The sequence below is a fragment of the Papio anubis genome, chromosome 7 (assembly GCF_008728515.1).
Source record: "Papio anubis isolate 15944 chromosome 7, Panubis1.0, whole genome shotgun sequence".
NCBI classification, from domain to species: Eukaryota; Metazoa; Chordata; class Mammalia; order Primates; family Cercopithecidae; genus Papio; species Papio anubis.
In genome coordinates, this window is record NC_044982.1 from 83,500,674 (window position 1) to 83,568,954 (window position 68,281).

General features: G+C 48.8%; 4 protein-coding genes and 1 non-coding gene across 13 annotated transcripts; 2 read left to right on the forward strand and 3 right to left on the reverse strand.

The window, feature by feature from the left end:
• Positions 1-6,412: 6,412 nt before the first annotated feature.
• On the reverse strand, positions 6,413-6,485 carry TRNAR-ACG. Its single transcript has one exon. It is a non-coding gene; the product is annotated as a tRNA-Arg (tRNA).
• Positions 6,486-6,605: 120 nt separating this feature from the next.
• Positions 6,606-15,612, forward strand: PRMT5 (protein arginine methyltransferase 5). 4 transcript variants are annotated; one of them, XR_649569.1, is made up of 18 exons: positions 6,606-6,943; positions 7,577-7,695; positions 7,981-8,066; positions 8,543-8,677; positions 9,369-9,481; positions 9,616-9,665; positions 9,874-10,037; positions 11,099-11,260; positions 11,429-11,506; positions 11,597-11,655; positions 11,742-11,864; positions 11,951-12,126; positions 12,961-13,070; positions 13,281-13,374; positions 13,557-13,673; positions 13,876-13,940; positions 15,083-15,298; positions 15,407-15,612. XR_649569.1 is itself a non-coding variant. In XM_003901566.2 (17 exons), the coding sequence occupies exons 1-17, from the start codon at positions 6,834-6,836 to the stop codon at positions 15,233-15,235; spliced, it is 1,914 nt and encodes a 637-aa protein (XP_003901615.1). In that variant the 5' UTR covers positions 6,606-6,833; the 3' UTR covers positions 15,236-15,612. The 4 variants fall into 4 exon arrangements, 3 of the variants coding, with proteins under 3 accessions (XP_003901615.1, XP_003901616.1, XP_021796691.1); XM_003901566.2 differs by having other exon boundaries at positions 15,083-15,612; XM_003901567.3 differs by having other exon boundaries at positions 6,794-7,028; positions 15,083-15,612.
• Positions 15,613-16,928: 1,316 nt separating this feature from the next.
• On the forward strand, positions 16,929-37,293 carry RBM23 (RNA binding motif protein 23). 6 transcript variants are annotated; one of them, XM_031668254.1, is made up of 14 exons: positions 16,930-17,134; positions 24,765-24,840; positions 26,890-27,005; positions 28,096-28,143; positions 30,430-30,603; positions 31,166-31,219; positions 31,368-31,485; positions 31,575-31,727; positions 31,809-31,946; positions 33,682-33,747; positions 35,593-35,788; positions 35,871-35,999; positions 36,096-36,165; positions 36,246-37,293. In XM_031668254.1, exons 2-14 carry the CDS (start codon positions 24,775-24,777, stop codon positions 36,247-36,249), a joined length of 1,332 nt encoding a protein of 443 aa, XP_031524114.1. In that variant the 5' UTR covers positions 16,930-17,134; positions 24,765-24,774; the 3' UTR covers positions 36,250-37,293. The 6 variants fall into 6 exon arrangements, with proteins under 6 accessions (XP_031524115.1, XP_031524114.1, XP_031524117.1 ...); XM_031668255.1 differs by lacking the exon at positions 36,246-37,293 and having other exon boundaries at positions 16,929-17,134; positions 36,096-36,169; XM_031668256.1 differs by lacking the exon at positions 28,096-28,143 and having other exon boundaries at positions 16,932-17,134.
• Positions 37,294-51,777: 14,484 nt separating this feature from the next.
• Positions 51,778-56,276, reverse strand: REM2 (RRAD and GEM like GTPase 2). The gene is made up of 5 exons (XM_003901565.5): positions 56,072-56,276; positions 54,441-54,782; positions 54,118-54,191; positions 53,226-53,433; positions 51,778-52,839 (listed from the first exon to the last, which is right to left on the reverse strand). The coding sequence occupies exons 1-5, from the start codon at positions 56,172-56,174 to the stop codon at positions 52,544-52,546; spliced, it is 1,023 nt and encodes a 340-aa protein (XP_003901614.1). The 5' UTR covers positions 56,175-56,276; the 3' UTR covers positions 51,778-52,543.
• A 5,330-nt stretch (positions 56,277-61,606) lies between these two features.
• On the reverse strand, positions 61,607-67,898 carry LRP10 (LDL receptor related protein 10). The gene is made up of 7 exons (XM_003901564.3): positions 67,338-67,898; positions 66,897-66,941; positions 66,236-66,371; positions 64,446-64,636; positions 63,319-64,336; positions 62,872-63,001; positions 61,607-62,750 (listed from the first exon to the last, which is right to left on the reverse strand). Exons 1-7 carry the CDS (start codon positions 67,375-67,377, stop codon positions 62,163-62,165), a joined length of 2,148 nt encoding a protein of 715 aa, XP_003901613.1. The 5' UTR covers positions 67,378-67,898; the 3' UTR covers positions 61,607-62,162.
• Positions 67,899-68,281: the final 383 nt, after the last annotated feature.

Here is a 68,281-nt window from a genome sequence, read left to right on the forward strand (position 1 = left end):
CTCCTGACCTCAGGTGATCTGCCTGCCTCGGCCTCCCAAAGTGCTGGGATTACAAGCGTGAGCCACTGCGCCTGGCCAAAGTAACAGGTTTTATACATATTTTTAAAAATATTTTACATGTAATATAAACATGCTTGTACAAAACATTTGGAAAATACAGTTTTTCCACATAGTTGAGGTCATTTTGTGTGTAAAATTTGTAATGTGTGTCTCTTCTTTTTTTTTTTTTTTTTTTTTTTGAGACGGAGTCTCGCGCTGTCACCCAGGCTGGAGTGCAGTGGCGGATCTCCAGCTCACTGCAAGCTCCGCCTCCCGGGTTCCGCGCCCATTCTCGACCTCAGCCTCCCGGTAGCTGGGACCACAGGCTGCCACCTGGCCCGGCTATTTTTTTGTATTTCTTAGTAGAGGCGGGGTTTCCCGTGTTAGCCAGAGATGGTCACCGATCTCCTGACCTGCGTGATCCGCCCATCTCGGCCTCCCAAAGTGCTGGGATTACAGGCTTGAGCCACCGCGCCCGGCCGTAATGTGTGTCTCTTAAAGGCATGTCATAGGCCTTTCTCCATGTTACTACATCTTCTTTGATAACACTGATTTTAATGGCTGCTGAAGATTTCATTGAGGCCGAGTGTGGTGACTTACGCCTGTAATCCCAGCACTTTGGGAGGCGAGGCAGGCGGATCATTTGAGGTCAGGAGTTCAAGACCAACCTGGCCAACATGATGAAACCCCATCTCTACTGAAAATACAAAGTTAGCCAGGTGGTAGTGGCGTGTGCCTGTAATCCCAGCTACTTGGGAGGCTGAGGCAGGAGAATCACTTGAGCCTGAGAGGCAGAGGTGTCTCAAAAAAAAAAAAAAGCCACCACTCCCGGCCCCTTTCTCCGTTCTTTTTGAGGTTTCTTTGCTTTTCTTGTCTGATTTTTATTGCAGACGAACAGTAGAATTATTTTATCAAGTAACAAAAGATTCCATTAGAATTGTGCTTGAATGGGCCGGGCGCAGTGGCTCATGTCTGTAGTCCCAGCACTTTGGCAGGCAGAGGCGGGCAGATCATGAGGTCAGGAGATCCAGACCATCGTGGCTAACACGGTGAAACCCCGTTTCTAATAAAAATACAAAAAGCCGGGCGTGGTGGCAGGCGCCTGTAGTCCCAGCTACTCGGGGAGGCTGAGGCAGGAGAATGGCGTGAACCTGGGAGGCGGAGCTTGCAGTGAGCCAAGATCGTGCCACTGCACTCCAGCCTGGGTGGCAGAGCGAGGCTCTGTCTAAAAAAAAAAAAAAAAAAAAGAATTGTGATTGAATGTTGTGAAAGTGAGAAATTAATTTGGTAAGAATTTACATCTTTGTAAGATTCGTTATTTTCTAAGATTATGGCTTGTTTCTCCATTTTTTTTAGTCTTCTATTGTATCTTTCAGCAAATTTTTTTTTTCTTTTTGATAGACAGGGTCTTGCTCTGTCACTCAGGCTAGAATGCAGTGGTTTGATCACAGCTCACTGCTGACTCAACCTCCTGGGCTCAAGCAATCCTCCCACCTCAGCCTCTTGGGTAGCTGGGACTACAGGTGTGTGGCACCACGCCCAGCTCTTTTTTTTTTTTTTTTTCAGACGGAGTTTTGCTCTTGTTGCCCAGGCTGGAGAGCAATGGCCCGATCTTGGCGCACTGCAACCACTGCCTGCCGGGTTCAAGCAATTATCCTGCCTCAGCCTCCTGAGTGGCTGGGATTATAGTGCCTGCCACCACGCCCAGCTAATTTTTTTATTTTCAGTAGAGACGGGCTTTCACCACGTTGGCCAGGCTGGTCTCAAACTCCTCACCTCAGGTGATCCACCCGCCTTGGCCTCCCAAAGTGCTGGGATTACAAGCATGAGCCACCGTGCCTGGCTGCTAATTTTTTTTTTTTTGAGACAGGGTCTCACTCTATCGCCCAGACTGGAGTGCAGTGGCACGATCTCGGCTCAACGGTAATCTCTACCTAAAAGGCTCAAGGGATTCTCCCACCTTAGCCTCCTGAGTAGCTGGGATTATAGGCATGCGCCATCACACTCGGCTAATTTTTGTATTTTTAGTAGAGACGGGGTTTCACCATGTTGGCCAGGCTAACGCCCAGCTAATTTTTAAAAATTTTTTTGTAGAGATGGGGTATTGCTATGTTGCCTAGGCTGAGGCTGGCCTTGAACTCCTAGGCTCAAGCAATCCTCCTGCCTCAGCCTCCCAAAGTGTTGGGATTATAAGCATGAGCCACTGTAACCAGCCTATAATTTTCTTTATGTCAGTTTCTCACATTTTTCAGTAAAGATAAATATTTTATAGTAGTGTTACTGTTACCACTGTGAATGGGGAAAATAATAATCAAAATAGCTAATATGTATTGAAGGTTTACTATGTGCAGGGTAGCTTCTAAATGCTTTACTCTGTTAACTAATTGAATACTCATAATAACTTTATAGGAGCTATTATTTACATTCCCGTTTTGTGGATGAGAAAACTGAGGCCAGAAGGGCTAGGTTCACAGTCCTAGTAAATGAATGAACAGGGCTTTAACCTCTTGCTATCTGGTTTAGCAGGCCATACTCTTAACTATCATATTATTGGGATTTTTTGAAATCAATTATGTCTTTTAACTGGTTATTCTTAGTACATGAGAAGCTACAGATTTATTTTATACTTATCTTGCATCAAGTGACTTCTCTGCATTCTACTATTCTCATCATTTTAAAATGGAGTCTTATGAATTTTCTATGTGTACAATCATATCATCTACAAATAATGATAAATTTACCTCTCCCTTCCTAAAAGTTGTAACCCCCTTTTTTCTATTTCCAATCTTATTATATTGGATTTTTCAGAATAATATTAAATAACTCAGTGATGAGACTAGATATTCTTGTATCTTTTTTTTTTTTTTAAAGAAAAGGTCTCACTATGTTACCCAGGCTGACCTCGAGCTCCTGGACTCAAGGGATCCTCCCGTCTCAGCCTCCTGAGTAGCTGGCACTATGGGCACTTACAACCATGCAGGGTAGCTCATTTCATCTTTGTTGATCTTATATATACACATATATGATGAATATAAAAACTATTAATATTTATGGCCGAGTGTGGTGGCTCATGCCTCTAATCTCAGCATTTTGGGACGCCAAGGTGGGCAGATCATGAGGTCAGGATTTTGAGAGCAGTCTGGCCAAAATAATGAAACCCTGTCTGTAATAAAAATACAAAAAAAATTAGCCGGGCATGGTGGCACACGCCTGTAGTCCCAGCTACTCGGGAGGCTAAGGCAGGAGAATTGCTTGAACCCAGGAGGTGGAGGTTGCAGTAAGCTGAGATCGCGCCACCGCACTTCAGCCTGGGCGACAGAGCGAGACTCCGTCTCAAAAAAAAAAGAATACTTATAGAAAATGCAGTTAACGTACTGTGTTCTCTTATTTGACAATTAACAACCGTCAAATATTTTTTGTTTGGTTTATTTTTGACCTATTCTATAAAGAAATTTCCTAATACCTTTGTGTTAATTATTGGTATAAACCCTAATTGGTTGTGTTATATAATTACTATATTAACATACTGTTAAGTTTTATTTATTAATTCTAAATATTTTAGGAATCTTACATTTATATCCATAAGTGAGGGTCTATAGCTTTTTGGGAGTGTTATTTCTGACAGGTTTTGATATTAGATGTGTTCTGTCTTCATAAATAAATTGGGTAGTTTTCCATCTTTTTCTATGTTCAGAAGTTACTGCTTTCTATTCATTTTGACAGATAAACACTGTATAATAGAGATGACAAAAAAGAGAATGCAAATCTGCACAGATTATTTTGCCTCAGTAACTCTGCCACTTTTATAGCTGGAAGACAGCCTTGATTGTGAAAAAGCAATTTGGAGCAGTAGGAGGGTCAAACAGGCCATTATTTTGGTGTTGAAGAGTGTGGCTGGCTGGGCAGGCACAGAGGTGACTGAAGGTGGGCCTGGGGAGGGAGGCAAGCACTGAGGGAGTAGGGGAGCACAACAGAAGATGAAAAGAGGTTTCCAATGGGCTAGAGGTGTTTAAACAAGGACAAAAGAACAAGATAAGGTGGAAGAATTGGGCCTGAAAGTGAAGAAAGCCGGGAGATAAGTGGGAGCATTATCTGGGAATGGGGACCCCTTTCCTCCAGAAAGTCTCCAGTGCTCCGGCCTGTTGGTCATTGGCTCCTGTTGGAGACAGTAACATTATTTCTCACCCAGGGTATTTGCCCTTCTGTCCCACCATTTCCCTATCTTCATCTCAGCCAAGGCAAAAGTCCCATAGTATAACAGTGATTCACATGCTTCTGGGCCCAAAGGCTCAGCATGCAGGGCAGAGCAAAGCAGAGCATAATGTAGACTTCACCAACTTTGACTTAACACCTAGGGACAGAACTTGTTCAAGGTGCTCTATTTCTTTTCATTCCTTCCCTTCTTGTTCCTCTACAACTCATGTAGACAGACCCACGGTTACATGCTGTTTTTTATGGCATAGGAAAGTGCTATAGGAAAGGCTGAGAGCAATGTGGTATGGAGTTACTGAGAACTGTTCAGCATGATGCTAGCCACAATGCTAAGGCCGTTTGGAATGAAAAGACAAAGACAACACAGACCAAAGAAATTCAGCCCATGTAAACTTACTTTAGGGTCAGTCAGAAATTCTAGGCTCTTTTTACATGAATCCTTTAGAAAATTATTTTAACTGATGGCAAAACTGACATTATTGTTTTATAGATTATCCTCTCTCCCTCTCACCCATGATGGGTTAGTTAACAACCAACAGAGCAGCTACCAGTTTGACATCAGGAGCGAGGTGCCAGGAGCACAGATGGTCCACAATCTAGACAATTAGCTTCTAAAGAAGAAAAAACGTCTAACGAGTCTTCCGTGAATGTAGAGTTTGGTTGGGCACAGCTAGGGCAGAGAACAAGCAGACCTCCTCAACAACTCTTTCTTTTACCTCTTAAAATGCTGGTGAAGGCCGGGCGTCATGACTCACACCTGTAATCTCAGCACTGTGGGAGGCTGAGGTGGGTGAATCACCTGAGGTCAGGAGTTTGAAACCAGCCTGGCCAACATGGTGAAACCTCATCTCTACTAAAAATACAAAAATTAGTCAGGCGTGGTGGTACACACCTGTGGTCCCAACTACTTGGGAGATTGAGGAAGGAGAATTGCTTGAACCCGGAAGGTGGAGGTTGCAGTGAACTGAGATCATCGGCCTCCCGGGTAGCTGGGATTACAGGGGCCTGCTACCACGCCTTTGGTATTTTTAGTAGAGACGGGGGTTTTGCCATGTTGCCCAGGCTGGTCTCGAACTACTGACCTCAGGAGATGCACCTGCCTCCACCTCCCAAAGTGCTGGGATTACAGGCGTGAGCCACCGCGCCCGGCGGGTTTTCCAACTTTCATTCTTCTGGGGCACTTGCATTGCACCCAGGGTTCCCCAGAATTTATCCTACCCCACACCCTTTTCGTATTTCCTATGGCTCTGTCCCCAACGAGCTATGGTGATCTCAGTCTCATGACCTCAGTTCTTTCTTCTGGCGACCTCCATCTCATCTGGTTCAGATCACTGTTCATCCAACTTTCTATTACACAGCGCCCCCTAGACGTTCAATTCAGCATGACTAAACCCAAACCCTGATTTCCCAAACCCTCTTCTCGCATTTCTCGCTCACTGCATGGACAGAATCCTAGGCATCACCCCTGACTGCTTTCTCAGGACTCCCTGCCAGTCGGTCCCTAAGTTCTGCCAGCGGCGCCTGCGTGGGGCCTCTTGTACCGTGTTCTCCTCTCCATCCTTGTTGCCGAGCTGCCTCAACACCAGTGGGCCCCCTGCCTTCAGAAGTTCCCATTTCCCTCCCCTATGTCTTTCCTTGCTTCCTTCCTTTCCATCTCTCTAGCAGCTATTGACATGGGAAAATGTAGATTCTCTCTGGCCTCCACGCCAGCCAGTTTCATGACTGCTGCCCACTGTAATTCATGAATTCCTTTTCTCTATCTTGAAGTGTGTGTGTGTGTGTGTGTGTGTGTGTGTGTGTGTGTGTTTAGGCGTTTATTCACACCTTTTGTGTTTGAAACACAAAACACTACTTCCTAGAATCACTAGGAAGTAGCTGAGTTAGCAGTTTATTTTAATATGTAACATAATAAGGTGACAAAGCCCATTTTAATAGCACCAGCCATTAACCCAGTTTTCTCAATGTTCATATGGACGTAAATAATGACACAAGGAAAACACTTTTGAAGGTAGTTACGGGAAAAGCTGACATTAGATGGCTGCAGAACCCAACCAACTTAGGAGCTGAAAATGAAAGCGTTAAGATAATAAAGAAGCTTCAAACGACGAAAGGTAAGGAAAATCAGAAAATGCTCATGAAGTAAAATTATGAACAGCCCCACCGAGCCAGCCAGGAGTCGAACCTGGAATCTTCTGATCCGTAGTCAGACGCGTTATCCATTGCGCCACTGGCCCTGAGACGAAAGACAATTTCTCCATGATGCTCCTTCAAGGTTGTACTGCAGGGTTTCATGGGAGGTGTAGTCTCATAGCGGAGTTCTGCAGATACACTAAGCATTCTGGGAGATTGAAGTTCGTCAGAAACCAGACTCTGAGATTGGTGGATCTTCAGGAGCCACGCCGTACGCCACTGCGCAGCCCGCGGATTGGCGGGAAAAGCCACTCCCCATCCCTCGCGTTCGGGAGCTGTGGCAGACGCTCTGGTTGTTAAGGCGACTCGTCCCGCCTCCTGGGTCTCTAGTTTGGCTTTGTGATTGGCTACTAGTATCAAGGAATCCCGGCGTGGACAGCGCGAGGAAAAAGATGGCGGCGATGGCGGTCGGGGGTGCTGGTGGGAGCCGCGTGTCCAGCGGGAGGGACCTGAATTGCGTCCCCGAAATAGCTGACACACTAGGGGCTGTGGCCAAGCAGGGGTGAGGGCCGGACCTCCACGAGCGGAATGCGGGGTCTGAACTCGGGGACGGAGAAGGGCAGACTAGTCATCCCGGAGAAACTGGGGTGAGGGGGTCGGCTAAGATGAGAAGGGGAGAGACTATTACTCTTTGGAGGGGAGAAGCCTCGGACCCAGTAACGTGAGGAAAAGAACTTGTGGGGGGCCTGTGGTCACTGAGTCCCAAAGTTGGGAGAGTTGTTGAGTAAACTCTAAAGGGCTCTGGAGGTCGCGATTATTGTCTGGGAGTGGGAGGAGGTGTTAGGGGTCAAGGGAGAGAAGAGGCTAATCTTGACGGGGGAGGCACGGGCAGAACTGGGGCAAATCTGGATGTGATGGTCTTCGAAACATAGTGACACCTGAGGAGAAAAAAATTCTACTTGTGGATTTCCATCGTTTTCTCCTTACTCATATTTCCCATGGCTGTGTTTTGGGGAGAAACTGAGGCACAGTACAGCAGAGATGTCCCCCAAGGTGGTCTGAACTCAGCAGCCTAGTAGGGTGAACTGATGGCAGCTGAAAGGGCTGTGGAAAATCAAAATAGCCTAAATCCAGTTGCTTGGCTTTCTGGCACTGCTGCTCTCTTTACATGATTCTGGGTCTGTCGCGGTTGTAGGTTTGATTTCCTCTGCATGCCTGTCTTCCATCCGCGTTTCAAGAGGGAGTTCATTCAGGAACCTGCTAAGAATCGGCCCGGCCCCCAGACACGATCAGACCTACTGCTGTCAGGAAGGGGTAGGGACCATCCCATATGCCCCTTAATTATTAGAGGCAATAACAACTTCTGCTTTATCGGGGCCCCGATTCTTCTCCTTTTCTGACTTGGATATATTTGTTAGTCCCTGGGATATAGATAACTTGTTTTCTCCTTGCTTCTCTATTCTGCATCAGGCTATCCCATGTCTATGTAGAAAAAACCTTTGTCTCTCATTTCTACTCTTGATTCCCAAAACTAAAAATTGAACAAGTAAAGTGCTGAACCTTATTCAGTATTTGTCTTTCTTGGGTGGGGGAGTGCAGACTGGAATACGCTAATTGTGGGAAAGCTTTCTCCATGGATTCGTCCAGACTCAAAAGTGGAGAAGATTCGCAGGAACTCCGAGGCGGTAAGACTCTTTAACTTCTATGCTGGATCTTTCTAACCAAGCTGGGTAGGGAGAGTGGTCCCCTCCCACCCCCAATAACTTGGTAAATCAACTGATACAATGAAATTAAAGCTATTAGGCTGGACCCCATGGTGCACACCTATGATCCTATCACTTTGGGAGGCTGAGGTTGTAGGATCACTGGAGCTCAGGAGTTTGAGACCAGCCTGGGCAGCATAGTGAAACCCCATCTCTATAAAATATACAAAAATTAGCCAGGCATGGTGGCACATTCCTGTGGTCCCAGCTACTCAGGAGGCTGAGGTGGGAGGATCAGTTGAGCTTGGGAAGGTTGAGGCTGCAGATGAGTGGAGATTGTGCCACTGTACTCCAGCCTGGGTGACAGAGTGAGACTTTGTCTCAAAAAAAAAAAAAAGAAAAGAAAAGAAAGCTATTTGCTTGTTAGCTCAACCTTTTCCTCTTCATCTCCATTCCAGGCCATGTTACAGGAGCTGAATTTTGGTGCATATTTGGGTCTTCCAGCTTTCCTGCTGCCCCTTAATCAGGAAGATAACACCAACCTGGCCAGAGTTTTGACCAACCACATCCACACTGGCCATCACTCTTCTATGGTATAGCTGAGGGGCTCCTTTCCTGCTGCCTATCATAGTAGTCAGATTGTGCTAAGTACCTTCTTGTGCCTAGCCATTCAGTGAAGGGTGTGTTTGGCAGAATTGAAGTATCAGTATTGCCGGGCACAGTGGCTCATGCCTGTAATCCCAGCACTTTGGGAGGCTGAGGTGGGCAGATCGCTGAGCTCAGAAGTTCGAGACCAGCTTGGGAAGCCTGGTGAAACCCTGTCTCTACAAAAACCAAAACCAAAACAAAAAAACACAGATTAGCTAGGTGTGGTGTCACATGCCTGTAGTCCCAGCTACTTGGGAAGCTGAGGTGGGAGGATGACTTGAACCTGTGAGGCGGAGGTTGCAGTTAGCTGAGATTGCACCACTGCACTCTAGCCTGGGTGACAGAGCCAGACCTTGTCTCAAAAAAAAGGTCAATATTGCGCACCTCTCCATCTAAAAGTGGTATGAAGAGAGTTTCAAAACATGCAAATGTAATTATTTCGGAAACTTACGTAAGATAAGGCAGATATTTACATAAGGATCTATACATAAGGTACACGTTCACTTACAAAATCACAAATTGGGAAAAGCATATAAAGGGATTAGCGAGGTCTGGATGAAGTTTTTGATTGAGGGAAACTTTCTGGACCCAGTGAGTTCAAAAGGGTGTTCTAAAAGGGTGACTGTTCATGTGCAGTTCTGGATGCGGGTACCCTTGGTGGCACCAGAGGACCTGAGAGATGATATAATTGAGAATGCACCAACTACACACACAGAGGAGTACAGTGGGGAGGAGAAAACATGGATGTGGTATGTCTCCCTTTGCTGCTGTGATAGGGTGAGGGGAAGTACAGGGTGAAACCTATAGGGAGGTCTCCTTGAGCTATGGTGATTGGTCGGCCGTATCTAGTTGACTGTACTTTTCTGTATTTGATTCTGAACAGGTGGCACAACTTCCGGACTTTGTGTGACTATAGTAAGAGGATTGCAGTGGGTGAGTCCATGAGAATCCTGGGTTGGGTGTTGCTTCTCTGACCTCCTGTGAATAAGATTCAGGAATTTTGTATATAGTATACAATTTTACTACTTATCCTCTGTCTCAGACTGCCTTTCTCTTAAAGAGGTAAACAGATTTTTCACAAAGGAGCAAGGAAGGGTTTCTTGCCTGGCAGTGGTTGACAGTTTTTCTTTGTCTCATGTAGCTCTTGAAATTGGGGCTGACCTCCCATCTAATCATGTTATTGATCGCTGGCTTGGGGAGCCCATCAAAGCAGCCATTCTCCCCACTAGCATCTTCCTGACCAATAAGAAGGGATTTCCTGTTCTTTCTAAGATGCACCAGAGGCTCATCTTCCGGCTCCTCAAGGTGAGTGGTAGGAGGGTTCTAAAGGTGGTCCAGCTATACATCTTGCCTTATTTACCTGTGTATGATCGTTTTTTCCTGTGAGGCTGACTCTTTTTCTTTGGTTTCTGGGGAGCAATTTCAGTGAAGTTGGGAGTCTTGAGAACAAAAAGATAAATGCCAGTAATAGCCCTAGAAACCTTTCAAAACAAACCAAACCTCATGAGAACTTTGCAGAAGGTTTCATTTAGGAAGTTACAGCAAGGATCCATGAGGCTCTTTGGGTGTTGATGATACTTTTATGGCATAAGAGGGCTTTTCTTTTTTTTTTTTTTTTTTTGAGACAGAGTCTCACTCTGTCACCCATCCTGGAGTGCAGCGGTGCAAACTCAGCTCACCAGAACCTCTGCCTCCCAGGCTTAAGCGATTCTCCTGCTTTAGCCTCCTGAGTAGCTGGGATTATAGGTGTGCACCACTACTGCCCGACTAATTTTTGTATTTTTAGTAGAGACGGGTTTTACCATGTTGGCTAGGCTGGTCTTGAACTCCTGACCTCAAATGATCCACCTGCCTCAGTCTCCCAAAGTGTTGGGATTACAGGCGTGGGCCACCACGCCCGGCCAAGAGGGCTTTTTACAAGTTTACTGAGGCCTCATGCTGCCTTTGTTGGTATTGGAACAGATACTAGAGAACTGTTGGTCTGGGCCAGGCACAGTGGCTCACGCCTGTAATCCTAGGACTTCGGGAGGCTGAGGCGGATGGATCATCTGAGGTCAGGAGTTTGAGACCAGCCTGGCCAACATGGTGAAACCCCATCTCTACTAAACATACAAAAATTAGCCAAGCATGGTGGCATGCACCTGTAGTCCCAGCTACTTGGGAGGCTGAGGCAGAAGAATTGACCCTGGGAGGTGGAGGTTGCAAGTAAGCCAAGATCACGCCATTGCACTCCAGCCTGGGCAACAGAGCGAGACTCCATCTTTAAAAAAAAAAAAAAAGGAGAGCTGTTGATCTGGGCCATATTTTACACTGGACCCAGAATCTTGGTTTGCGGGCTGTATCTGATAGTCTGACTTTTCTTACAGTTGGAGGTGCAGTTCATCATCACAGGCACCAACCACCACTCAGAGAAGGAGTTCTGCTCCTACCTTCAGTACTTGGAATACTTAAGCCAGAACCGTCCTCCACCTAATGCCTATGAACTCTTTGCCAAGGGCTATGAAGACTATCTGCAGTCCCCGCTTCAGGTGGGTCTGGAGTGCACTGAGAGTAGGAAGGTGGGGTGAAAATGTATCTTGAGAATATATGCCTCCAAATGTTACTAAAACTCATAAAGCAGTGGAAAGTTTTTGATATTTTAGTGCATTGTCCTTTGCCAGAAACTGGCTAACTTTATCCTTTTCCTCATTCATCAGCCACTGATGGACAATCTGGAATCTCAGACATATGAAGTGTTTGAAAAGGACCCTATCAAATACTCTCAGTATCAGCAGGTACTGTGTGGTATGCAGGGTGAGGAAAGCACAGGGCTAGCATGACCTGGGGAGACTGGGATTACAACCATAGGATATTCTCTCCTCCAGGCCATCTATAAATGTCTGCTAGACCGAGTACCAGAAGAGGAGAAGGATACCAATGTTCAGTGAGTGCTTTCCCCTCAATCCCAGGGACTTGCATACCTACATCTGTATATGCCAAGTCTGCTTGACTCTTCCCTTTCTTTCTTAGGGTACTGATGGTGCTGGGAGCAGGACGGGGACCCCTGGTGAACGCTTCCCTGCGGGCAGCCAAGCAGGCTGACCGGCGGATAAAGCTGTATGCTGTGGAGAAAAACCCAAATGCCGTGGTGACGTGAGTAGCAGCCTGCTTGCTGGGAAGTTAGTCCCCATTGCCAAATTTCCTTAACATGTCTCCTCACCTTATTGTCTCTGTTTCAGGCTAGAGAACTGGCAGTTTGAAGAATGGGGAAGCCAAGTGACCGTAGTCTCATCAGACATGAGGGAATGGGTGGCTCCAGAGAAAGCAGACATCATTGTCAGCGAGCTTCTGGGCTCATTTGCTGACAATGAATTGTCGCCTGAGTGCCTGGATGGAGCCCAGCACTTCCTAAAAGGTGCCCCCAGGTTGGGGTGTAGGTGGAGGGTGATGATGGATGAGACATCTACCTGGGAGGAGGGTACAGGGTTTAGGGGAAAGTGAGTTGGACCTGGGTCACATCATACGAGTTTGAGAGCTATTGCTCCACTGCCTCTGTGCCCTTAGCAAATGAAGTTGTCTCTTCAAACCTCAGTGTTCATGTTTGTAAAATGAAGGGAGTGGGCCAGGCGCTGTGGGAGGCCAAGGTGGGAGGTCAGGAGTTCGTGACCAACCTGGGCAACATGGCAAAACCCTGTCTCTACTAAAAATAGAAAAATTAGCCAGGCGTGGTGGTGCACGCCTGTAATCCCAGCTACTCGGGAGGCCGAGGCACGAGAATCGTTTGAACCCGGGAGGAGAAGGTTGCAGTGAGCCAAGATTGTGCCACTGCACTCCAGCCTGGGCAATAGAGCGAGACTCCGTCTCAAAAAACTAATAATAATGAAATAAAAAATAATGAGGGGAATGGACTCCTTGAGCTGACATATGTACCCTGAGCTTAGCTTTCATCAGGAACTTTTGTGGGACTTTGTGACCCCACAAAAGTTAAGAACTACCAGATTAGACTATCTTGGGTTCTTTCAGTTTTTATCTGTGTGACTCTGTAAATTAACCTAGAAGTGGAATCATCCGTGACAGTAGTTGGAAGGCTGGCTTAATAATGTGACAACATGCATTTGTCTCTTTCTTCCATGCCCATGCCAACGTTGGTTGGTTTTGACATGGGAGGTTTGATCCTTCTGATCCTTCAGTTAGTACAGACACACCATTTCCCTCCCTCTGGAACTAATTTGACTCTCCTGCTGTGCAGATGACGGTGTGAGCATCCCCGGAGAATACACTTCCTTCCTGGCTCCCATCTCCTCCTCCAAGCTGTACAATGAAGTCCGGGCCTGTAGGGAGAAGGACCGTGACCCTGAGGTAAAAAACCACTCTCTGGAAAGAAGTGGTACTCTTCAGTCCTCTTCTTTTTCTGTATTTGCATCAGCTATTTTCTTCTGCTGGGGATGAAGAGGCGAAGAAGTTAGGGATTAGGGAAGCACTAAAGTAAAACTTTTTTTAATCCTTGGGGAAGTAGATATCTCCTGTCTGTCTTCCCCAACACTCTCTCTCTCTCCTTGTCTCTGACAGGCCCAGTTTGAGATGCCTTATGTGGTACGGCTGCACAACTTCCACCAGCTCTCTGCGCCCCAGCCCTGTTTCACCTTCAGCCATCCCAACAGAGGTAGATTCTTTTATGACCGTCCTCTGACTAGAGGGGTGTGGGCTTCTTCCTTCCTCCTGCTTTCTTCCCTTGCTGTCCCTAGTCTGCCTTATCTACTCTTCCCTTCCTGGGTCTTGCTTATGGTTTACCAAGTTGTCTAGAGCTTCTAGCCCCTTGTCATCCACATGATTATTTCCTGACAGATCCTATGATTGACAACAACCGCTATTGCACCTTGGAGTTTCCCGTGGAGGTGAACACAGTACTGCATGGCTTTGCAGGCTACTTTGAGACTGTGCTTTATCAGGACATCACTCTGAGTGAGTGTCTATGGCAGTGGATGGCAGAGTATGAGGGTGTGCTGCCTGGGCAGCTTATATGTACATGTGTCATTTAGATTTATGGGGGCCCAGTACTCAATGAATGGAGATCTTTGTGTGATTAGAGAAGAGACCCTCTTCAACATAGGCAAAAGGCACAGCCATGGAGACCTCTGTTTTTTCATTATTTTGTCCATACCAGGTATCCGTCCAGAGACTCACTCTCCTGGGATGTTCTCATGGTTTCCCATCCTCTTCCCTATTAAGGTAGGAACTGCTTTTAAGACTCTGTAGGTTAAGGAGTAACTTTTGCCTTTGGTGTTGTGCCTCTTTCCTTCTCCCAGGAAGATAGTTGACTATATGACTCATGTTCTCCTGATTTCACATGCTCTTGGATCCCAGTGGTAGGTGTTGGGAGTATTTGGAGTGGCCTTCTGCCTGGCTTTCCCGCATCTATTCTGGCTACCCTTCTGTCCTCTACTTTGAGCAAGAGCCATCTTTTAAACACTCAAATTTGATCTTATCTCTCTCTTTCTCTCTCTCTCTTTTTTTTTTTTTAAAAGAGACAGAGTCTCGCTTTGTCACCCAGGATGGAGTGCAGTGGTGCAATTTCGGCTCACTGCAAGCTCCGCCTCTCCAGTTCATGCCATTCTCCTGCCTCAGGCTCCCTAGTACTTGGGACTACAGGTGCCAGCCACCATGCCTGGCTAATGTTTGTGTTTTTAGTAGAGATGGGGTTTTACCGTGTTAGCCAGGATGGTCTGGATCTCCCGACCTCATGATCCACCCGCCTCAGCCTCCCAAAGTGCTGGGATTACAGGCATGAGCCACCGCGCCTGGCCTGATCTTACCTCTTTTTTGCTTAAAACCTTCCAATGCCTTCCCATTGTCTTTAGGATAAAAGTCAAAATCTGGAACATTGCTTGTAAGACTTGATGTGATCTAGTGTTTGCTTGCCTTTGCAGCTCCTGTCCCCTTGCTTACACTGCTTCAGCCTTATGGACCTTCTTTTGGTTCTAATTGTCGATCTTCTTTCCTACCTCAGGCTTTCATGCCTCTCTTTTCCCTGCAGAGCTCTTTGCTTGTCTCTTCACACCGTTAACCTATCTTCTAGGTCTCCTTTAAACATTTCTATTGTGAGATAAACTTTCTCTGACCTCCTAGACTAGGTTAGTGTTCCCTTTCATAGTTGTTTTTCTAGCACTCTGTACATGTTCACAGCACTCACCACACTTTTGATTATTTGTTCAGTGTCTTATTGTTCAGCGTTCTGATAGGCTTCAAGTAACTTTCATGAGGGTTGGGACAGTCTTGTCATGTTTATCATTTTATCTCCACACCTACCGTAATACACTGCCATTTATAATTCATTAGCTCCACCCTGAACCTCCCTGTCTTTCTTCTTACAGCAGCCCATAACGGTACGTGAAGGCCAAACCATCTGTGTGCGTTTCTGGCGATGCAGCAATTCCAAGAAGGTGTGGTATGAGTGGGCTGTGACAGCACCAGTCTGTTCTGCTATTCACAACCCCACAGGCCGCTCATATACCATTGGCCTCTAGCCCTGCGTGCAAGTGTCCAGAGCCTTGGAAGCAGCTTCATGTTCTGCTCCTGTAGTACAGAAGGTGCAGTACATCTATGGGCTGTGATTCCCCTTGCCCATCAGAGAGGAGCATTTCAATCTGCTTTCCTGCCTTACATCAAGGTGGGCAAGGGATTATAATTAATTGCAGGGCTCAAGCCACCAATCTGTGAAGACCTCAGGCCAGGGGGTGAGGAATTAGTGCTGGATTCGAAGCTACGCACTCAGCCTCAAGAGCTCCCTGGAATATCCCTGAGAACATGGGGTTTGGACAGATGTTCAGCCCTTCTCTGTTCTTGTTTTGATGGTTTCGTGTAAGAGGAAATACAAATAAAGTTATAGCCCTTTCCTGCACTACCCTGCCGCCCCTGCCGCTGTTTTCCCACACCTCACTTAGACCCAGGCATGTTCAGATCTGTCCTCTTACCTTATCCAAGACCTAAAGGGGCCTAGTTGTATTCCCTACTTAGGAAGCTGAGCAATGACTGTTGTACTCCTGGATATAGGCCTTTCTGACCAGTTACAGTGAGCTCTTGTCCATTAGAACCTGTAGTTAGGCTTTTCTCTGGGGAGGAGGCATAGAGTTTGCCACCTTGGGAAAAGATGGAATAGTGAGTGAAGCCAGTTTCTCTTCCTGTATTCTTGAGCTACTGCACTGGCAACTGGTTACCTCTCCTTTGTTACCTCTTGGGAAGGCTGGAATCCATCCAGGAATCTCCAGCAAGAAGCTACCTATTTTTTTGAATAAAACCACAGGTGTACAGTTTGAAGTCCCTAAGAGGTCATCTAGTCCAATTTTCCATTTTACAGAGGGGGAATTTGAAATGGGTGCAATGATGTGATATTAGTATCCAAGTCAGAATTGGAAGTCAGCCTCCGACTCTGGCTCTCCCCATGTTATAACCAGCTACATTTTTGGCAGCTACAGTAGACCACAGAAGTGTCTAGGGGCTCCTGGAGGCCCTTGGAAAGTGAGGGTGGACATCAGTTCCTTCTTTCCCGTTAGAGGACTCAGTACTGCTACATCCAAGGAGTCACCTGAGAAACTTTCAAATCTACCCTTGCAGTGGGAAATGTGGGGGCACTGATTTGAACGGAAGTTATGATCTGTGGGAGCAGGCCATGACGATAGGGCAGAGTGTGGACCAAGACAAGTCTGTGGCAAGATCTGCTTTTCCCAGGTCCCAAGCAGCGAGGTCAGGAGAGGTGGTAGGGAGGGTTGTTTAAGTAGCCGGCTCAGAACGGGGATTTGGAGTTCAGCATCTCCGGACTTGAAACAAACACCTCTGTTCTCTACAAAGCTTAACCGTAACGACTGACGTGACTCCTTCGGCAAATCCGAGTAGGGTCGGCCAAGGATGTAAATTGTGCCTCGTTGGCTCCGCCCATCGCACTGGTCTAGTCAACTCGAGCACCGGGAGTGGGGTCGGTGGCTCCTTCACTCCCGTTCTCCGTCCCGTTTTCCCTGCCCTCCGCAAGTCATTTAACCAATGAGAGAATGATGGGCGGCTACCAAAGGACGCTTCCATTTTCTGGAGTCTCTGAGGTTAGCCAATCAACGGGAACTCGTTGGTTGCTAAGACGCAGTTGAGTTTGCTCCACCCATACTTAGGACGTTAGCCAATGAGAACCTGTACTTTGGACGGTTGCCGCGAAACCAGCGAGGTTACTGCCAACGCTGGGGTGTCTTAGCGCATGCGCAGATTGGGGAAGGTTCTGGAAGACGGCGGAGCTGTCGCCATTTTGCGGGAAGAGGAGCAGCTGTACCTGCATTGCTGCTTTTCTTGCCTAGACTCTAGGAAATATCCGAGCTTCACTCCCCGCAACATACCAAAAGGAACGGAGAGAACCGGGACCCCCCTGCGGGGAACCGGAACTGGTGAGAAACCCCAAAACCTGGTCCCCACCAGACGTCACCAATGCGTGACGTTACTGCACGGCGCCTCCCCCTGACGTCACGGGCAGAAAATAGCGTCACGAAGAGATTCAGGGGAACTTTTAACGTTAAAAAAAAACCTTTGTTTTGACCTGGAAGTGTTAGCTACTTAAATGTAGCACACTGGCACGACTTTAGAGGTGGGCACCCTCGTGGCTGTATCCTGCACCGATAAATATGCGGTTTCTAGAATTCTGTGATTTTTTTTTCTGGGTCCCTGCAGCGGTGACACTTAGGGTCGCCCACACTGGAGAGGGAGCATCGACCCTCTGCGGCCTGAGAGGACACACATCATCAGTTTCAGCCACTCGCACCACTATTCAGAGAGAGAGAAGGGAATTGAACTTTCTTCCTCAATCTCTAGTCTGTCGAAGATTCATATTCACTATGTTGAGCGTTATGGGCTTTTCCCTTTTAACTTTTTCAAGCACTCATTCCAGTAGGCGTATGATGAGGCCACATATGAAGATTGAGCTCTGGGACACTGGCTCCCGCAGAGATTGTGCCAGTTGGTTGCCCATAGGAGCTTTTTTTTTTTTTTTTGAGGCGGAGTCTCGCTCTGTCACCCAGGCTGGAGTGTGGAATGGGGCGATCTCGGCTCACTGCAGCCTCTGTCTCCCGGGTTCAAGCGATTCCCCTGCCTCAGCCTCCCGAGTAGATGGGATTACAGGCGCCCGCCACAATGCCCGGCTAATTTTTGTATTTTTAATAGAGATGGGGTTTCGCCATGTTAGCCAGGCTGACCTCGAACTCCTGACCTCAGGTGATCCGCCCGCCTCGGCCTTCCAAAGTGCTGAAATTACAGGCGTGAGCCACCGCGCCCGGCTTATAGGACCATTTTTTAAAGCTACACAACATGGGGTGGGCAGTCCTTCAAGTAGTTTTTGTCTTATTGTTCCTCTTATTTATTAAACTGCCTTCAGTTTGTAGGTGTTTGTGCTCAGCTCAGTGATCAGACCCAAGAGATGGTGCTGCCGTCACCCTTGGGGCTCCAGCTTTTCGTGAATTTTTCCCGAATTGGTCTGACAGTGATTCTCTCTGCTCCTTTAGCAGTGGGGTCTACCTGCTGGCTTGTGCTGTGACGAGGTCTAGGAACTGATGTGATTGTGGGTCTCTAATGCTGTTTTTGGAGCAGGATGGAAGAAAACACGATACTCTGTATGTGGATGAGATTGAGTGGACCTTGACCCATAAGTTGGGACATGAAGAGAGAGTTTGAAAACTACCAGCCTGGGCCGGGCGCGGTGGCTCATGCCTGTAATCCCAGCACTTTGGGAGGCCGAGACGGGCGGATCACGAGGTCAGGAGATCGAGACCATCCTGGCTAACACGGTGAAACCCCATCTCTACTAAAAATACAAAAAAAAAAAAAGGAAAAAACTGCCAGCCTGAAAATGCATAGTGTTTGCTACCTTATTGCTTTTAGGACTTCTAGAAAGACACTAAACCCAGTGAGATTGCAAGTTTCAAAATATTGTGTTGTATATGTCTGCTTAAATAGATGTATTTGTTTCTGAGTGAAAACTTTTTACATAGAGGTTTATTTGTAGAGGCTTGTAAACTTAAGTGAAAGTTTTAGTGTGTGTGTTAAGTTGTTCCTTACGCTGCATTAGCACTCAACAATGAGCAGTTCTTGAAATCAAGCATTTCATTTGGAGGGGAAAAGGCAGATTGTAAAAAATAGTTTATAACAGAAAATTTGTGTAGACTTGGCAACCAAAATGACTGAAACAGCTTGAGTATCAAAAACTTTTCTTTTTAAGTCGGGCTCGGTGGCTCATGCCTGTAATCCCAGCACTCTGGGAGGCCGAGGCAGGTGGATCACCTGAGGTCAGGAGTTCGAGACCAGCCTGACCAACATGGAGAAACCCCGTCTCTACTAAAAATACATTAGCCGGGTGTGGTGGTGCATGCCTGTAATCCCAGCTACTCAGGAGGCTGGGACAGGAGAATTGCTTGAACCTGGGAGGTAGAGGTTGCAGTGAGCCGAGATTGCGCCATTGCACTTCAGCCTGGGCAACAAGAGTGAAACTCTGTTTCAAAAAAAAAAAAAAACTTTTCTTTTTAGAACCATTTTCCCATAGTGAACAAGGTAGTGTATATTAGCCTAATACTTTTAAGCATACACTGTACATGCCTCGGATATAGGAGACTCACAATGAGGTTTAGCTAATGGGACTGATTATTTTGAAAAACCTATCAGAAGAACATTCATGTTCAGTGAGTATATATTTAAAAGTAGATACCTTGGTATACTCCATGGTGTCCTTTTTTTTTCCTTTAAAGTTAATTACAAACCATATGAGAAGTAACCTGATATAATATAACGTTAGATTTGAAGTCAGAAAACCTTTGTGATCAGGAATTAGCTCCTCTGGCCGGATGTAATCCCAGCATTTTGGGAGGCTAAGGTGGGTGGATCTCTTGAGTCCAGGAGTTTGAGACCAGCCTGGGCAACATAGACCATGTCTCTACCCAAAAAACCCCCCAAAATATGAAAAGTTAGCCTGGTATGGTAGTGCCCACCTGTGGTCCCAGCAACTTGGGAGGCTGAGGTTAGAGGACTGCTTGAGCTAGAGAGGCAGAGGTTACGGTGAGCTGAGATGGCAACACTACACTCCAGCTTGGGCAACAGAGTGAAACCCTGTCTCAAGAAAAAAAAATTAGTTCCTCCATTTGAGCTGTGTGACCTTTTCTGTTTTGGAGATTGAGACAGAATCTCAATCTGCTGCATAGGTTGGATTGCAGTGGCATGATCACAGTTCACTGCAGCCTCAACTTCCTGGGTTCAGGCAATCCTTCCATTTCAGGCTCTCGAGTAGTTGGGACTACAGGCATGCACCACCGTGCGGAGCTAATTTTTATATTTTTTGTAAAAATGGGACCTCACTGTGTTGCCGAGGCTGATTTTGACCTGGCCTCAAGCCATTCTCCAGCCTTAGCCTCCCAAAGTGCAGAGATTGCAGGCGTGAGCCACCCCCTCTGCCCAGCCCTTGAGCTATGTATGACTTTTAGCAGTTCAAAAAACTTTAGTCTTAAAAAATTTGGGTATGAATCATATATTACCTGTCTGCAGCATTTGTTACCTTTGATTGCTAAATAAATATAAAGTGTTATTACAAAAAGTAGAAGGCTGGGCACAGTGGCTCACGCCTGTAATCCCAGCACTGGGAGGCTGAGACAGGCAGATCACCTGAGGTCTGGAGTTTGAGACCAGCCTGGCCAACATGGTGAAACTCCGTCTCTACTAAAAATACAAAAATTAGTGGGTGCATAGTGGCGGGCACCTGTAATCCCAGCTACTCAGGAGCCTGAGGCAGGAGAATCGCTTGAACCTGGGAGGCAGAGGTTGGCGTGAGCCGAGATCGTACCATTGCACTCCAGTATGGGCAACAGAGTGAGACTCCCTCTCAAAAAAAAAAAAAAAGCCCGGACGCATTGACTCACGCCCGCCCGTAATTCGGACGCTTTGGGAGGACAAGGTGGGCGGATCACCTGAGCTCTGGAGTTCCAGACCAGCCCGGCCAACATGGAGAATCTGGACTCTACTAAAAATACAAAATTAGTCGGACGTGGTGGCACATACCTGTAATCCCAGCTACTTGGGAGGCTGAGACAGGAGAATCGCTTGAACCTGGGAGGCAGAGGTTGCAGTGAGCTGAGATCATGCCACTGCACTCCAGCCTGGGCAACAGAGTGAGACCCCCTCCAAAAAAAAAAAAAAAAAAAAAAAGGCCGAGCATGGGGCTCATGCCTGTAATTCCAGCAATTTGGGAGGGCAAGGTGGTCGGATCATCTGAGGTCGAGAGTTCGAGACCAGCCTGACCAACACGGAGAAACCTGGTCTCTACTAAAAATACAAAATTAGCTGGACATGGTGGCACATGCCTGTAATCCCAGCTACTCGGGAGGCTGAGGCAAGAGAGTTGCTTGAACCTGGGAGGCAGAGGTTGCAGTGAGCCGAGATTGTGCCATTGTACTCCAGCCTGGGCAAGAAGAGCAAAACTCCATCTCAAAAAAAAAAAAAAAATTGAGTTCACTGGTTTTTATGTATACTGATTTGATTTGGGTTTGATTTCCATATTAAGCCTTAAATTTGACTCCAAGTAATTTTTTTCTTAAGTATCTTATCTCTCCATAACATGCTTAACACAGTGTCTAGCAGTTGTAGGTACTGTAAATCATAGAATCATAGTTGTAATGATTATACTTACTAAGTTGTCAAAATAGGATATGGACTCTTAGGGCAGCCAGGGCAGCAGTGTTGCATAGTGCATTAGCTGCTTTAAAAAGGACGAAGTTCTTTTTTTTTTCTTTGAGATGGAGTTTTACTCTGTCAGCCCAGGCTGGAGTGCAGTGGTGTGATCTCAGCTCACTGCAACCTCCGCCTCCCAGGTTCAAGCGATTCTCCTGTTTTAGCCTCTTGAGTAGCTGGGACTACAGGTGCCTGCCACCATGCCCGGCTAATTTTTGTATCTTTAATAGGGATGGGGTTTCACCATATCGGTCAGGCTGGTATTGAACTCCTGACCTCAGGTGATCCACCCGCCTCGGCCTCCCAAAGTACTGGGATTACAGGGTGAGCCACCATGCCTGGCCAACAAAGTTCTTACAGTTATGAAAAGGTCTGATTATGATAGTCTCCTTGCATACAAATTCCTCAGGTTTTGGTTTTTTTTTTTAAAGCATGATGCACATTTAATGGGCACACAATTAAACAGTATACATTAAAGTGTACACTTTCATACGTTTTGATATGTTAAACACCCATGAAACCGTCACTCCCAAAGATTTGTTTGTTTGTTTTTTTGAGACAGTCTCGCTTGTCATCCAGGCTGGAGTACAATGGCATGATCTTGGCTCACTGCAACCTGTGCTCTCTGGGTTCAAGCAGTTCTTATGCTTCAGCCTCCTGAGTAGCTGGGATTACAGGCGCTTGCCACCACACCTGGCTAATTTGTTGTTTTTTTTTTTTTTTTTTTTTTTTTTTTTTTGAGATGGAGTCTCGCTTTGTCGCCAGGCTGGAGCGCAGTGGCACCATCTTGGCTCACTGCAACCTCCGTCTCCTGGGTTCAAGCGATTCCCCTGCCTCAGCCTCCCCAGTAGCTGGGACTACAGGTGCGTGCCACCACACCCAGCTAATTTTTGTATTTTTAGTAGAGACAGGGTTTTACCACGTTGGCCAGGGTGGTGTTGATCTCTTGACCTCATGATACGCCTGCCTTGGCCTCCCAGAGTGCTGGGATTATAAGTGTGAGCCTCCATGCCTGGCAATTTTTTTTTTTTTTTTTTTTTTTTTTTTAGAGACAGAGTCATGGTCTGTCACCCAGCCTGAAGTGCAATGGTGCGATCTCGGCTGCAACTTCTGCTTCCTGGGTTCAAGCAATTCTCCTTTCTTAGCCTCCCAGGTAGCTGGGATTACAGGCATGTGCTACCACGCTTGGCTAAGTTTTGTATTTTTGTGTTTTTTTTTTTTTTTTTTTTTTTTTGAGATAGAATCTCGTTCTGTCACCCAGGCTGGAGCGCAGTGGTGCATTCTTGACTCATTGCAACCTCCACCTTCGGAGTTCAAGCAGTTCTTATGCTTCAGCCTCCCAAGTAGCTGGGACTACAGGTGCGTGCCACCACGCCTGGCTAATTTTTTGTATTTTTAGTAGAGATGGGGTTTAACCATATTGGCCAGGCTGCTCTCAAACTCCTCATGACCGCACCCAGCCTTAATTTTTGTATTTTTAGTAAAGATGAGGTTTCACCATATTGGTCAGGTTGGTCTTGAACTCCTGAACTCAGATGATCCACGTGTCTTGGCCTCCCACAGTAGCTGGGATTACAGGTGTGAGCCGCAACTCCTGGCCCCAAAGTTTTTCTTGTGCCCTTTTAAAATCCTTTTCTCCTAGTCCTTCCCCTCACTCCTATCCCTAGACAACCCTTGTTCTGCTTTCTGCTTTTTTTGATATAGTTGATACAGTGATTAGTTTGCTTTTTATTTTGGAGACTGAGTCTCGCTTTGTCTCCAGGCTGGAGTGCAGTGGCATGATCTCGGCTAACTGCAACCTCTGCCTCCCGGGTTCAAGCGATACTCCTGCCTCAGCCTCCTGAGTAGCTGGGTCTACAGGTGCACGCCACCATGCCCAGCTAATTTTTGTATTTTTAGTAGAGATGGGGTTTCACCATGTTGGCCAGGATGGTCTCGATCTCTTGACCTCGTGATCCGCCCGCCTCGGTCTCCCAAAGTGCTGGGATTACAGGTGTGAGCCACCGCGCCTGACCTAGTTTGCATTTTTTAGAATTTTATATAAATGGAATTGTTCATTGTGCACTTTGGGGGGGGGCTTGTAGGGGGTTGGTTTCTGTCACTCCGTGTAATTATTTTGAGATTCATCCATGTGTGGGTTGATAATTCCAGACCAATAACATTTGAATAATTTATCCTATTGGTTTTCTTTGGTATTTTCTGTTTTTCTTATTTGACAAACTGATGGTAGACAGCCTGGGGAAAGGCAGTTTCTAGATGTGAGAGCTTCGGGGAGGCGCATTTTACCTTGCCTACCAGAGAAAGGTTTCAAAATGGGATTGGTCGAGCCTGTCTTAATCATATTTCTGAGTTACCTAAGCTATAGTTCATATTAGATAGAAAATGCTTAGGGATAAGGCCCTAATTATTGGTGTTCAGGGTATGCAGAGAGGAAGACCTTAGGGCAAATCTGCATTTTGATGTTGCTTTGACTTGCTTCTAAGTTTTAGTCTTGCCTCTTTACCTTTTTATTGGAAATAATGTGCCTATATTTTTTTATTATTTTTTGTTTTTATATTTTTCTCACATCTGTAGCAGCCAGGCCTATTTTTATTATTTAAGTTTAAACCAGGTATTTATTCAGAATTTTGAACAGTAGAGTGGAGACCAAATGTCCATTTTGTAGTGAACAGTAGTTTTGACTACCATCATTTTCTCTTCATAGAACAGGATCGGTATTTTGTTTCTTCCTAGGTGTTGTTTCCTTCTATATCCTTGACTTTTTTTTTTTTTTTGTATTATTTTTGTGTTTTTGTTTGTTTTGTTTTTGAGACACGGTCATACACTGCTGCCCAGGCTGGAGTACAGTGGCACGATCTTGGCTCACTGCAACCTCCACCTTTTGGGTTCAAGTGATTCTCCTGCGTCAGCCTCCTGAGTAGCTGGGATTATAGGCTTGTGCCACCACACCCAGCTAATTTTTATGTTTTTGATAGAGACAGGTTTTCGCCATGTTGGCCAGGCTGGTCTCAAACTCCTGACCTCAGGTGATTTGCCCGCCTTGGCCTCCCAAAGTGCTGGGATTACAGGTGTGAGCCACCGCACCTGGCCTATCTTTGACTATTCCAAGCCACAAAGCAGAACTAGTTCAGATCTATAGGATGTAAAAATAAATCTAAGAGTAAGTGACAGCTGGTAAGGTTTCTCTGCAGTTCAAGAAACAGAACTGAAATCTGTATATCCTGAAGTCTTCTTCTTGGAGGGGGAAAGAAATGTGTGGTGCTGGAAAGGGAGGAAAAATATAAAACAGGTTCTTACATATTAATATCCTCTCCCCAGATCTGACAGGATGGCATCTGATGACTTTGATATAGTGATTGAGGCCATGCTGGAAGCTCCCTATAAAAAAGAAGAGGTAATATTTTCCATCTCACTCCTGGAATTGGGTTAATAAGAAAGAGTAGTTGTCGATCATGACTTTCAACTTACTTTTTTTTTTTTTTTGAGACGGAGTCTCGCTCTGTCGCCCAGGCTGGAGTGCAGTGGCCAGATCTCAGCTCACTGCAAGCTCCGCCTCCCGGGTTCCCGCCATTCTCCTGGCTCAGCCTCCCGAGTAGCTGAGACTACAGGCACCCGCCACCTCGCCCGGCTAGTTTTTTGTATTTTTTAGTGGAGACGAGGTTTCACCATATTAGCCAGGATGGTCTCGATCTCCTGACCTCGTGATCCGCCCGTCTCGGCCTCCCAAAGTGCTGGGATTACAGGCTTGAGCCTCCACGCCCGGCAACTTTCAACTTTCAGCATTTTATAAATCCTCTTTCCCTGCTTATTTATTATGTACAATAAGGCATAGTCTTAGTAAGCTTTGCTGGAGACTGTGGTTAAGAGCCATACTTTTAGAGAGGACCAGAAACCGGGGTGGGCACATAATGTGGTGCTGGTAATCTGTGCTTTGCTCAAAACTCGAAGTGACACAGTAGAAAGTCACTGTACCTCAGACCTAGCACCAATTTCTTTTTTTTTTTTTTTTTCTTTTGAGACAGAGTCTTGCTCTGTCGCCAGGCTGGAGTGCAGTGGTGTGATCTTGGCTCACTGCAACCTCCACCTTCTGGGTTCAAGCGATTCTCATGCCTCAACCTCCCAAGTAGCTAGGATTATAGGCAAAAGCCACCATGCCCCGCTAATTTTTGTATTTTTAGTAGAGTTGGGGTTTCACCATGTTGGCCAGAATGGTCTCGATCTCCTGACCTCATGATCCACCCACCTTGGCCTTCCAAAGTGCTGGGATTACAGGTGTGAGCCACTGCGCCCGTCCCAGTTTCTTTTTTAATATACTTGTTATAGAGACAGTCTTGCTGTGTTGCCTGGGCTGGTCTCGAACTCCTGGGCTCAAGGGATCTGCCTGCCGTGGCCTCCCAAAGTGCTGGGATTACAGGAGTGAGCCACTGCACCTGGCCCACTTAACACCAGTTTTCTTGCTTGCTTGCTTGCTTTTCCCTCCCTCTGCCCTCTCCTGCCATCTCTCCCTCCTTCTCCCTCCCCCACCTTTCTTTTTTTCTTTCCTTTTCTTTTTTTTTCTTTCTTTCCTTTCCTTTTTTTTTTTTTGGAGTGAGGTTCACTCGTTGCCCAGGCTGGAGTGCAGTGGCGCGTTCTCAGCTTACCACAACCTCGGCCTCCCGGGTTCAAGCGATTCTCCTGCCTCAGCCTCCCAAGTAGCTGGGATTACAGGCATGTGCCATCACGCCTGACTAATTTTGTATTTTTTTTTTTTTTTTTTTTTTGAGGCGGAGTCTTGCTCTGTCACCAGGCTGGAGTGAGTGGCAGCGATCTCGGCTCACTGCAAGCTCCTTGCCTCCGGGTTCGCCATTCTCCCTGCCTCAGCCTCCTGAGTAGCTGGGACTACAGGTGCCGCCACCACGCCCGGCTAATTTTTTGTATTTCTAGTAGAGGTGGGGTTTCACTGTGTTAGCCAGGATGGTCTTGATCTCCTGACCTCGTGATCCACCCACCTCAGCCTCCCAAAGTGCTGGGATTACAGGCGTGAGCCACTGCGCCTGGCCTAATTTTGTATTTTTAATAGAGATGGGGTTTCTCCATGTTGGTCAGGCTGGTCTGGAACTCCTGACCTCAGGTGATCCGCCTGCCTTGGCCTCCCAAAGTGCTGGGATTACAGATAGGTGCCACCGCGCCCAGCCTAGCACCAATTTGTAACTCTCTGGGAAATGTCAGTGGAGCAGATGTTGGGTAACCAAAGTTTGACATCAAAATCTGTCATGCTGATCTCTTCCTTTTAGGTAGTTTCTTGATTCCTCTCTTACTCCCTTTGTTAGGAAATAAGGGTGCTCAAAATCTGGCTAATCAAGTGCTTTGATTTCTTCCTTGTCCACCTTTGTTCCCTTTGCCCATTGGAATCTGTGTGTCTGCCACCTTATACCTTGTGACATTTTCCTGGTGAATGCCTCAGGATGAGCAACAAAGGAAAGAAGTTAAAAAGGATTATCCTAGCAATACCACCAGCAGCACCAGCAACAGTGGCAACAGTGGGACCAGTGGAAGCAGCACCATCGGGGAGACAAGCAAGTGAGTGTGGGAGGAAGAAATGGGTTGGCACCTTGGGGAAGGGAAACAGTTTTGTCCATTGGAAAAATAACCAGAATAGGGAGATCGTTTCTGTTAAGAGTGCTGACTTTTAGTAATGGCTCCACTTAGGGCATGAGAATAATGGTGACTTGATTTATTTACCTAGTCTTCACTTTCCAGTGTAGATTTGTGGATTAGTCCTAGCATCAATATACTTAATTTGAATAAAATAGCAAGAGGGGCCAGGCGTGGTGGCTCACACCTGTAATCCCAGCACTTTGGGAGGCCAAGGTGGATGGATCACCTGAGGTCAGGAGTTCGAGACCAGATTGACCGACATGGTGAAACCCCGTCTCTACTAAAAATACAAAAATTAGCTGGGCGTGGTGGCAGGCGCCTGTAATCCCGGCTACTCAGGAGGCTAAGGTAGGAGAATTGTTTGAACCTAGGAGGCGGAGGTTGTAGAGAGCCGAGATTGCACCATTGCACTCCAGCCTGAGAAACAGAGTGAGACTCTGTCTCAAACAAACAAAAAATGCAAGAGGACCCCTGATTTGGAAACACCAGGTTTTGCTTGGCATTAGGGGGAAAATGGCCTCTTCAGATGCCTGACAGCTTTCAGGGCTGTAAGTTGGTATTGTGCAGTTGCTGTGAACTACTGCTGGATCATCTTCGGGGCTTTGGCCTTTCCATGCTTTCTGTTTCATTCTGGCCTTACTGTAATTCCTTTTCTTTGGCAGCAATAACGAAACCTTCTCTTTAAGAATTTACACTCCTGACCTGGCGTGGTGCTTACGCATGTAATCCCAGCACTTTGGGAGGCTGAGGCGGTGGATCACTTGAGGCCAGGAGTTCAAGATGAGCCTGGCCAACACAGAGAAACCTTGTCTCTACTAAAAATATAAAAAATTAGCTGGGCGTGATGGTACATGCCTGTAATCCCAGCTACTCAGGAGGCTAAGGCAGGAGGATCGCTCGAACCTGGAAGGCAGAGGTTGCAGTGAGCCGAGATTGCACCACTGCACGACAGAGCGAGACTCTTTCTCAAAATTAAAAAAAAAAAAAAAAAAGAATGTACTCTCTTTCACAGGAAGAAGAGGAGTCGGAGCCATAGTAAAAGCAGGGATAGAAAGCGCAGGTCAGTAATTCTGGGCCAGGCACAGTGGCTCATATCTTTAATCCTAGCACTTTGGAAGCCAAGGCGGGGAGGACCACTTGAGGCCAGGAGTTCCAAACCAGCCTGGGCAACATAGCAAAATCCTATCTCTACAAACAATTAAAAAATTACCCAGCTGTGGTGGTACATATTTGTACTCCCAGCTACTTGGCAGGCTAAGGCTGGAGGATTGCTTGAGCCCAGGAGTTTGAGGTTGCAGTGAGCCGAGATTGTAACACTAAACTCTAGCCTGGGCAACAGATTGAGGACCTGTCTCAAAAAAAAAAAAAAAAAATTAATAAAACATTTAGCTTAAAACACAAACACATTGTACAACTCGGCAAATTTTCTTTATGTCCTTATTCTATAAGCTTTTTTCTACTTTTAAATTTTTTTTGTCTTTTACTTTTTAAACATTATTGTTATTGTTGAAAACTACGACACAAAGACACATGAACCTAGGCCTGCAGAGGGTGTTTCACCTCTGCATCTTGTCCCACTGGAAGGTCTTCAAGGGCATTAATACGCATAGAGTTGTACTCTGCTATAACAATGCTTTCTTTAGGAACACCTCCTGAAGGACCTGCCTCTGTTCTATAGTTAACATTTTTTTATAAGTAGAAGTAATATATTCTAGAATGATGATGATAAGTGTAGTAAATACACGAATCAGTAACATCTTTATTTTTTATCATGAAGTATATACTGTACATAATTGTTTTATTTTTAAACAATTTTTAATGCATAATAGATGTGTGTAGTTTCTGATATGTGTGAAATTTAATACATATAATTTGTAAAGATGAAATGAGTGTACTTGAGATATCCTTGACTTAAATATTTATCTTTTCATTATGCTAGGAAACGTTCAAATTATTCTCTACTAGCTATTTTGAAATGTATAATAGATTGTTGTACATTGTAGTAATAACCCTACTGATCTGTTGAACACTGGGTCTTGTTTTTTCTTTTTTCTTTTCTTTTTTTTTTTTAAGACGGAGTTTTGCTCTTGTTGCTCAGGCTGGAGTGCAGTGGTGTGATCTTGGCTCACCGTAGCCTCCGCCTCCCGAGTTTTAAGTGATTCTCCTGCCGTAGCCTGCTGAGTAGCTGGGATTACAGGCATGTGCCACCATGCCTGGCTAATGTTTAATGTCTTTTTTTTTTTTTTTTTTTGAGACGGAGTCTCGCTGTGTCTCCCAGGCTGGAGTGCAGTGGCGTGATCTCGGCTCACTGCAAGCTCCGCCTCCCGGGTTCACGCCATTCTCCCGCCTCAGCCTCCCAAGTAGCTGAGACTACAGGCGCCCGCCACCACGCGCGGCTAGTTTTTTGTATTTTTAGTAGAGACGGGGTTTCACCATGTTAGCCAGGATAGTCTTGATCTCCTGACCTCGTGATCCACCCGCCTCGGCCTCCCAAAGTGCTGGGATTACAGGCTCGAGCCACCACGCCCGGCCTTTTTTTTTTTTTTTAAGAGACAGAGTCTTACTCTGTTGCCCAGGATGGAGTGCAGTGGCACGATGTCGGCTCACTGCAACCTCCACCTCGCAGGTTTAAGCAGTTCTCCTGCTTCAGCCTCCCGAGTAGCTGGGATTACAGTCACGTGCCACCATGCCTGGCTAATTTTGTATTTCTGGTAGAGATGGGGTTTCACCATGTTGGCCAGACTGGTCTGGAACTCCTGACCTCAAGTGATCCACCCGCCTCGTTTTCCCATAGTGCTGGGATTACAGGCGTGAGCCACCACACCCGGCCTAATTTTGTATTTTTAGTAGAGACGGGGTTTCTCCATGTCGGTCAGGCTGGTCTTGAACTCTCGACCTCAGGTGATCTGCCCACCTTGGCCTCTCAAAGTTCTAGGATTACAGGCATAAGCCACCGCGCCCAGCCCTGGGTCTTATTTTTTCTAATTAATGATATATTTGTACCCATAAATCTACTTCTGTTCATTCCACCCACACCCCCTATCCCTCCATCCTTCCAGGCCTCTAGTAAACACTAGTCTACTTTCTATTTTCATGAGATCCACTTTGTACATAATCGGATGTGCTGTACTTTTATACAATTGGGAGTGCAATAGATAGTAGTTTGGTTTACACCAGCATCACCGCAAACATAAGTAATACGTTACGACATGACAGCGGCTGTAACTTCTCTAGGTTATAGGAACTTTTCAGCACCATTATAATCGTATGGGACCACTGTTGTATATGCACTTGGTTGTTGGCCTAAACATGGTGTGGGCCTGACTGTAGTTGTTTCCATCTGTAGTCGTAGTCGAGATCGGGATCGGTATAGACGGAGAAACAGTCGGAGCCGAAGTCGAGATCGGCAGCGTCGTCACCGTAGCCGTAGCTGGGATCGTCGACATAGTAGTGAGTTGCGAAGTCGGGACCGTCGTCATGAGGATCGTGTGAGCTACAGGAGTCCTCCACTTGCCGCTGGGTATCACTTTTTGCTAATAAGATTCACCTTGGTATAATAATATGGATAAAACAACAAATGCACTATGAACCCTGCTTGAGGGTGCTTATTATAACACATTGCGATTGGCAGGATACTTAGGCACATAAAGGGTCGGTATTCAAAATTCACTGTTGGGCATGGTGGTTCATGCCTGTAATCCCAGCACTTTGGGAGGCTGAGGCCAGAAGATCACTTGGCCCCAGGAGTTCGAGACCAGCCAGGGCAACATGGCGAAACCCTGCCTCTATGAAAAATGCAAAAATTAGCTAGATGTGGTCATGTGTGTCTGTAATCCTAGCTACACAAGGAGGCTGAGGTGGGAGGATAGCTTGAGCCTGGGAGGCAGAGGTTGCAGTGACCCAAGATGGCGCCACTGCTCTCCAGCCTGGGCGACAGAGCGAGACTCCGTCTCAAAAATAAATAAATAAAAAATAAAAATAAAATGAGATGAAATACTGGAATCTGGTTTTCTCACCATGGAAGACCCAGCATTGGACCAATGAGAATAAGGTTTCACCTTTTGTTTTTCTCTATTCTTCAGTTATAGATATGGACACAGTAAGAGTCCTCATTTCAGAGAGAAGAGCCCAGTCAGGTGAGTTGATAACACTTTTTTAGGGATTGTGAGGTATGAGTAAAAGGTTATTTGAGCCAAATAACAGGAATGCGTAGTACTTGAGGGTTAGCTGGAGAACAATGACCAGGTATTCAAAGGGCTGGTCTCAATACATTTCACTCTTTAGGGAGCCAGTTGATAATCTGAGTCCTGAGGAGCGTGATGCCCGCACGGTTTTCTGTATGCAGTTAGCTGCCCGCATTCGGCCTCGAGATCTGGAGGACTTTTTCTCTGCTGTAGGCAAGGTAACCCTCCCACCTTAGTTTTCTTCTGAGTAGCTTAGCTTCTATCTCCCTTTATGCCCAATTCAGGATTTCTTTTGTGTCTTGGATAGGTTCGCGATGTACGTATCATCTCAGATCGGAACTCACGTCGTTCTAAGGGCATTGCCTATGTGGAATTCTGTGAAATCCAGTCTGTGCCACTGGCCATTGGGCTGACTGGGCAGCGGTTGCTGGGAGTGCCTATCATTGTACAGGCTTCACAGGTGAGCAGGCTGAGAAACAGACATAAGATTTTAAGGGGAGAGGGAGTGTGGGACATGACCCGTCATTTCCTCCTTCCCCAGGCAGAGAAAAACCGACTGGCAGCCATGGCCAACAACCTGCAAAAGGGCAGTGGTGGACCAATGCGCCTCTATGTGGGTTCCCTGCACTTCAATATCACTGAAGACATGCTCCGGGGCATCTTTGAGCCCTTTGGTAAAGTGAGTAGAAGTGAGAGAAACCTCTGAAGGGAATTGGGAGAAGTGGGGAGGGGAGGGTGAGTGTTTGAGTGTACTTCTGTGTTCTGCCTGGCCATGATTAACCTGCTGCATACATCATAACGGGCGTATGAGTCTCTGCTCTGAAAGTTTGGCTCCATCTATATTCATGTGCTTGGTAGACAAATAAGTTAGACACAGTGAAATCAAATAATAGGCCAGATTAGGGAAGATTAATAGGTAAGATTAAGATTACTAATTAAGAAACGGGGTGCAGTGGCTCATACCTGTAATTACAACACTTTGGAAGGCCAAGGCAGGTGGATTGCTTGAACCCAGGAGCTTGAGAGCAGCCTGGGCAACATGGCAAAACCCTCTCTCTACAAGAAATACAAAAATTAGCTGGGCATGTTGGCACGTGCCTGTAGTCTCAGCTACTTGGGAGGCTGAGGAGGGAGGATCACCTGAGCCCAGGGAGGTTGAGGCTGCAGTGAACTAAGACCATGCCACTGCACTCCAGCCTGGGTGACAGAGATCTTGTCTTGGGGAAAAAAAAAAAGTCAGTAGAAATATTTTGGTAAAAGGTGGCCTTTTTTTTTTTTCAAGGCTCACTACAGCCTCGACCTCGCAGGCTCAAGTGACCCACCCACCTCAGCTTCCTGTAGGCGTGCACCACCACACCCTGCTAATTTTTGTATTTTTTGTGGAGACGGGGTTTTGCCACGTTGCCTGCCCAGCTCAGCTTTCCAAAGTGCTAGGATTACAGGAGTGAGCCACTGCACCCTACTGTTTCTTTCTAAAAGAAGATTTGGGGCCGGGCGCGGTGGCTCAAGCCTGTAATCCCAGCACTTTGGGAGGCCGAGACGGGTGGATCACGAGGTCAGGAGATCGAGACCATCCTGGCTAACATGGTGAAACCCCGTCTCTACTAAAAAATACAAAAAACTAGCCGGGCATGGTGGCGGGTGCCTGTAGTCCCAGCTACTTGGGAGGCTGAGGCAGGAGAATGGCGTGAACCCGGGAGGCGGAGCTTGCAGTGAGCTGAGATCCGGCCATTGCACTCCAGCCTGGGCGGCAGAGCGAGACTCCGTCTCAAAAAAAAAAAAAAAAAGAAGATTTGGGCCAGGCACTGTTGCTCAGTCTATAATCCCAACACTTTGGGAGGCTGAGGCAGGAGGATCACTTGAGCCTGAGAATTTGAGAGCAGCCTGGGCAACCTAGCAAAACCTCGTCTTTACAAAAAATAAAAAATTAGCTGGGTGTGGTGGCCTATGCCTGTAGTCCCAGCTACTTGGGAGGCTAAGGCGGGAAGATTGCTTGAACCTAGGAGATCAAGGCTATGGTAAGTCATGATTGTGCCACTGCCCTCCATTTTGGGCGGCAGAGTGAGACCCTATCGCCGAAAAAAAAATAATAAAAAGATATGTAATTTGTTGGGTAGAAAGCTAGAAGTATTGGCGGATCATCGTGGCTCACTCCTGTAATCCCAGAACTTTGGGAAGCTGAGGCTGGTGGATCATTTGAGCCCAGGAGTTCAAGACCAGCCTGGCCAATGTGGTGAGACCCCATCTCTGCTAAAAATACAAAAATTAGTGATTGCACCACTGCATTCCAGCCTGGGCAACAGAGTAAGACTCTGTCTTTAAAAAAAAAAAAAAAAAAAAAAATTCTGGGTAGGAAAGATTGAAGATAGGGACTAGTCAAAAATTTACTAATAATTTCCACTATTCTACTACAGATTGATAATATTGTCCTGATGAAGGACTCAGATACAGGCCACTCTAAAGGTTATGGTTTCATCACGGTGAGTCTCTAGTCTTTTAATTTTTTTATTTTACTTTGGGTTTGTCCACTTGTCTGATTTTGCAGCTTAGCTTCATCCTCCTCCTTTAGGACCTGTCTAAATGACCCGTAAACCCTGGTGCCCGAAGCTTGGACTAGCCTTCTGCCCCTTGAGATGAGTGCATTGCTTGAGATCTTGGCTTTGCTCCTACATTCTGTCAGTGGCCCTGGTATGGGGGTGTCCAGGAGTTCAGCCAGCTTCCCTGGTGCTGCAGCTTGGCTCTTTGGGTAATAGTAACCAGGCTGCAGCTAAAAGGTTGGGGGTATGAGGGAAGTTAGGTATGGGCTTTTAAAGACATGCTTTATAGAGCTGATGTTTCTCATAATTATGCTTCCCTCTGGTGCTACCCCATTTGAAGCAATTTCTGCACTGAGAAAGATCAGTTATTAACGTAGCACTATGGAGAGAATAGTGAGGCCACCTAATTATGGGCAAGTTTCACCTTTTCCTAACGTTCCAACAAAATTGTTGCCAATTCCTGTAACTGGTTCTTCCAGCCCCATATGACTCCAGGCTGAGAACTGGCTGCCAGCCACAAAGTCTGATAGAAGCTTGTATTTTCTGGGCTTAAACCAGGCAGCATACACCCCACAGTTACCCACAGGGCACAGGGCAATAGGTTGTATTCTATCATTGGAATTACTCACCTCAAAAATACCCAGTAAAGGCAAGCCATGTGTAAAACCTGCCTAGGAACTGTCAGTACCACATGCCAGGCCCTAAGGCAGGTAATACTGCTAGCTAGCTAAACAAAGCTAGCTGTGGTGTTGACAATTCTGTGGTGGCAAGTAACTTTTGTAACCTTTTCTAGCTCTCTATGTGACTGAGATATGGAAAGGCTTCTGTGGGGCATTTTTGCCCTTGTGTTGTTGCCTTTTAGGTCAACAACCTTGACACTTACACAAACAGTAGACTGGGAATCCTCTTTGTACCAGGGTGTTGCTGGGTGCTGCTGATAAAAGGGACTAGAGAGTAAAGGCCTTCTGGTCAGCAGGTCACTTAGTCAACAGCTCTGGTGTGTATGTCGGGGTGTGCTTGCTGCCTTGCTGTCAGCACTAGGGTGTGTTCCCTCCTAAGCCTGGAATTAGGAGTTCCAGATTCCTAGTACTTGACTAAGAACTAAAACTTGGCCGGGCACGGTGGCTCATGCTTGTAATCCCAGCAGTTTGGGAGGCCAAGGTGGGTAAATTGCCTGAGGTCAGGAGTTCAAGACCAGCCTGGCCAACATGGTGAAACCCCATCTCTACTAAAAACACAAAAATAAAAAAACTAGCTGGGTGTGATGATGGGAGCCTGTAATTCCAGCTACTCGGGAGGCTGAGGCAGGAGAATTGCTTGAACCCAGGAGATAGAAGTTGCAGTGGACTGACATGGTACCACTGCACTCTAGCCTCAGTGACAGAGTGGGACTCCATCTCAAAAAAAAAAAAGAACTAAAACTTACTAGTACAGAGAACTGAATTAAAAGCTCAGGAGCCTTGGCTCTTAGCCTGTCTTCCATTTGATATACCCATTTGTGAAATAACTTGTCAGGCTAGATTTCCTACAATAATAAACTTTTGCATTATTAGATTCTTAATGGAGCTGGAAGATTGAAAAGTGACTGCCATTGAGTTCGTTGGAAAAGGTCCTTTTCAGAGAACCATTTTGAGGTGATGGGCATAGGTCATATTTTCTGGGAAAGAAAAGTTTGTACCTCAGTGAGCATACAATTTTCCTGGGCTAGTAGGACTAGGGAGTGTTACTGGGGCTTTGAGAGCATGTCTTTGGCAAGGAGGTGGCTAACATGGCCTGGGTTTCTTATAGTTCTCTGATTCTGAGTGTGCCCGCCGGGCCCTGGAACAGTTGAATGGCTTTGAGCTTGCTGGTCGACCTATGAGGGTTGGCCATGTGACTGAGCGACTGGATGGTGGCACAGACATCACTTTTCCTGATGGGGACCAGGAGCTGGATCCAGGATCAGCAGGTGGACGTTTGCAGCTCATGGCAAAACTGGCAGAAGGTAAAATATCTCCACAAGGTGAAGAATAGGGGGTTGAATTTTAGATCAAGGGTTGGGGCTTAATCCCGCCTTTTCCTTTTAGGCTCTGGAATCCAACTGCCAACCACTGCTGCTGCTGCCGCTGCTGCTGCTGCTGCTGCTGCCCATGCTGCTGCCTTGCAACTGAATGGAGCAGTTCCCTTGGGGGCCCTGAATCCAGCAGCTCTGACTGGTAGTCTTGGACATGGGAAAGGAAGGGAAGGTTTGGGGGTCTGGAAAGAAGGAGTGTGCTGTGCTTGCTCACTCACTCAGCCTCTCTCTGTTCTAGCTCTGAGTCCAGCCCTGAACCTTGCCTCCCAGTGCTTCCAGCTGTCCAGCCTCTTTACCCCCCAGACCATGTGAGTCTCAGGGCCTCGGTCATTCTAGTCTTTGATTACTCTTTTTCCTTTGAATTCCCATTTACTTCTTCTTTCCATAGGTAAATCAGTGGCACAGCATACTGCCTCCTTGTGCCTCTGGATCCTGCCACTTCACATCTACTCTTCCATGGCCCCATTTCTCCATTTTGTGGACCAAGCCATCCTGAGGGCATGGACATTGTCTCTGAGGAAATTGGGGCCACCCTTAAGATACCAAGAAGAGCTCCTGCCCATGGCCCCACTGGAAATGGACTCTGCTGAGCAAAGCCCCCAGTTGAAGAGAACAGAATCCACACCTGCATTGAATACCTGTTTCTCCATGTGTATCGTCTCTGAGATTACCTTCTTGCCCTTTCCAACACCTTAGTGATTTCTCAATTCCTCCCCTATTGGGAAGGCCATAGGGCATTAACTGAAGGAACTGGCCTCTCTCCTTCTCCTGTACCTTTACCCTTTAGTCTGTCAAGGAAAACCTTAGGACCTCTGAATCAAGAGGACTGAGTTTGTGGGTGAACCTTGAAGGTGCTCTTTCTGCTACAGGGGCCCTGGGAGATAGCATGGACATGTGCATTGAGAAGCCAGCCTCAGACCTTAGCTTGAAGCAGCTTGAGGTGAGACCTACTGTAGGCTCAGCATCTTGCTAGGAGGCATGGGAGTGATCCATTCTGCCAGGCATTTAGGGGCTTTCAGAAATTTAGTAAAAGGTGGAGTGTACCTTTCCAGTATCTTCCATCTTCATATGTATACTTGTCCTTCCTCCCATTTCCTCCCTTTGGCCCAGGGTGGGAGGGTGGAGGGAGGCTGCTACTCTCTACCACTTCCTGTGTGCCTCTACTGTGGCCTCAACCCTGGCAATTAAAGCTGCTCCCATCCCCTACCTGGGCATGTGTGAGCCCTTCTCACTGGATTTTATACCCTTGTGTCTGTGTACATAAATATATATACATATATATATATATATATATATAAACTTTGTACAAAAGGCAAGCCGCCGCCTTGCGGTGGCTGTTGCCCATTTGTGTGTGGTCTTTGTTATGTATCTCTCTGACAACTTCTCATGAGCCCAACTCATGATGTTTCTAGGGATATAAAACATTAGTAACACCATTGTGTTTCTTTTATTTATTTAACCACCTTTAGAAAGAAAAGTGAAAACTCACACCTGGGTGGGGTTCCCATTCTGTATCTGCATTACACTCTTGATCCTATGGTTGTCTTCTCCATCTATTTTCATCTTAAACTATCTCCATCCCAACTACCCACTGGACAGAATTACCCAAACAGCCAAGTTGCAGCACCGGGACAGACTTAAGACTTAACAGGCTCCTTTTCTGTGCCTAATGACAGATCTTATCTTTCCAGCAGATGGCACTATGACAGTACTACATTCTACACTTTTTTTTTTCTTGGGGGGGGGGGGGGGGTTGTGATCTTGAAGAGTTAAGTACCAGAGCTAAGCTGAGCATTCTTAACTCTATTGGCCTTTGTACCTACCTTTGACCCTCTTTGTAGTAGCAGTCCCAGTCCAATATCCAAAGGGGTTTGGGTCTTGTTTAACAGCAGGTTCCCCTGACCTGATGTCTACTATTGTTCCTCTGTCAGTCACCGCAACCCTTGCTTTCCATATGGCTCTGCCTGGGATAACACAGGCCTGGGACCAGTGAATTCTAGGGTCCCGAGTATTCCAGAAATACCTCTGTGAAAGGGAAGGTGCACCTACCACTGCCTTAATAATAAGGAGGTGGGAGGGGCTGTCTCACCCAGCTTAGGGACCAAATGAAAGGAGAAGGCCTGAATTCAGGGGCAGGGCTCTGTGGGGCTTCTTTTTTGATCTCTATGGCAACAAAATGCTAAGACTTTCTTATGCTAAAAATATGGATAATTGCTGTTAGGTTTTAATTTGTCAGCTCTCAGACTTCTAAGCCAGTGATGTTAGCCTCTGGGGTTGCTTTTAACACAAAATCACTTAAATACTTGAAGCTTGCTTGAGTCATAAACGGCCAGTGGGACTCTAGCTCCCAAGTCTGTTCACTGCTTCTATAACAATACCACAGACTGAGTAATTTACAAAGAAAAGAAGTGTAGGCTGGGTGCGGTGGCTCACGCCTGTAATCCCAACACTTTGGGAGGCCGAGGTGGGCGGATCACGAGGTCAGGAGTTCGAGACCAGCCTGGCCAACATGGTGAAACTCTGTCTCTACTAAAAATACAAAAATTAGCCGGGCCTGGTGGTGGGCGCCTGTAATCCCAGCTACTCGGGAGGGTGAGACAGGAGAATCACTTGAACCTAGGAGGCGGAGGTTGTAGTGAGCTGAGATTGCGCCACTGAACTCCAGCCTGGGCAAAAGAGCGAGATTCCATCTCAAAAAAAAAAAAAAAGGGGGGTATTTCTCACAGTTCTGGAGGCTGGGAATTTCAAGAGCATGGTTCCTGCATCTGGTGAGGGTCATCCCGTGGCAGAAGGGCACAAGGTAGAAACGAGTACATGAGACAAAGGGACCATGGGCCAAACTTGCTTTGTAACAGCCCTGTCTCGTGATAACCTGCTCTGTGATAGTAACATGAATCCGTTCATGAGGGCTCTGTTCTTGTGACTCAGTCACCTCGTATTAAGCCCCATCTTCAACACTGTTGCATTGGGAGTCAAATTTCCAATGTGAACTTTTGGGGCACACATTCAAATCACAGCATTTCTGATTCTTCCAGGCCTAGATCTCAGCTGATGTTGCTGTTCTCCTGGTTACCACCCCCATCCCTTCCCCCATCTGATCCTAGTTTGCTTTCTGGACCTGGGGAAGGGAAGGAGGGTGTACTATTTTTAGATGAAAGCTGCTGGCTATGACCCAGCACCCCTACAGTTATTGATTTGGCTTCTAATGCATCTTGAGAAGTGCAGTGGGTACCATTTTTGTTAGTCATCCTGAGGCCATGAACTGGATCTTCTCAGGGCTGGCTTGGCTCCTTCAGACTATTATAAATATCCACAGGCCTTGCCTCCCTGCCTTCCTCTGCTTGGTTTCCTTATGTTTCCATCCCTAGCTACTTTGACCTTCCTACACCCGGATCCTTCCACCTCAGTTCTTTCTTATTCTTAGTTCCTCATGTAGCCTCTTGCTGGGAGAGAGACAATGTTGGAAATAAGGAAATATCTAAGACAATTTCCAGTCTTACTCCATATAAGGTGATGGCATCTAGTGAGTGACAGTTGGTGTCAGTATGTGACTCAGTGCCTTCTTGTTACTCATCCCTCCATACGTAGTGGTTAGAGTGGAGAGAAGTGGGCAGTGAACAGACTCTGGACCCAGCTTAAGGTAAAAGAAACTTCCCTCAACATCTACCTGCACATGATGGCTGGCAGGGTAGGAGTGACATTGTGACCCAGATCCTTTGCCCAGCATAGTTACAATTTCCCTACCAGTCCTCAGTTCTACAAAAGATTCTCACCTGATTTTTGGCTTCCAGTCTATGCTTCTATATTCTCTAAGGTGGTGGCATTTCTTCCCTGTTCTTTAAACTGCTGTGCTCTTGACACAGGAATTCTGCCTGCTTCCTCAGACTCCCAACAACCCCCCAGATAGGAGTTACCAGTAGAAGCAGAGGCTTGACTGTGAACCTTTAGTCCTGGAGCATATGATGAAGGGAATTGAGTAAAAACTTAGAAGGATGGGGCCGGGCGCGGTGGCTCAAGCCTGTAATCCCAGCACTTTGGAAAGCCGAGACGGGCAGATCATGAGGTCAGGACATCGAGACCATCCTGGCTAACATGGTGAAACACCGTCTCTACTAAAAAATACAAAAAACTAGCCAGGCGAGGTGGCGGGCACCTGTAGTCCCAGCTACTCGGGAGGCTAAGGCAGGAGAATGGCATAAACCTGGGAGGCAGAACTTGCAGTGAGCAGAAATCTGGCCACTGCGCTCCAGCCTGGGTGACAGAGCGAGACTCCGTCTCAAAAAAAAAAAAAAAAAAAAAACTTGGAAGGATGGAATTATATCACAGTCCCTCTTTTCCCTGTAATGGAAAGGCTTTAGTGAAAATCAGGCAGCAACACTTGGACAGTGAAAAGAGACTCTGAAAGGTGAGGTGACAGGAGGTGGCATAATGGTCATTGTTAACATTTATGCAAGGTTGGTTGTAGGTTAGGTGTTCTAATCATTTTATGTGTATTAAGTCACCAAATCCTCACAACAATCCTCTAAAGTAGTTTATTATCTTTACTTTGTAAACAAGGAAGCATATCCAAATAGGTTAAATAATTTTCCCCATAAGCACAAAGTTAGCAAGTTAGGGATTCCAATCCAAATACTCTGGCTTCAGATCCCTTGATCTTAACCTTACCTGCCTCTCAGCACCACCGCGGAAGACAAGGCCTTGGAGTCAGTGAGGAAGTGTCACATTTCCTATCCCTGCACCCATAGCTCTCAGTAGACTCAGAATTTTTCCACTGCCATGTCTTTGCTTATCTTGAGTGACAGTGTTTGTGGATGAACCTTGAAGGTGCTCTTTTTCTGCTACAAGGGCCCTGGGAGATAGCATGGACATGTGCATTGTGAAGCCAGCCTCAGACCTTATCTTGAAGCAGCTTAAGGCCAGACCTACTGTAGGCTCAGTATCTTGCTAGAGGCATGGAAGTGATCCATCCTGCCAGGCATTTCTCTTCCTTTCCTCCTTCTGCTGATAAAAGTCCTGTCCTTGAAGACCTTGAAGCTTTCCTAGGTGGAGTTAATCTCTCTTTTCAGTATTCTTTGTCCTCTTGTGGGTCATCTTACTCTACTTTTTTTTTTTTTTTTTTTTTTTTGAGACGGAGTCTCGTGCTGTGTCACCCAGGCTGGAGTGCAGTGGCGCGATCTCGGCTCACTGCAAGCTCCGCCTCCCAGGTTCACGCCATTCTCCTGCCTCAGCCTCCGAGTAGCTGGGACTACAGGCGCCCGCCACCACGCCCGGCTAATTTTTTGTATTTTTAGTAGAGACGGGGTTTCACCATGTTAGCCAGGATGGTCTCGATCTCCTGACCTCGTGATCCACCCGCCTCGGCCTCCCAAAGTGCTGGGATTACAGGCTTGAGCCACCGCGCCCGGCCTCTACTTTTATTTAGTAAATAAAATAATTTCAGTAAAAATTATTTTATTGAAAATTGCATTACTCGATGGTTACAGCCTGGTGAGACCAGACTTAGATGTCTTTCTCATGCTTGCTTTGCCTTGCACATATTAAATGTCTGTAGAATTGAATGAATGTTCTCTGTGTTAAAGTCAGCACCAAGCTTTCCAAAGGCTGCCCCTTCTAGGCCGCTTTTCCCAGGAGCCTCATCCGTTCCTTCCTCACTCCACAAGGAGAGAAGATGCAGCTTTACTCTTTTTGATGTTACCATGGTAGCCTGTGATACTTTCTTTCTAAAGTGCTGCTTGCCATCCACCAGAGACTGATGTTTCCATGGCAGCCAGGTGAAGGCAATAGTCACGAGCTGGATGCAGGAAAGGAATTCCGGTCTGAGAAGCTGCATATCTGAATCTTCTAGCTTCAGACATCCTTTCCCCTCTCTCCTAACTTTTGGGCTTTATATCCAGGACTGGTTTGCTCTCCGGTATGCCCTTGGTTGAGATAGGTCTGTGAAAGTGAGGTAAAGCAGACCAACCAACTTAGATTATGTGGGAAGGTGGGGGCAAGGAAAGAGCTGATCAAAGATCACTTCAAAAAGTTGGATGAAGTCTATTAGTTGTTCAGATGATCTGCTCTCAAGAGCCCGTAAGGAGTTGGCTGGAGTTGCTGGAGAGCCATTAAGCAGTTATTTTTGAGAGCAATGGGTAGATGGATGAGGTGCCTGAACACTGGAAAGGAGCCAGTCACTGCCAGATTGTAGAAAGGGGGAACAATGACCTTGACAATTGGAGACCTGTCAAACTTGCCAATGTTCCAGAAAGGATGAGAGTTGCAGTCGGCTTTCAGGCATCAGGAAGCCTATTTGCTTAGAATTAGTGGTGCTGAGAATTTGCCTCCTCTCAACTCCACAGCATAAGCAAGCTAGGGGACCTCCACCCTGTAGCTGAGTGTCACACTCTGGAACCACACAGCATGGTTCAGATCCCTCTTCCCTTACAAACTAGCTGAATAAGCTTGGGTAAGTTACTTCACTTCTCTCACACTTCATCTGTAAAAAGGAAATGGTAACAACTATCTCATAGGGATGTTGTGAGAATTCATTGAGAAGGGTTTGGAACTTGGCTTATTACTGTCCTCAGTATTTTCATTCCTTTGGATGCTTACTCACTCGATTTTCTAGCTGACTTTCATTCTCCCCAACTTCAGAGCTCAAGGTTTATGGGGAAAAGCAAGGGCGGTGCAATGGTGAAAATAAACCTTCATTTTTAAATAAATAAATTGTTCCTGGGCTAAAGCCCCAAGCTCACAAGGTCTTGGGTCACCTATAACCTGCCTAGTTTTCAGGAAAACAAATCCCACTAGCCCAATCTCTTTATGCTGGAGACTCTGTCCATATAGTTAGATTTTAACCAGAGGGTTTTGAAAAATCAAAATGAGGCCGGGCGCGGTGGCTCAAGCCTGTAATCCCAGCACTTTGGGAGGCCAAGACGGGCGGATCACGAGGTCAGGAGATTGAGACCATCCTGGCTAACATGGTGAAACCCCGTCTCTACTAAAAAATACAGAAAACTAGTTGGGCGAGGTGGCGGGTGCCTGTAGTCCCAGCTACTTGGGAGGCTGGGGCAGGAGAATGGTGTAAACCCGGGAGGCAGAGCTTGCAGTGAGTGAGCTGAGATCCAGCCACTGCACTCCAGCCTGGGCGACAGAGCGAGACTCCGTCTCAAAAAAAAAAAAAAAAAAAAAATCAAAACGAGCCCTCCTCACAGGTACCTTCAAGGTACCTAACACCATTAGCTTTGTCTGGCAGGAGAAAAATACCAGGGCACTCTGTTTTGTTTTGTTCTGAGACAGGGTCTGGCTCTGTTGCCCATGCTGGAGTACAGTGGTGCCATCACAGCTCACTGCAGCCTCAACCTCCTGAGCTCAAATGATCCTCTTGATTGGCTGAGACTACAGGTATGTGCCACTATGCCCAGCTAAGTTTTGTATTTTTTGTAGAGATGGGGTCTTGCTATGTTGTCCAGCTGGTCTTGAACTACTGGGCTCAAGTGATCCTCCCTCGTTGGCCTCCCAAAGTGCTAGGATTATAGGTGTGAGCCACCACAACTGGCTGAGAGCACCCTCTGTTACCACCCTTTCCTTAGCATCTCTCCTAGCCTCCCCCAAGCACCCATCTTTGTTGGTCTCCAGAGCCTAGCCCTACACTGGCACTTTCCTTTCTGAATAAGTATTATATTTATTTATTTTTTTGGAGACAGTGTTTCGCTCTTGTTGCCCAGACTAGGGTGCAACGGTGTGATCTCGGCTCACTGCAACCTCTGCTTCCTGGGTTCAAGTGATTCTCCTGCCTCAGCCTCCTGAGTAGCTCGGATTATAGGCATGTGCCACCACGCCCAGCTAATTTTGTATTTTTAGTAGAGACGGGTTTCTCCATGTTGGTCAGGCTGGTCTTGAACTCCTGACCTCAGGTGATCCGCCCGCCTTGGCCTCCCAAAGTGCTGGGATTACAGCTGTGAGCCACTGTGAGCCACTAAATAAGGCACTGGGCCTTATTTATTTATTTATTTTTTATTTTTTATTTTTTTGAGACAGAGTCTCGCTCTGTCACCCAGGCTGGAGTGCAGTGGCCGGATCTCGGCTCACTGCAAGCTCCGCCTCCCGGGTTCACGCCATTCTCCTGCCTCAGCCTCTCGAGTAGCTGAGACTACAGGCGCCCGCCACCTCGCCCGGCTAGTTTTTTTTTTTTTTTTTTGAGACGGAGTCTCGCTCTGTCGCCCAGGCTGGAGTGCAGTGGCCGGATCTCAGCTCACTACAAGCTCCACCTCCTGGGTTTACGCCATTCTCCTGCCTCAGCCTCCCAAGTAGCTGGGACTACAGGCGCCCGCCACCTCGCCCGGCTAAGTTTTTTTGTATTTTTTAGTAGAGTGAGGGTTTCACGGTGTCAGCCAGGATGGTCTCGATTTCCTGACCTCGTGATCCCAGCCTGTCTCGGCCTCCCAAAGTGCTGGGATTACAGGCGAGCCACCCGCCTTGACCTATTTATTTATTTTTTTGAGACAGAGTCTCATGCTATCACCCAGGCTGGAGTGCAGTGGCATGATCTCTGCTCACTGCAACCTCTGCCTCCCGGGTTCAAGTGATTCTCCCGCCTCAGCCTCCCAAGTAGCTGGAATTACAGGCGCCCACCACCATGCCTGGCTAATTTTTGTAATTTTTTTTTTTTTAGTAGAAACAGGGTTTCACTATGTTGGCCAGGCTGGTCTCAAACTCCTGACCTCGTGATCCACCCACCTCGGCCTCCCAAAGTGCTGGGATTACAGGTGTGAGCCATTTGCCTGACCTGAATAAATATTTTAAATCAGCACAGGTCCTCTGCTTAAAGTCAAGTTATAATTTGAACACAAAAATGGAAAATCATGCAGTAAAATGCCATCACGGAGCTTCAGTTGCCAATCTTTCCCCCAACCTTCCACCAAACAACAAAACCCTATAAAGGGTTACCTGTGGCCGGGCGCGGTGGCTCAAGCCTGTAATTCCAGCACTTTGGGAGGCCGAGACGGGCGGATCAAGAGGTCAGGAGATCGAGACCATCCTGGCTAACACAGTGAAACCCCGTCTCTACTAAAAATACAAAAAATTAGCCGGGCGTGGTGGCGGCGCCTGTAGTCCCAGCTACTCGGGAGGCTGAGGCAGAAGAATGGCGTAAACCCGGGAGGCGGAGCTTGCAGTGAGCCGAGATCGCGCCACTGCACTCCAGCCTGGGCGACAGAGCGAGACTCTCTGCCTCAAAAAAAAAAAAAAAAAAAAAAAAAAAAGGGTTACCTGTGAGTCCTATGGGAGGCATGTTGGACTTTGTAGACTATAACTTAAATTTTTATCTCCAGATGGTGCTGTGCTTTGAGAGTTTAGCAAGTTGCTTTGATGCCTAAATAAGGGACATAGGTTGCAAAAGGCATTCCTACTTCCACTGCTCCTCTATATAATGCTTGAGAAATTACAAAGATCTTTGCTCTTTTATTTAGTCCTCATGACTTTGCTACAAGGTAGGTATTCTTCGTTTTAGAGTTGGGATAGCGTAGCTGAGTTCAGCAAACCAGACAGGTTAAGAGTGACTTCATCCACAGACCCCCATTCAGGAAACATCCTGAGCACTAACTGAAAAGCATTCAAGGGCTTACTGAATTTGCATTCACATCTGGAGTTTTCAAGGTCACTAAGCTATGGAAACTTGACATCAATATTCAAATAGATGAAAAGGGACCTTGAGCATATCCATCAGAGAGTCACCAAGATGATAAAGGCCTGAGAAGCAGTATGCTCTTGTCTGGTGTTTGTGTCCTTTGACGACTGCACCATCCACCCAAATTTTGCTGCCTTCTTTATAGGAAGGGCCTTTTTCTCATGTGGTGGGTTGCCCACTGTTTCTCCTCTGTGCATTTGCTCATGTAGTTTGACCACAAGGAATGCTTTTCCTTCTTTCTCTCATCTATCTATAGCCTACGTATCCTTTAAGGCCCAGTTTCTAAAATATGTCTTCCAAATGTACTGTTTCTTCCATTCAGAATTCCTGGAGCACATGAGGTAGCCCCAAGTTAGATAGAATGTGGTATTGTTTGCTGCTGTTTTGCCTGTTTTGTGCTGTACCACCTCATCCATCTCCCCAGCTTAATTGTAAGCGATTTGAGGGGCAGAGATTGTGTCTTACTTGTATTTGTTTTCCCCATTGGGCCCAGCACAGTGATTGGCATATTGCAGATGTTTAGTACTTGAGAGAAACAAAATGTCTTCTAGCATTTGTGGATGAAAGATTAAAATGTCCAGGAAAAATTTACTCAGATTGATGTGGATTTAAACTATGTTAGATTAATAAAAAGATGTATGTGTGTGGACTTCCTGGGAGTGAGGGTTTAACCCAGAGGACTTCCACACATGACCCTGACTGTCTTTCAGAAGAGAGGAGCCCCTGTTCCATTCTCTCTAGAGGGGATCAGATGCAGCAGGGCCTAAAAGCTCATCTGTAGGCAGAGGCCCAGAGTGGAGAGATTTCCAGATGCAGGACTCCCCACTCCTCTGGCCCTCAGGGGAGAGCACACAAAGTCTATGCTCTGGGCCAATGAGGGGGTCTTGTGGGCAAAGGGGAGTGGGAGTAGTAAGGGCTGGGCAGGGGCTGGTAAGGGAACACGGACTCCAAGACAAAATTGCAGTGGTTAAGAGATGCATGAGGACAGAAGGGACCTTACCTGGCCTGGCAGCTCAGGCCCCAATGCCCTCTGCTGACCTCTCACCCCAGCCAAGATCAATGGCTCTACTGTGCCTTGATCAGAGAAAGAGAGAATGGCGTGGCTCTTGGAGAAGGCCTCACCTCTCCCAAGTCTGGCGGGAGCCTGGCTTCAGCTTCTGTCTGTTCTGAGCTATTCCCTGTAGGCGTCTGGAGGGAACACACAGATGGGTTGGGCTGATGGGACTAGCTGAGTTGGGGGAGGGAGGCTTGTGGTGCATGGCTCCCCTCATGGGAGAGGTCTTGCCGTCATCATCTTCCATACACGAAAAACGTTTTAAGCTTCTGCCACATAAAAGGCACTGGGCCTTTCTTGTTCCTCATCCTCCTCTCTGGCCATATCTGACCACTGGTGATACTCTCCTAGAAACCCCTCCTCTGGCAGTAGTCACAACAGGCTCAATCCTAGTTCTCCCACTACCTCTTTGGTAGCTGCTTCTCCACCTTCTCCATCTATATATCCCCAGGAGCTCCTTTTTCCCTCTTTTTTCTCTGGACCCCTGAGGCTTTATTTTAAATTATTCTGTTTCCTTCCTTCCTTCCCTCCTCCCTCCCTCCCTCCCTCCCTCCCTTCCTTCCTTCCTTCCTTCCTTCCCTTCCTTCCTTCCTTCCTTCCTTCCTTTCCTTCCTTCCCTCCTTCCCTCCCTCCCTCCTTACTTCCTCCCTCCCTCCTCCCTCCTTCCTTACTTCACTCCTTCCTTTTTTGAACTCTCACTCTGTCACCAGGCTGGAGTGCAGTGGCATGATCTCGGCTCACTGCAACCTCTGCCGCCCAGGTTCAAGCAATTCTCCTGCCTCAGCCTCCCGGGTAGCTGGGATTACAGGTGCCTACCCCTGCACCTGACTAATTTTTGTAGTTTTTGGTAGTGACGGGGTTTCACTATCTTGGCCAGGCTGGTCTTGAACTCCTGAGCTCATGATCCACCCGCCTTGGCCTCCCAAAGTGCTGGGATTACAGGTGTGAACCACCATGCCTGGCCTATTTTGTTTCATTTTTGAGGAGGTACTAAACGACATAGTTAAAAGTTCCAAAGGTAGGCCAGGCGCAGTGGCTCACACCTGTAATCCCAGCACCTTGGGAGGCCGAGGTGGGTGGATCACGAGGTCAGGAGTTCGAGACCGGCCTGGCTAAGATGGTGAAATCCCCATCTCTACTAAATACAAAAATTAGCTGGGCATGGTGACGGGCACCTGTAATCCCAGCTACTTGGAAGACTTAGGCAGGAGAATCGCTTGAAAACCCAGGAGGTGGAGGTTGCAGTGAGCTGAGATTGTGCCACTGCACTCCAGCCTTGGCGACAGAGCAAGACTCTGTCTCAAAAAAACAAAAAAAGTTCCAAAGGTAGAAAAAGGGCATACAGACTGGGCGCGGTGGCTCAGGCCTGTAATCTCAGCACTTTGAGAGGCTGAGGCAGGTGAATCACCTGAGGTCAGGAGTTTGAGACCAGCCTGACCAACATGGAGAAACCCCATCTCTACCAAAAATACAAAATTAGCTAGGCATGGTGGCACACGCCTGTAATCCCAGCTACTCGGGAGGCTGAGACAGGAGAATCGCTGGAACCCAGGAGGCGGAGGTTGTGGTGAGATCGCGCCATTGCACTCCAGCCTGGGCAACAAGAGTGAAACTCTGTCTCAAAAAAAAAAAAAAAAGAAAAGAAAAAGAAAGAAAAGAAAAAGTAAAAAAGAAAAAGGGCATACAATGAAGAGTCAGCTCCCCATCCCATCCCGGTCTTCTACTCACCCAGTCCCCTTCCCAGAGGCAGCCAGTACCACCCTTTTTTTTTTTTTTTAAAGACAGAATCTCACTCTGTTGCCCAGGCTGGAGTACAGTGGCAGGATCTCAGCTCACTGCAACCTCCACCTCCTGCGTTCAAACAATTCTGCCTCAGCCTCTCGAGTAGCTGGGATTACAGGCATGTGCCACCATGCCCAGCTCATTTTTGTATTTTTAGTAGAGATGAGATTTTGTCATGTTGGCCAGGCTGGTCTCGAACTCCTGACCTCAGGTGATCTATCCGCCTTGGCCTCTCAAAGTGCTGGGATTACAGGCATGAGCCACCCTGAGCCTGGACTGTCACAAACCCTTTTGTGAATCTGATGAAATTCATGAACCCTATTCTCAGACACATGCATGACTACACAAATACATCAGATTGTATGTGCCATTTCACAAAACACAGACTCCATCAGTAGTCTGGGGTAAGGATCTCAGCCAGTACTGTACCTTCTCCCTTAGTATAATTATGGATCCCCTTGCAAAATGAAAATCAGGGCTCCTTGTTCGAAGAATTTTAAGAACACAACAGCAGAACATTAAACTAAGCTTAGGGTCCTGTGTGACTGCACTGGTAACCTTTTCCTCTTGCTCTTCTACTACTATCTTTATGGTAATTATTCTCAAATCTGTTTCTCTTGTCCCAACTTGTTCTGAATTTCGGATTCAGCTCCAGAGAGCTGCTGAAACCCCATACAGATGTTCTTCTAGCATCTCAAATTCAGTTTCTCCAAAATGGAGCTCCTTACTCTCACTACCTCCTTTGCCCCCTAACTCCAAGTTCCTCACCATCCTCTCACCACCTACAACTTTTTCCTCTCTTTATACCATCCACTAAGTTGCCAAGTCCCATTAATTCTGACCCTCAAACCCATGCCTCCTTCCTTTCCCACTGCCACCCTCCTCAGGGTGGCCTTTCATTATCCTCCATATGTATCACTCTTACTGGTCCCTAAACTCAGCTCCTCAGGACTTCCTCTGCAGCTCCAATCCATACACACCTCTCCCAGCCTCCTCTTCCCAAAGGACCATCCTAATCATGACTTCCACATTCAGAGACCTGCAGTGACTCTCCCTGCCTACAGAGTTGGGCACAAACTCTTTTTCCTGGCATTTAAGATCCTTTACAGTGGGACTCCAAACCTTCTTTTCCATGCTCATCTCTTACCCCTCCTCTTCATGTCCCTGAGGTTTCAACCCAACTGTACAGCCATCTGGTCCCTTAATGGGCCCAGTGTGTTTTCCTGCATTTTAAAATTTGAGCTGCCTCTGTTCATGGTCCTCAGAATTTAGAACTTGCTTACTCCACTACAGGCATGTAATTTCTCTGGACCTTTCACCACAGCTGCTGCTCATGGCCCTGCCCATTGTGTCCCTGCATCTTGACTGCTGTCCCCTCTTTCTCTTCCTCCCATCCTTATTGGAAAGGGAGCCTCAGATGCAAAACTGGATAAAATCACCATTAAGTATCAAGCAGAGCCGGGTGCGGTGGCTCACACCTATAATCCCAGCACTTTGGAAGGCTGAGGCGGGTGGATCACCTGAAGTCAGCAGTTCAAGACCAGCCTTGTTAACACGGTGAAACTCCATCTCTACTAAAAATACAAAAAATTAGCCAAGTGTGGTGGCAGGTGCCTGTAATCCCAGCTACTCAGGAGACTGAGGCAGAAGAATCACTTAAACCCGGGAGGTGGAGGTTGCAGTGAGTGGAGATCGCGCCATTGCACTCCAGCCTGGGCAACCTAAGAGCAAGTTACTCTATCACTCCATTTCTTCTACTGTTAAACAGGTAGTAACACCTTATATAGTTTTTTTGTTTTGTTTTGTTTGTTTGTTTGTTTGAGATAGAGTCTCGCTCTGTTGCTCAGGTTGGAGTGCAATGGCACGATGTTGGCTCACTGCAACCTCCACCTCTTGGGTTCAAGCAATTCTCCTGCCTCAGCCTCCCGAGTGGCTGGGATTACAGGCACACACCATCATGCCCAGCTAATTTTTTTGTATTTTTAGTAGGGACGGGGTTTCGCCAGGTTGGGTGGGCTGGTCTTGAATTTCTGACCTCAGGTGATACTCCCGCCTCAGCCTCCCAAAGTGCTGGGATTATAGGCGTGAGCCACGGCACCTGGGATTATCTTTTTGTTTGTGTGTTTGTTTAAAGAGACAAGTTCTGGCTCTATCACCCAGGCTGGAATGCAGTGATTACAGCTCACGTCAGCCTCGAACTCCTAGGCTCAAGTAATCCTCCCGCTTCCCAACTAGTTAGGACTACAGGTGCACTGATTTTTTAAATTTTTTTTAATTTTTTTTTGAGACAGGGTCTTGCTCTGTTGCCCACGCTGCCGTGCAGTGGTACAATCACAGCTCACTGCAGCCTTAATCTCCTGGCTCAAGCAATCCTCCCAGCTCAGCCTCCCAAGTAGCTAGGACTATCCCAATGACACCACGCCCAGCTAATTTTTTGTAAAGACGGAGTTTCACCATGTTGCCCAGGTTGGTTTCAAACTCCTGAACTTGAATGATCCTCCTGCCTCAGCCTACCAAAGTGCTGGGATTACAGGTGTGAGCCACCATGCCTGTATATTTTTTATATTTTTTGTAGAAACTGGCTCTCACTATGTTTCCCAGGCTGGACCTTATATAGTCTTTAAGGAATTAACATACAAAGTGTATAAAGTCCTAAGGATAGTGCCATTATTCATCTTATTATAACTACCCATGCTGGGCTCGTCACCTTGGCTCCTCCCCAGGTGCAAGGACTCAGGAAGCATTGCAACCCTCTTTCCATCAAGTTCTGGGAGGCTGTGTGGGGTGGAATGGAGGCTGGCCCTCAGGTGCTCAGGTAGCTGTATTGTGTCTAGGGGTGGTGAGGGGAGCTGCTGCCTCTGCTCCCTTTGTTCAAACTCATGGCTCAGGCAGCAGCAGGCGTGGGCGTCCCCAGGGGAGGCAGTGACAGTTTCAGTACTCACACGGGCTTTGCAGGTGACAGCTGGGGCTGTGGAGCCCTGCCAGAGGAGGCACAGAGAGACCCCATCACGCACGCGATATGGGCCCCACTTTGAACCAGCCCAAGTCAAAGCTGAGTACCTCTGGGAGCTAAATGTAGCCTCTAGCCTGTTCCCTGCAGGATAGAGTGGGGTAAGGAGATTAGGCTCAGAGTCTAGAGATTTGGTCCCACTGTGTCACTAATTTACAAATGACTTCTAGGAGGTCCTTGTTCCTCTCCAGGCCTGTTTCTCATCGGCAAAAGAAGTGGGCCCGATTATCTGTAAGGGCCTGTGGCCCTTTGACACGGACTATCCCAGGTCAAGTCAGTTCCAGAGCCTCCTTAGAGAGTTAGGTTCCTTGCTCCTCTAGGCCTGAGTTTTCTGGTGGGTAGTAGCAGTTTCCATCAACACCCATTTCCTCCCCCACAGACTCCAAGAACAGAGTCAAACGTGAACAGATGCAGTACAAAAATTCTTTATTGAAAAGGGAAAGGGTGGCCTCTTGCTGGTGCCCCCTGGACCCTGGCCCAAAGGGGTTGCCACTGCTCAGCTTCTGAATGCAGAAAGTCTGTCCACCCCTTACCTTTAATAATCTTAAAGGGGAAGTGCCGTGGTGGACTAGTAAGTCAAGTGAATCAAGGGCTTCCAGGCCCTTGCCTTTAAGAACTCCTTAAAGGCAAAGTGGACACATGCCGCAGCAGATGAGAACCAGAACATTTTCAGGAAGGTCCCTGGAGGAAGGGTCTCCGTGTCTTTACCTTTAAGACTGTCTTAAAGGTGAGGCATGTTCACGCAGCGTACAAAGGAGGCTAACTCCGTCAAGGAGTCTACAAAGCACTTTTCCAGATCTCGCTTTTAGAATCTCTTTACAGATGAGGTGGCCAAGCGCGAATTAATAAAAAACAAACTACCTTGCAGAATTATTTTTCTTCCCGACCCAGCAGAACCCGCCCCGCTCACCGGCCGCCTTCAGGTCTGCGTCCTTGCCTTCTAGGCGCCCTGAGGCCTGAAGGTCCGGAGAACGCGTGGGGGCGGGTGTGGAGGTACCGCCCAGCGGCCCCGGGCCGCCCCCCGCGGTCACACCGGGGCATCCTGGGAGTTTTTGGTTTCCTAGACGGCCTCCACCAGGAAAGCCGGACGGGGACGGGGAGGGGCGGGGCGAGGGGGGGGCGAGCGGAGGGCGCGGTGACCATGGCGACCGCAGTGGTCATGGCGACCGCGGCTCAGAGCACCGAGAGGTCGTGACACGACCTGGAGCGCTGCTTGAAGAACTTGGCGTTGCGCGGCACCAGGTTGGCGAGGAACCGCTTGGCCTTCTTGGTGAGGCTCTCGCGGCGTGCGGGCGGCGCAGGACCCTCGGGGCTGCCCGGCTCGGGCCTCTGGCCCCCGGCGCGGCTTTGGCCCCGCCGCAGCCGGATCTGGCGCACCGCGCCCTCGAAGAGCTCCCGCGTGTTGTGGTGCAGTGCGGCCGACGTCTCGATGTGCTTGCAGCTCAGCGTCCCGGCCAGGTGGCGGCCCTCTGCAGGAAGGGACCCGCTCAGGCGCCCGCTAGGCCGTACGGGACCTGGGGCGAGGGTGGGTCTAGGGAGGGCCTGGGCGTGCGGTGGCAAGGGATGACTTGTGACTAGTGACTCTTGCAACCGAGAGAACTTGGCTGAGCTCATATGGTGGGGAGGTGGAGGTGCGAAGGAGAGGGAGAAGGAGGCCTAGGGGAGAGGTGAGGGGAAGTGACAAGAAGGGATTCTCAGGGTCCTCGAGTAGGGCATTGGGAGTGTGCCCTTAGCCTGGGTCTGATTGCAAGTGAGAGCGTCCGCAATGGTAAAAAGGCCTTAGGGAGAAGAGGTGACCTGGAAGGGACATCGTTCCCCTGAGATCGCAAGTATGGAATCTGTTCAGGATACACACCCTCCAGTGATACCTCCCGGGAGCGGGCCAAGTCGCTCTTGTTTCCAACAAGGATAACGGGTAGGTCGTGGTGCGGCCTCCCAGCCCGGAGCCGAAGTAGGGTCTCTGGAACTTTGGAGAAGCTCCGTCGGTCAGTGACTGAGAAGACGATGAGAAAGGCGTCCCCGGTCTGAAGGCAGTGGTCCCGCAGCCACCCTCCTGCATCCCCCTGCAGACAGGCAGAGGAACGTTAGGGCTGGAGGCATAGGAGATCCTGTCCAGCACCTACACCTCAAAGAGGAGGAACAGGGCTGTGAGGGAGAAAGAAGCCACCTGCTTAGGATAGTAGAGCTAGTTAATGGCAGAATCTCCATACCCAGAGTGTTTGTGGAGGAGGAAGAAGTTAGTACTATGAGGATCCTAGACTAGGGTAGCCATCCTAATTTCTTAAGCTTGAGCTCTTGATTCAAAAATGAATATTATTCACACGTCTGTAATTTGGCCTCTTATTTCTACATAGTAACCTTTATGTCCAAATATTCAGAAGTCCTCACTTTTTTCCCCCTTCCCTGATATTCCAGATCCCTGAGCTCTTGTCCTGTCACATCAGATTCCTTCAGACTGAAACATTTATGGATGGAGTCAATTTCAGGGTGTCCAGCCTAGCTTGGAGCTGCAGGGTTTGTCAAATTCCCATTCTGAGTTTGCTCTGAGTCAGAAGATCCTGGAAAGACTGTGACTCTTAATGGCTATGGACTGTGGTGTGGGCCTTTGCTTTCTGAAGTGATATGAATGAAAGGTCAGGTTCCAGTACATGTTGAAACCAGGACCAGCAGTCCCACCTTCAGCCACTTTGCCCTTCCCCAGTTCTCCCAGCTTCATTACCTGCCTGCAGCCACATCTTAGTTCTCACCTGTTCCCAGATATCATAAACGACTAGAGTCACTTCCTCCTTATCCACCATGATGCGTCTTTCATAGGTATCCTCTGTTGGGAAATAGGGAGAGGGAATAAAGTCCATTAGGAGATTTCCCAACATTTGTGAGACCTGGTAACCAGGGACACCTCAGATATCAGCACCAGGGAACCCCACCCTCTGCAGGGAGGCTGCCACAGAAAGCATTGGAAAAGCTTCTGTTAAGCTTTGTCCTTCAGGGGCTGCTCAGGTCATGAGCACTTCCTTCCCTGACCAGGGCCCCAGAGCCCCCTCAACCCCTGGAGGGCTTCCTCAAATACCTGGGTTCTCTGGTTCATGAGCACTGTCTCCCTGGAGACCACCAAAAGTGCCTGCTAGGGTGCTCTTGCCCACGCCGCTCTCCCCCACTAGCATGACCTTGAAGATGCCATCCTTTTGAGCAGGGGCTGCCTCTCCTGAGCCCAAGGAGTCAGAGGAGCCAGATGATGAGGCCTGAGGTGGCCAGTCAAGTTCATCTACAGCCTGGGCCCGCCGGAGCTGATGCTTGTAGGGGACAGGCATACTGCCTCTTCGTCTGGGGGCCCCAGGGACAGAAGGTAGCCCGCTGCGGTCCAACTCTGCCAACAGTTTCTCTGGCTTCTTTAGTAGTGTGGTATCTGCTTCTAAAATAAAATGGGAGGGCAAAGAAAAGGACACTATGAGTGGGATATGCCCAACCATATGCAGAAGGGTCAATCCAGGCTGTTCCAGTACCAGAGGCCCAGCTACACCCACTTGACCATTACCCAGAAGGAACTGAGAATGTCTGGCCTGACCTCTTACACTAAAGTCTCCAGAAGCCTGAACTGGAGTTGACATGATAGCTTCTCCAATGTGGTCCCAACCCCAACCTATTCAAAACGTGCCCCATGCAGGGAAGGGACCTGAATGCACACTCACACACCCACTCACACTTTACACTGATATACAGGCACATCCCCAGATTAGGCCTCTGGCCCTGTGGGGTGGAGTGGGAGCGGGGTTTGGGGAAGCTGCCTCTTTTTCCATCAAGAGGCCCTTCCTCCTCCTGTTTCTGGCACTGGTAATCCCCAAACTGAGGAGCAGAGAGGATGAGAAGCTGAAGCTGCTGCCTAGTGTCTGGGGAGTAGGTACAGCAGAGTAAAAAACTTTGTAGTGAGCCTCTTCCTAGGAAAGGGCCTTTGCTTTTTGAGATGATGTGCGTGCTGGGGCTCTGTGGGCTCTCTCTGTGTGTGTGCGTGAGAGAGAGAGAGGGGCTGCCGCTGCTTCCCGTGGCCCTGTAGGTGAGCATCCCTCATTGCGTGGTTGGGTGTGAGAATCCTGCATCCCTGTCTGTCCCTGTGAGTGGGAGAGAATATTGTGTTCATAAAGCAGTAGAAGTAGAGAGAGAGAGAGAGAGAGAGAGAGAGAGTGTGTGTGTGTGTGAACGAAAGGGAGAGTGACAATGCGCGGGTCAGGGTAACTGGAGGAGGAACAACAGACACAACAAAGGGGGCTGGAGGGAGGCTGGAAATAGCCCAGGATCAATACTTGGCCAGCAGCCAGGACCTCCAGGAGCCGGAAGAACCCTTAAACAGTTCCCCAGGGTAGCCCCTGCCTGTGATTCCCAGGCTTGTGGGCTGCCCCTTTCCTCTCCCCTTCCTTCTTGCCCATCCCAGCCTCGGGAATGAGGCTGAGCTAGGGGCCATGTACCAGTTTCTCAAGCAAAGCCCTGGGAGTGATGGGGGAGGGGGCATTTAGGCAGCTCTTCCCCTCCACCCTAGCCCAACCCCAATCCCTTGTGTGAGCAGGGGTTTTCTCCACTTTCTCAATTGCTCTTCCCCTCTTGCTGACTGGGCTCAAGCTCTCTCAACCCCTAGTTCTGACCTCCCCATCAAAGCTTCAGCTCCCACCCCCACGGTTTCAGCTGGAACCTGCCCAGGTTAGCCCTCACCTGGCGTGGGCGTCCCTGGAGGGGAGGCCCGGCGGCTGCCAGAGGGGCAGAGTGCTGTGGTTTCTGTGTCCGTGTCCATGTCTGTGTCCGGGTCCGTGTGCATCGGTGTGCGTGTGCGTGTGCAGCCCAGCAGCTTGCAGCACCCTCTCCCTCACTCAGCAGCACTGTCAGCTTTTCCCTTTAAATACCACCCCCCCCCACACACATGCCCTCCCCCCTAGACACCTGGGGAAATTGTCCCGCCCCCTGATGAGGTCACACATGCTAATGAGCAGTGATGTCAGCGGGATTCCCTCCTTTCTGCCCCCCCCCTTTTCTTTGTGTCGCTTCCCTCTGGGAGCACACACACTGCACAGCTTGGTTGAGTTACAACAGAACAGTCAAGGGGCAGAACAGACAAGGGTTGCAGGAGGTGTCAGTGGGTAAGGGAGCTGAGGGTGACAGAAGGCAGGGACCTGGGGAGGTGAAGGTCTTTCTCCAGCAGCCAGGACTATGCATCATTTGTCTCTGTATTTCCAGACACTGTCTAGCCCAGAGAGCGTGTTAAGTGGTTGCACAGGGGCAAGAGGCAGAAAGACTAAAAGCTGGTCTGAAAGACAAAGAGATACAGGCCAAAAGAGGTGTGGGGACTGAGGGTCAGCCACCTGCCACCTTTTCCTTCTCCACCCTGCCTCTTCTGGGCTAAGAGCCACAAAAGTACCCATTTCCTAGCCACTAGTCAGATGCGGGCTCTGAGGAAGGAAATTCAGCTGCTTCAATTGGGCAGCTTTATTTTGCCACTAAGTTCAGGTAGGGGCAAACCACTGTGGAGACTCCTCCACCTTCTCTCCCTGCCAGGCCCACCAAGCCAACGATAATCAGAGCAGGAAAAAAGGGTGAGACAAAGCTAGCTATGTCAAACACGAAGTTCCCAATCTTAAGTGGGTGGGGGAGGGGGGAGTGCCCACTACCCCCCAACTCCCCTATCCACTGTTAATGTTTTTTGGTGTAGCTGCCAGGCCTTCTGGGCTATGCAAGGCAGATACACAATGGGTGATGTGTGCCTGTTTGTAGGAAGCCCAGATAGCACATCTCTTTTACTGTTCTTTTTCTGCCCAGTTCCCTTTCCCTTCAGGTTCCTTCTCCTGCCCCTTTCCTCCTCGTCCTCTTTCCTGACACCCTGAAGCTCCCAGACACACATTTTGATTTCCTTTCCTTGCCCTGTTTTTGCCAGATGCTGTGCTAAGTACTTTCTTGCATTATCTCCTTTCATCTTCTTCACCCCAAGGCCCACAATGGTAGGTGGGTGCCCTGTCCCTAAAGCGATCTTGTAGCTGGAAAATGGGAACACCAAGAATCCCACCCACATCTTTCCAGTGCCAAGGATTTTTCATTTCTACACTGTGCTGCTTTCCTTCTCTTAAATATTCCAACTGTCTCCTATTATTGGGAAAAGTCTATATTGCAATCATCAGTGGACTTTTCGGGGAAGAGGCAAATAATCATCTTGGGAACAATGTGCAGTGACACTTCACTTATTTGGAGGTCAGCTATAGGGCAACAGTGCAGGGTTTGAGGGAGCAGAAAGGACCCCTCAGCAGCTAGAATACTCATGTGCTTTACTCACTGGGTAGATGCTCCAGTCCTCAGTCATGGCCTACTTACTTTTCACTTACTTTTATTCACAATTTTAATGTGTCCATGTGTGTTCCTGTACTAGCAGATTAGAAACACATTTAGAGTAGCAAGTGACCCCTTGTAGTCAGGGAGGCAACACCACACACACACACACACACACTTAAAGCATTCATATGCATTTTATAAGTGGTCTAAGGTCGTTTAGCATAAAAGCAAATAGCTCCCCGTGCCCCTACTGTTACAACTTCAGAAGACACTGCTGGAGAAAAGCCATTGCTTTCTGTGAATGATCCTCAGTTATGCAGAAAATTTTTATTATATTGCAGATACACTGAAGACAAGTGTAACATTTTAGAATGACTTCCTTCCAAAATGAGTATTTTTATTTTTTTCAGAGACAGGGTCTCGCCCTATTGCCCAGGCTGGACTGCAGTGGTGTGATCATGGCTCACTCTAACCTCAACCTCCTGGGCTGTGCACTTGCCCGTGTCCAGGCTCCGTCAGGAATGGGAGGTCCCGTGGAACAGTGGGATAAGGGTGAGATTTGGAACAGAGCCATACCGGGTCTAAATCCACCACTTGGTAGAGACTGGGCCAGTCTTCTGATTTCCCTGAAACAACTCCTGAGCCTGCAAAATGGGGTTTATGATGCCCATGGCCCAGCTCTGTTGTGTGGGTTCACTTCAGGTGATGAAAAATCTGGCATCATCAGGCACTCACTTTTTTTTTTGAGACAGGGTCTGGCTCTGTTGCCAGGCTGGAGTGCAGTGGCGCGAGCTCGGCTCACTGCAACCTTCGCCTCCCGGGTTCAAGTGATTCTCCTGCCTCAGCATCCTGAGTAGATGGGAATACAGGTGCGCACCACCATGCCCAGCTTATTTTTGTATTTTTAGTAGAGACGGTGTCACCATGTTGGCCAGGATGGTCTTGATCTTTTGACCTCGTGATCTGCCTGCCTCGGCCTCTCAAAGTGCTGGGATTACAGGCATAAGCCACCGCGCCACATCCAGGTACTCACTCTCTAACCAAGGTGCTTCTGCAGCCTTGGGCTGTGTGGCTGGGGGGTCCTTCTCCCCTCTCAGCGAGGCCTGGAGCTTGGTTCAGGCCCAGGATTTTTTTTTTTTTTTTTAATCTATTTATTTATTTTGAGACCAGGTTATGAGACTGGCTAGTTTTTAGTATTTTTGGTAGAGACAGGGTTTTGTCATGTTGTCCAGGCTGTTCTTGAACTCCTGGCCTCAAGCGATCCACCTGCCTTGGCCCCTCTAAAGTACTGGGGTTATAGGCCTGAGCTACTGTGCCTGGCAGAATTTTGTTTCTTAAGGACTGAGTTCTGGTATCTTCTTTTTTTTTTTTTGGAGATGCAGTCTCTCTGTCACCCAGGCTGGAGTGCAGTGGTGCAATCTTGGCTCACTGCAACCTCGGCCTCCCGGGTTCAAGCAATTCTCCTGCCTCAGCCTCCCAAGTAGCTGGGACCACAGGTGCATGTCGCCACACCCAGCTAATTTTTTGTATTTTAGTAGAGACGGGGTTTCACCGTGTTGCCCAGGTTAGTCTCGAATTCCTGAGCTCAGGAAATCTGCCCGCCTTGGCCTCCCGAAGTGCTAGGATTACAGGCATAAGCCACCACACCCGGCCCTGGTATCTTCTTTTATCTTAGATTCTAGATTGTGATTCACAGCCTGAGCCTTATCTCATGCTGAAAACACCTCCCACCTTCCCACCAAGAACCTCGATGTGGATCCCACACCCCTAAGACCAAGCATCTTGGATATTGGTATCTATCTTTATGGAATTTTAAGTTGCTTCATTTCTTTTCTTGGGCCCTGGTGGAAATAAACCTGAGTGACTACTCCCCAGTGCCATCACTTGGGCAGGATCCTCTTAGTTTCTCCATGCTGCCTGTACAAGGTCAGTCGCCTATCCTGGCTAGCCTGGGGCTTCACTATGGCTGACAAGAGTAGTATTACTGCCTACGCCTCATACAGCACACAACCAGAACCTAGAGAAACTTCTTTCAGGCCCACTGATCTATAATCACAGGCCTCCTTGGTGAACTCTTTCCTAAAGTCCTTCCAGCATTTGGAAGCATTCCACCACGAGGAGCAGTTTTACCTTAAGTCTTTGTCCACTGTCTTTTTTTTTTGAGACGGAGTCTCGCTCTGTCGCCAAGGCTGGAGTGCAGCGGCTCCATCTTGGCTCACTGCAAGCTCCGCCTCCCGGGTTTACGCCACTCTCCTGGCTCAGCCTCCCGAGCAGCTGGGACTACAGGCACCCGCCACCTTGCCCAGCTAGTTTTTTGTATTTTTTAGTAGAGACAGGGTTTCACTGGGTTAGCCAGGATGGTCTCGATCTCCTGACCTCGTGATCCGCCCGCCTCGGCCTCCCAAAGTCCTAGGATTACAGGCTTGAGCCACCACGCCTGGCGTCTTTGTCCACTTTCAATTTGCAATACCACTAGGAGAGAAAAGGTCTGGATGAAGGGGAATGAAGATATCAGGCTGCAGGTATTTGAGGTGGCTATGGGGGAAGAGAAGAGCAAAGAAGAGGGCAAAGACCAGGCTATGGAGAGGCAGGGGAGGGATAATCACTGCTTCACTATTTCCATTGGGCCTGATGCTGAATGGACCAGGATTGTTTGCACTTGGGAAGGAGGGCCCAAAGGGAGAACAGTAAGCAAGAACCAGGTTCTCCGGAGCCCTCTCCCCAGTCCCTGGAGAGGGTCAGCAGTGAAAGGAGCTCAGGTCTTCCCTGAGCCAAGGTGCCAGGGTCCCAGAACTGCACATGGGCCCATATCCCTTTCTGCTACTTCCTCAGGCTCTTGCTCACTAGAAGAGAGGGAAATTGTGCAATTAGTGCTGGGTTTGAGGATGCTGACAGCGTGTAATCAACAGGGCCTCTCCACCAGGTGTGGGGCGAGGCTGGATACTGGGCTCCACCAGGTGTGGGGCTAGACAAGAAGAGCCTTAGGGGAGCCTCTTTTCCCAGGGACTGGCTCCGTTAGGGAATTCCTCAGTTTTGCTCCTGAGGCATCACTCCCACCCCTACAGCTTCCTTCTACATCTTTTCCCTCTATCTTCCTCCCAAACTCTGGGGCAGCTTCTGTCACTTTGCTCACTAGGGGCTGGGTTCCAACACTGCTTACGAATCATTACCTCCATCACCCACCCCAGCTCTGCAACTCTGGCCGCTGCTTGTGCTCTCAGGCCCAGGGGCTTGCCTATAATCCTTGCCCTCGTCTCCTCAGTTTGCTTGTTCTGTGGACACTCCTCCTGTCTAGAATTCACAGCTCTATTCTAACTGCTGACAGCACTCTTTAGATTCCAGTTTGGGCCCTCTTCCAGGAAGACCTCTTGGATTTGGCCATGGTGATGCCAGCACCACACATCCTGAATGTTTGTGAGCTTTCCCTCCACTCACCTTTGCCTGCCTTGAGGTATCCTGGCTGAGAATCCATCTGTCTTGCATACGACAGACTGCTAAATGCCTGGTAGGTGTGGAGGATGGAGGGTAGGAGCCATGACTCCTGTGTCCCACCAGGGACAGTTGCTCCTATGTTCTGGGCTCAGGGAATGCTCCATAAATGAGAACCTTCCTGACCGCAAGGCCCAGCTGGCTCCCCTAACTTCTGTCTTGGCAGTGAGGAAACAGGCTTGGTGCACACCCCTGGAGTCAGTCACTGCAGAGCTGGGCGCCAGGCATTTGAGTGGAAATGGAGAGGGCTGATCCTTAGGGTTCCTAGAATGTTCTTACCTTCTGTGTGGTATAAAAATCAAGAGAGTAGTGGTTGGGAGATGACCAGGAAGAGGGCAGAAGGTAGAGGGCCAAGCAAAGGGCTCCACAGGGAGGAGTGGGATGAGATGAGCATAGACTGAGATGGGCAGCGGCAGGGCTCAGGCTCGCAGCTAATTTGCAAAATTTTGAGATATATCATTCCTTTATTTTTTACCTCAACTTACTGAGCAACGCATAGCTATGGAACAGAAGCATTTGTTGCACTCTTTTTGTGAGCCAGGCCTTGTAGGAGAGATTGTGGATGGCAAAATCTCAGGTTCTGCCGAAATCCTCCCCTTGGGGGCTGGAGGATCTCTAGTTAATTGGCATTCAGGTGCTTAAGGCCACTTTTGGGTGGAGGTTTGGCAAAGATGGAGTGTCCAGACCTATGATCCTCTAATAACTTTACTTTTTAAAAACAGCCACCCAAATGATGGTGGCGCGGGGAGCAGGTGGTGGTGAAGGGACTGGGGTCTCTGGCCATGGCCATGTACAGAGGAGACTCTGTGAGCACTCTCCCTGCCTGAGGGACACCTAACTTTATAGCATAGACTGAGGGTCAACAGGAGGCCCACCAAGTCCCTCAGATCCAGGGACAGGGAAGGAAGTGGTGGAGGGGAGGCTGACCCACCTCTAAAGGGTTGTGCCACTATGAGTAGAGCCCCCAGGGGAGAGGCCCCAGTAGAGCCCCCAGGTCCCCTCAGGTAAGCAGTGGCTCATCCTCTGCCTCAGCTACCCACAACCCCGGCTCAGCCAGTGGCACCAGTAGCACATCGTCCTCATCTTCTGGGGCCAGGACTGCTGTGTGGGGTCCAGCGGGGCTCCGGGTTGGTCCTGGGGGCCCCAGGCTGGGCAGGAGACGGCCTCGCAGGGCCTGCACCACTCCAGACAATAGCGATGGCTCTAGAGGCAGTGAGGGCAGTGGCCCTGGGGCTTCGGGGACAGTAGTGGGGGCTGGAGACGTGCTAGCAGATGGGAGGGGAGCTTTGATGGGCAGTGGGGGTGCCTGCTCCCCATCTTGCCCACCCACTGCCCCGCCCTCACAGGCTGGACCTGTGCCACCATCTAGGGCCTCAAGGGGAGCAGCGGAATGTGTGACCTGGGATCTGGCCTCAGAGGCCCGAGCTGGGGTGTTGGTTCGAGGGAGCAAGCCCCAGCGGCGGAGACGGCGTACCAGGCGGCGCATCAAGCGGCCCCGCTGACGACGGCGGGCACCTGAGCCACCTCCTGGAGTCATATCCTGGCGTAAGATCTGTAGCAGAGAACGCAGGTTGCCCAGCACTGAGTTCTGCAAGGAGATGAGAAGACCTCAGAGTCAGAGGGCCAAAGGTTGGATGAAGGAGGGTACAGGGGTGGGGCCACAGCAGAACTGGGACCAGGAGGTGCTAGGGTTGTGGGGAGTGACTTACATCATTAGGATTCTCTGTAGGAAAGTCTTCTACAGGCGGGATGGCACCCTGGGCAATGAGCTGCCCGTAGGAAGGGGGTGCCTGCTGCTGCACAATCTCAGCCTCCATCCGGGAGAGGGGGGCAAAGATGCTAGAAGGAATGATGACTGCTCAGTTGCTGGTAGTTCTTGGCCAGAGTAGACCACCTCAGCCTGGACAGTCGTCCCGCTTCCACACCTGGGCCAGGCCAGCTGGAGCTGTGCCATGGCTTTCCCAAAGGTCATCTGAGGTCCCTCCTCCCTTGAAACTGCTTTCAGGATCTGGACCTGTCCCTTACAGGACACAACTGACAAGCTGATTATGGGAGCCTCTCCCCCAAGGTGGGCGCTTTCATGGTCTCCTGTAGCTGCACAGCCCAGCCTCACCCTCAGGGTCTACTCCTCTACTGCCAGTCCCACTCCCACTGACCTGTACTCCTGGGTGCGAATGGCATAGAGCTTGCAGGTGCAGCCCAAGGCGATGACCAGGAGCAGACCGCACACTAGGCTGCCAATGACTGCGGCGGTAATGACCTTGCGGGGCAGAACATAGGAGCAGTCCCACTCATCACTGCCGTCCGCACAGTCAGGCTGCCCGTCGCACACCCATGTCTCATACACGCACTTCTCATCCCGGCATCGGAAATTGCCAGGCTGGCAATGCCGACAGCGTCTCTCGTCTGCTCCATCAGCACAGAAAGTCTGGTAGTTGCAGCGGTCAGCAGGCAGGTAGCAGGCTGTGGCACCAGAGGTGCCAGCAGCCCCGCAGGGGAAGTGTCCAGGTGGGCAGCCTGGGCAGTCCTCCTCATCTGTGCCGTCAGCACAGTCCCACGAGCCATCACAGCGCTGTGCCTCACTGTAGCAGCGCTCACCTAGGCCTTCGCCAGCCCCCAGGCCAGAGCCTAAGCCACAGGGTCTATCCCAAGGCAAGCAGTAGCCCCGCACATGGTAAGTGGCATTGAAGCCACGACCATTGCTCCAAGCAACTGTGTGGTAGGACACAACAGCCTGGCCAGATAGTGTCTCCACAGTGACAGCCTTGCCATTGCTGAAGTGGGTGAGACTACGCAGTAGTCGGGAGCTCTCAGGGGGCCCAGAGCCATCAAACACATGCACTGCATCTCCAAAGCCCAAGTCCAGGGCTGTGAAGCGCACGGCCAGCCGCCGGCCATCATGGGGGTCCAGCAGCCAATGGCAGGACTGGGGGTGGGAGACTGAGGCAAGGTGTGCATATCCAGGGGAGGAGAAGACCCCATAGAAGTCCTCCAAGGTGAGATTGCAAGGCAGGGAGGGGATGGGCCTTGGGGTCAGGCCAGGGAAAGGGTCTGAGCTGCAACCTGCTTCATCAGAGCCATCGCCACAGGCATCAATCCCATCACAGCGCTGGACAGCAGATACACAGCGGTGGTTGAGGCACTGGAACTCTTCCTGCAGGCACATCAGCCAATCTGCAGAGGCACCATGGAGAGGGGCTGTGAAGCACCAGAGCCCTCAGGATCCTCCCCTCCTGCCTGGGGCTTTCACTGCCTACTCCTCAAACATCCCTGTCCAGCCTACCTTGGCTGTAGGAGAGCAGGAAGCCCTGGCCCATGGGTGCTCTGGCCCCAGCATAGCTGTAAGTGATGGTGACGTTGCCTCCGGGCAGCTGCAGAGGGCTGGGAGGTGCCTCACACAGGGAGATCGGTGGCTGGAGAGGGGAGCGTAGGGTTAAGTGCTCTGAGCCACAGGCCAGGTGTAGTTTCTGGAACCTATGGGAGTAGAGGAGAGCAGGACATGAGATGCTCTTGACTGCTGCTGGCTTTCTCCTCCCCCGGTGCCACCAGGCCCCTAGTATCCCAGGAAGCACAAACATCTGCTTCTCCGTGATCTAAATGGTCAAATAAAAACTCAGCCTATTTATTTATTTAGAGACAGAGTTTCGCTCTTGTCACCCAGGCTAGAGTGCAATGGCGTGATCTCGGGTCACTGCAACCTCCACCTCTTGGGTTCAAGCAAGTCTCTTGCCTCAGCCTCCCAAGTAGCTGGGATTACAGGTGCCCGCCACCACACCTGGCTAATTTTGTATTTTTAATAGAGACGGGGTTTCACCGTGTTGGTCAGGCTGGTCTCGAACTCCTGGCTTCAGGTGATCTGCCCGCCTCAGTCTCCCAAAGTGCTGGGATTACTGGTGTGAGCCACCACGCCTGGCAGCCAAATTATTTTTAAGTGAATGTAATCAATGGGGATCTTCCTAACATGGGCTGGTATCATCATAAGACCATAAGATATCCTAGAGCCCTTTGGAAAAACTGACTTGTGTTCCGGGACTGAGTTAAGAAGAGGTGCACTGCATTCCAGTTGTTGTAGCACTGTCACCCAAGTATGGTACCAGCAGTAACTGGTGATTACCATACAGTTCAATTAACCAGAACTCACCATCTTACCCTACCCCATTGTGCCAGATGTGAGACCTGGGTTGGTTTTCCACGGCATTCTGATCCCTTTGCCCTGCCAGCCTCTCCACAGATTGCCTCTCTCTTTGCCTACCTCTTTCTGGGTGAATTTATGGAAAATGAACTATGTGAGGCAAATAGCCAGGTACTCAATATGATCCCCAAACAATGATCCAAGGTCAGGGGAGCCTGGGGAAACTTGGAATGTTTAAAAGATCCAGAGAGGCTGAGGAATGTTCTAGGCTGATTAAGGAGTAGTTCGGAATCTCACACAGGACATGCAATGAATGGAAGGACTCCTCAGAACAGTTCTATCTGAGCTGAGGACCGTTTGTAGAGTGGCCTCTGTCCTTTGGAGATGCCCAGGACCCAAGCTAGATGTCCACTCCAGCCCAGCTCCACTTCAGTTCATTGAGTCTGGCCCAGAAAAAGTCAGGCTTTTAGGGCACACTAGGCCAAATCAAATTCTACTCTTTCCCTGTTGACAAGGATGGAAATTCCATAGAGAAGTGATCCCTGAATGGGCCAGGCCCAGTGGCTCACGCCTTTAATCCCAGCACTTTGGGAGGTCGAGGCAGGTGGATCACTTGAGGTCAGGAGTTCAAGACCAGCCTGGCCAATGTGGTGAAACCCTGTCTCTACTAAAAATACAAAAAAAATTAGCTGGGCGTGGTGGCAGGCACCTGCAATCCCAGCTGCTCAGGAGGCCAAGGCAGGAGAATCACTTGAACCCAGGAGGTGGAGGTTGCAGTGAGCTGAGATTGTGCCCTTGCACTCCAGCCTGGGTGACAAGAGTAAAACTCTGTCTCAAAAAAAAAAAAAAAAAAAAAGAGAAAGAAATGTACCTGAAGACTTCCAATGGAGGGGAAGGGGCAAGGGAGAAGAATGGGTTCTTGTTCTTGTTCCGCTTCTCACCTGACGGTGACAGTCTGTTCCTTGCTGCCCAGGATGAGCCAGGTGCAGTTGGCAGGGGAGCTGCGGCTGTCCCGGACCAGGGGCCTCTGTAAGGTGCCCTGCACTTCTAAGAGCACTGCTGGGGGGTTCTCACAAGCTGGAGAGAGGAAGGTAGGACACTGGTAGTAGACAGCCCTTAGCATCTCACCCTTCCCCTTCCGCTTGGAGGCTTGAGGTTTCCAAAAGTCTGGGCTCTGCAAGGAGGAGCAAAGTATCTGCCCCTGCCCACACACATCCTAGAGTTACAGCCCTCTGGCTTCGCTCTTTCTCTCCACATTCTTCATAGCTTCACCAGTTAATACTAATACCACGAACAATTCTGAAGTCTGCCTTGTGCCAGTCACTGAACCAGGAGAAGCAGGAAATACTACCTCTACCCTCAGGGAGACTACATCCTGGTTAGGACGATCAGGCATAGATATTCCCAGAAAAAATAAAATAGTACATAGCAACTACCAGATGAAGGTCCACACCGAGCCTTATTTTCATCTATAAAATAAAGGCTAAATGATCTCCCCTCTAAAACTGTGGTAGGTCCCATGGAATTGAGGGAACAGAGCGTCCTTCTCGAGTGCCCCCACATTCCCAAGCCCACGGAGCCCCAGAGGTTCCCTCAACTCACCAAGATTTGGGAAAATAATCCGGTCTGGATGGGCCAGAGCGCCTCCTAGAGGAGGAACGAGAAAGGGCAGGAGAGTGAGACACCCCGTAAGAGTTTTCTTCACCTGAGCAACTCAACGAAGCCATCCGGGACTTCCGGGCAGTTAATAGGAAGAGGGAGTGGGGGGTGGGAGAAGGCTGCGGCGTGGGACTTCCATGGAAGGAAGGTCCGACAGCAGGGCCTGTGGGGTTGGTGGGGTGATCTGGCGAAAGCCGGAGAGAGGACGAGGGCCCAGCGGAGCGGCTGAAGACTTCCTGGGGGTTGGGGCCGGCAGTGCTGGGGGTGGTGGCAGGGGCTGGAGGGAATGGGCAGGCAGGATGGAGTGCGGGGCCGCACTGGAGGGAGTTAGAGCTGCTGGCCCGGTGACAGAAGGCTGGGGGGTGGTCTCGTTTCGTCTCTTACCAAGGAGGAGGAGGAAGAGGAGGAGGGTGGCCAACAGCATCCTGGGCTGTCCAGAGGTGCCGGAAGGGTGCCGGAGCTTCTGTGGTCTACCCGATGGGGTCGCGGCGGAGCCCCGGCCGCCCAGACTCCCCGGTGCCGCCTCCCCAAGGGGGCTCCATGGCCCGGGCTCGACTGGTGCTCTGGATGCCAGGGCTGGGGGCGGGGAAGCGGCGGCAGCCGGGGAGTAGGGGCGGTGCCTTTCGCCAACTTTGGAGTTGTTTTCTCCGGCGGCCGCCGCCGCACTCTTTCTCCCAGGGCTGGCTCCCGAAGTCCCGGATCTCGGCACTGGGTCGCGCCCTCACCTACAGCCCGCCCGCAGGCCGCGAGCGCCCCTGGCCTGGCCTGGCCGCCACCTGCCGGGGTTTGAGACCACTTCCTCTTCGGGCCAAACTTTGCCGACTTTCAGCCCCTAGGGCCGGCCGGGTGCTGCTCCACTCCTCTAGCGCTTGCAGCCCGCGGAACGCGACAGGGAAGCGGGGGAGGGGGAGAGGTGGCTCGGCCCGGCGCTCCGGCCCTTGCCCAGGAGGTACCCCCGCCCGCCCAGGGGTTGGAGTAGCCTGGGCGGGTGACGAGCCCGGTCCCACCCCTGCCAATCAACGAGCGGGCCACACCCACTTGCTCGCCTTAACCCCTTTCCGGCTCTGCCGGACTTGTCAAGATGGGCCCTTGACTGGCAGCTTCAGCTTCCGCATTTAACCCTGCTTTGTTTAATCCTTGGGGTGTAACACGTTTGTCAGACATTTGTCAAAGGACGTCTGCTTATTCCATAACTGTGATGTCTTTCCTTTGGGCCCTAAGCTCTCAGTACTTTTCTTGTCCCGGGGTCTGAGATCCGGCAGCACTTTTTGCAGTGAGACTTTATTACAGCTATTACCACACAGTATGGTAACTATTTGTTCGTCATT

Excerpts from the sequence above, each read along its gene's own strand:
- RBM23 (XM_031668252.1), top strand. The coding sequence starts at position 24,775 with ATGGCATCTGATGACTTTGATATAGTGATTGAGGCCATGCTGGAAGCT. Across the intron at positions 31,486-31,574 it reads TTTTCTCTGCTGTAGGCAAG|GTTCGCGATGTACGTATCAT; the intron begins GTAACCCTCCCA and ends TGTCTTGGATAG. Across the intron at positions 33,748-35,592 it reads AAGGTTATGGTTTCATCACG|TTCTCTGATTCTGAGTGTGC; the intron begins GTGAGTCTCTAG and ends GGTTTCTTATAG.
- REM2 (XM_003901565.5), bottom strand. The coding sequence starts at position 56,174 with ATGCACACGGACCCGGACACAGACATGGACACGGACACAGAAACCACA. Across the intron at positions 54,783-56,071 it reads TCCAGGGACGCCCACGCCAG|AAGCAGATACCACACTACTA; the intron begins GTGAGGGCTAAC and ends ATTTTATTTTAG. Across the intron at positions 54,192-54,440 it reads TCATGAACCAGAGAACCCAG|AGGATACCTATGAAAGACGC; the intron begins GTATTTGAGGAA and ends ATTTCCCAACAG.
- PRMT5 (XM_003901566.2), top strand. The coding sequence starts at position 6,834 with ATGGCGGCGATGGCGGTCGGGGGTGCTGGTGGGAGCCGCGTGTCCAGC. Across the intron at positions 11,507-11,596 it reads AATACTCTCAGTATCAGCAG|GCCATCTATAAATGTCTGCT; the intron begins GTACTGTGTGGT and ends TCTCTCCTCCAG. Across the intron at positions 13,674-13,875 it reads TTATCAGGACATCACTCTGA|GTATCCGTCCAGAGACTCAC; the intron begins GTGAGTGTCTAT and ends TGTCCATACCAG.
- LRP10 (XM_003901564.3), bottom strand. The coding sequence starts at position 67,377 with ATGCTGTTGGCCACCCTCCTCCTCTTCCTCCTCCTCCTTG. Across the intron at positions 64,637-66,235 it reads GAACAGACTGTCACCGTCAG|GTTCCAGAAACTACACCTGG; the intron begins GTGAGAAGCGGA and ends CTACTCCCATAG. Across the intron at positions 62,751-62,871 it reads CTACAGAGAATCCTAATGAT|AACTCAGTGCTGGGCAACCT; the intron begins GTAAGTCACTCC and ends ATCTCCTTGCAG.